The 72,089-nt window shown below is 37.3% G+C and overlaps 1 non-coding gene and 1 pseudogene across 1 annotated transcript; both read left to right on the top strand.

Annotated features, from left to right (window-relative positions):
* Nucleotides 1-2,628, top strand: part of LOC150015145 (mitochondrial import inner membrane translocase subunit Tim17-B pseudogene) — an 11,567-nt pseudogene extending 8,939 nt beyond the window's left edge.
* A 27,036-nt stretch (nucleotides 2,629-29,664) lies between these two features.
* Nucleotides 29,665-29,771, top strand: LOC150015144 (U6 spliceosomal RNA). Its single transcript, XR_016510148.1, has one exon. It is a non-coding gene; the product is annotated as a U6 spliceosomal RNA (small nuclear RNA).
* The last annotated feature ends 42,318 nt before the right edge of the window (nucleotides 29,772-72,089 follow it).

Raw genomic sequence — 72,089 nt, 5'->3', positions numbered from 1 at the left:
GATCACTTCTGTGGTTTGCACCTTACTTGGGTTCACAGCAGAGTGTGAGAGGTAACTACCCCCACCTTCTGAAAGCACAATGCCCGCCCGGTTTTGTGATGCCTCAATTCCTCTTATTTTTTCTATTTCAGTGGGTAGTCTAGCAGTCTCCTTTGTTGTCCCCTCCTCTATTGATCCCTAAACAATAAAAGTCTTGGGGCTCTATCCTAGGCTCTTTTCACATTTCTATCTCTGAAATCTTAATTTATAGCTAATAGAAATTTCATATTTCTCATGTTCAAAATAGAATTAATCTTCACCAACCACTCATTCGCTGCAACAACTACCTATTCACTGAAACAAATATACAAGTGATCCTCAGAAAGGTAGCTGGAAGATCAAGGAATAGTTATAATATATGAGACATCACTAATAAATGGCATTGAAAGTCATGGGTATGAATGAAATAACCGAGGGAGATGTTATAGTCAGAGGCTTTCCCAAGTCCTTGGAAGAAATCAGAGGGGTGTTTACTAAAGTTTGAATTTTTTAATAAAGAAAATACATTATGGAAACAGCAATGTATTATTTCATGACTGTATCAGCACACCTGCCCTCACACAGAAGAGGTTCTCCTTGCAGCTATTTGAATGACTTGGAGAGAAACACAATCAGGGGCTGTAAAGGTCTGTAGGACCCACACTGAGCCTTGCTGCCTTCAGCTTGGGCAGCAGATGCAATGCCATGGGCCCCTTTTCTTAATCAGCCCTTACTTATGTACACCCTTCATTCCAGCTGCTGTTCTTTATCAAAAGCCAGAGAGTAATTATCCGGCTATTATCTCTTCATTAGCTTTAGAAGGAAACTCATACCATGAGGTACATGTTGTTTTGAGAAAAACAAAAATAGAAAGTGAACTTCTCTGGGGGTTTTTATCTGAAAATCAACCCCACTGCCAAAGCTGTAGAAGCTGACTAAGCCAGATGAAATACTGAAATGAAATTACTAACCTACAGAACATGTGGACTAAACAACAGTCACATAAAATTAACAAAATAACCATGAACTCCTGACTGCTAGGTAAAATTGCCTTAAGTCTTTTTAAAAAATGTTATTATAAACATATTTCTCATGACAGTAGTCAGCTTTTTTGAATATAATAATGTGATTCGTATAGGTTAGGTCTCTCTCTGAGTTATGGAAAATTAAACCAAATTTATTGTGAGGGTAAGCCTATGAAATAATATTTGACAAATAATGTGTTCAAAAAAGCATTTAATGTCATATATCCCAAGCATTGAGAAAAAAGAACTATTGTTTTGAATGATGTTGGTTCCATATGAGGAAATTCAGAATATCACCTATGAGTGTTGACAGAATAAAACCATTTGCATTCTACCTTAGCAGTTCATTCCAATTAATTATCATACTGGATAGAAAGTAAGTTCTTGGATGGAAGATCTATGATTTAGATAGTGACCCAAAGAAGCCATACCTCCCAAAGTAACTGTTATTCCTTCCTTTGTTCAATAAGTAAACACTGATTGACATCGACTGTGTTAGACACTGAACACAGAGAGATACTGAATAACACACAGCCACGGCCTCAAGACACTCATAGCCTAGTGTTAACACACTTGTGAAGTCAGAATATTGTAAATACCATAACGAGGTGTGTATTTTTATGAAGATTCTTTTTTTTACCCTCAACTGATAGAAAGGAGTTTATAAAAGATTAGAGATAAAAAGTAACATCAGAACAATGATAAATTGATGATGGTGAACAAAGAAACAATACAAGTCACTGAAATACTGTAAGGGGAAAAATTCAAGAAGGCCAACTTCAAAACATGATAGCATAGAAGAAAGTTTATCCATGTCAGTGTTGAGAAAAGATAGCTTATCCTTAAGAAAATAATGCTAAGTGCACAAGAAGATATTCTCCCTCTGCAACCTAGAAAAAAGCAAATTCTGCAACCTAGAAAAATGCTGAACAGGGCGCTATAGAGGAGTATGCTCGGGAGCTCTGCTCATGGCAAATTGTGCATGATTGTGGCAGAGCCTTCACTATGAGTGTCATCGATGGCGGAGTCGCCCAGGCCATCGGGGCTTCTGCAATGCCCCTGGTGGGATTCAGCACCAACTGAGAGTTAGTGGTTATGCCATGAGGATCTGAGCTCCTCAGATTGGAGGTAGCTTTGCGGTGGGAGGGGTGGGGGTTGTTCTCCAGCAATGACTATGGCCAGGTTCAATAGCAGTGGCCCACCAGCCACGGTGGGCTCGGCAATGATGGAGGGCATCCTTTTGGCCCTCATCAAGGGTATTGGTATCCTCCTCACTGCTACACCGCCCAGCAGTTCTGCAACACACCCCCGTTCCTGGAGAACCCCAGCCAGCTGCCTCCTGAGGAAGGTACACTGGCCTCAGGCTCCCAGCTATCAGCAATACCACTGTGGAAGTGGCCCCCGGTCATCACCATCATGGGAGCTCCTCCTCAGTTCCCTCCTCGATGATCTACCTCAAATGGAGAGCTGGCTCCCAGTTGACCCTAGGACCCTCCAGAGGGGGCCTCTACTCTGTTCCCATGTCCTAGGGTGTCTACTCTGTTCCCATGTCTTAGGATGGGGTGGGGAACCCCAGCTGTTCTGATCGATGGGTCCCCTTCTCTCAGGGCACCCCAGCCCTACACTCACATGTAACAAGCTCTCACCCCAGCCCCTTCCCCTGGCACCCTGATGAGTATTTCAAGGCAGTCTTGAAGTGCCCCCCTAAAAATGCTGAAGAAAGAGTGTCTACCACCAGAAATACGAAGGACAACATAACTTATAAAATAGGGTTGGACAGCGTGGGAACTAAAAATTCCTAAGTTTGAATTCTAACTCCACTCTCTATTATGTCATGTAACTTTGGGCAACTTATTACAAAATACCTCTAGTACTTATTTCCCCTGTTTATATACAAAAACAAGATTAATAATAGCCCCTAGGTTACAGCTTTATTGTGAAGCTTAAAGTAATCTACTTAAAGTGTTTAGCTCAGCTCCTGGCACATAAGCAGAATTCAGACAATCATTTCTTATTATTCACACACTTATGGAGCACACTGAATAGATTATACTCAACCTAAGCTGTCACTGAGGAGACACTGGGAAAACAAAACTGACAAGATCCCACAAAGGACTTAAAGCTGGCAAGAGAAATAATAGGCAATCACATGTAATATGAATATAAGAAAGTAAAATGGGGGAGATCATTCCAAGAAGCACCAACAAACAATAGGAGTCAAAAAAATGGGGAGACAGAGAAACAACCTCCCATCAAAAGGAAAGGTAGAATCCCCAGAAAGAGTGCTAAATGAAATAGAGGGGAGCGAACTATCAGATATGGAATTCAAAACATGGATTATGGAGAAGCTGAATGAGCTCAGCGGAAACTTCAAAGAACTCCAGAAAAACTACAAGGAACTCACAGAAAATTACGTGAGCATGAAAAAGGACATAGAAGCTATCAATAAGAGCCAGGAGGAAATGAAAAATACGATCTCTGAATTGAAGAACACAGTAGAAGGAATTAAAAGCAGGCTAGAGGAAGCAGAAGATCGGATCAGCGAGCTGGAGGACAACCTACACAAAAACTCCCAGACAATGCAACAAAATGAAAAAAGACTGAACAAGACTGAAGAGGTTCTAAGACAGCTGCAGGACAACATGAAACGTAATAATATCCGTATCATAGGAATTCCAGAAGGAGAAGAAGAAGAGCAAGGGATAGAAAACCTCTTTGAAAAACTAATGACAGAAAACTTTCCTAACATGACGAGAGAAAGAGTCACGCAAGTCCAGGAAGCACAGAGGGTCCCAATGAAGATGAACCCCAACAGGCCCACTTCAAGACACATCATAATTAAAATGCCAACATTCAAAGACAAAGAGAGAATCCTAAAAGCAGCAAGAGAGAAACAACTAATAACATACAAGGGAGCTCCAATAAGGCTATCATCAGATTTCTCAGCAGAAACACTACAAGCCAGAAGGGAATGGCAAAAAATATTCCAAGCAATGAAAAACAAAGGCCTACAACCAAGAATACTCTACCCAGCAAGGCTTTCATTCAAAATGGAAGGTGAAATAAGGAGTTTCCAAGACAAAAGAAGGCTAAAAGAATACATCTCCACCAAACCAGCATTGCAAGAGATGCTAAAGGGTCTGCTTTAAGAAGATGAAGAAACAGAGAGACAGAGAGGAACACGAGTACAAAGGGGGAAAATGACAATGAATAAGTACTGAAAGAAAGAAGGAACTTCTACCATTTGCAACAACATGATTGGAACTAGAGAGAATTATGCTTAGCGAAATAAGCCAGGCAACAAAAGAAAATTACCTTATGCTGTCACCTGTTACGGGAAACTAATGAACAACACAAACAAATGAGCAAAATTGAACCAGAGGTATGTAAACAAGGAATAAACTAACAGTAACAAAGGGGGAGATGGGAGGGAGAGAAGGGGTAAGAAGGGGAAGGGTCTAGTCAAAGAACATGTATGAATGACCCATGGACATGGACAACTGGGTGGGGACTGACTGTGGGGGGGGGGCAGGGTGCAGGGAAGCAAGAGGGGGAAAAAAAGTGAGACAACTGTAGTGGAAAAACCAACAGAAAATTTTTTAGTGGGGGGGGAATAAAAATATAAAGAATAGAAATGCAAGTTCAGTGAATATTAGAAGGACAAGGATTTTCCTTCCGATAAGACAGTCCCACAGATTTAGAGACTTGTATGTGGGTTATGTTACATAAATTAACATGTGTTTTCTGTTTTCAAAGGGCATAAGCCTACAATCTCATTACCTGAGTGATTATCTGTATGCATAGGCCTCACTTAATCCTGTCTGCATTGCTGCCTCCTGAGACTCAATGGTTTGGCTGAACTAAGTGGCTGGGTTGGTGAAGAACGGGGTGGTCTGTGGGCTTCACTTTAAAACTGGTTTCTCTTTTCTATCCTAATGGCTTGGACAGAAAAAGCCCAGAGGCCTGAGATGGGGGAAACCTAAAATATTTCCCTCAGTCCAAAATAAGTATAATGGGCAAAAGGGTTTTGGACAGGTGAGATGTACCTGGCACACCTTCCTCCAAAGAAGCCCTTCTTTTCCCTAATGTGGGACATTGAAAAATTAATACCTGTCTTTTGTCATCTAGTGGTTACGGATTAAATGATGTCCTTTAACCCTGTTGCCCCCAGAATACAACAAGGATGCCAGCCTGTCAAACCAAGCATGCCGTTGTCCAGAGACAGCCAACCAACCTGGAGTCTGCACGATCCTTCCCCTTGTGGGAAGGCCACCCTCCCCTCCACATCCCCACTCTTATTAGGGATTTCTTGACCCACGGGTAGGTAGGACGACGACCATGTCCAGCTTGAAGCAGCTAGAGGAGCCCGAGACCTTCATCCATTGTCCTTTATAAGATTGTAAAGGGTCTTAAGTCTGAGAGGGAGGAATTGTTATTTTTTATTGTTAAAATATTTAACTAATTAATTAATTAATTTTAAAAAAAGAAGAAGAAGAATATATGAAAGGGTGAGGCGGGAGAGCTTGTATGTACGACCCATGGGCATGGACTTGGAGAGGGGATTGTTGGGGAAGGGGGGTGCTGGGCGGAGGGGAGCAAAGGGGAAAAAAAATTGGAACTATTGTAACAATATAATCAATAAAATATACTTAAAAAAAAAAAAAAAAAGAATGAAGCTCAGGACATGCCCATGGTGTTCTGCCATAATGTAGAAATCTACCCCTTTCCTCACATGAGGTTTGAAACTCTAAGGTTGACAAAGGCCATACTATCCAGGGCCAGGGGAAGCCGAAGGGATGACTGGAAGGAGAAGAAAGAGGAATGAAGTGTGAAGTATGTGCAGCAGCCCCCAGGGAACTCCAAAAATAAACAGAAAGTCAGCTGGAGGATGGGGGAAGAGACAAGTAACTGAGACACTGATGTTATTTGGATGCGAAGTGGGTCTACAAAATCTGGGTATTCATGAAAATGTGACCTCGGCTGTGCACAGAGGGCAGTTAGTGCTGGGAATGTTTGCGTTCCAGCTGTGAGCTTATGCTCAGACAATAGTCTGGAGAGCTGCATGATGTAATGTTAACTGTGCTTCTCTCTGAGGGGTTATAGGTGACGGATTTTTATTTTGACAATTCATATTTTTTAAAATGTCATGTTACTTGTATAATAATAGTGGAAGCAATAAAAGTTATAGCAGCTTAGAAAAATATTCAGAAACCATTTCCACACAGATAGAATAGTCCAAATTCTAGCCAAGTAATCCATCTCATTCACCAAGGTTGAGAGCAGCCAGACTCCAGAGCTGGAAATGCGATGGGTGTCAGCCTAAAGATGCCAAAAAGTGGCAGAAATGTACAGGTTGGCTGTCCTCAGGGATGTGCAGGAGCTGATTAATCCCAGGGAACTGCTTTTCCATACCTCTCCTGGATGGCGCACCCATGGGCTTTTAGACATGCACATGCAAGTAAACATAATAAACTTGGTTGAGCCTCAGTTTCCCCTTGTGCACAATGAGGGAAATGTTGGAGAAAGATGGAAGCTCTACGGTCTAAGGTTCTTTCCTCTCTGACTTTCCAAGTCTCTGTAACTTTCTGGAACCACCATCTGAAGGCAACCCCTGTGCAAGGGTCATTCGACCCCCAAAGGCACCACTGGTCCTGTTTCTTTGCTCTATCTATCACACTTGCCCTGGACCAAGTCCTGTGCTGGGAGGCAGAGATGAATCAGACACAGTCACAACCTCAGAGAGCTGAAGGTCAAGGTCCTGGGGACAAGCCAAGACAGAGCTGAAAAGATCAGAGGATTTCTGCATCGTGGGAATCTCAGTGGCTTTCTTGCTGTGAGTGTCCACTTGGTGCCTTTGCATTGGACTTTTGGATTAGACCTTCCTAGAGAACAATAGACAATATATGGCGGTATCTGAGGTTGTCAGGATGACTGGGGAGATGGGGTCAGCATTGCTCATGCAGAAACCAGGGATGATAAACATCCCACAGTGAGCAGGACGATCCCACATGAAGAAACATGTCCAAAACACCAGAAGTGGACCTGTTGAGAAACCCAGAAGTAGAAGAAGAATAACACACCTGTTTTTGTATATGTCTGTAGTCCTTTAATCTGTTTGATGGGCTCTTTCAATCTGTAGAGTAACATGTTACTTATAAATTCTCTTTTGCCAATATAGCTAGATGATGATAAATAAATAATAAATTATTTCCTTCCCTAAAAAAAAAAAAAAAAAGAAAGAAAGAAAGTAAAATGGGGGAGAAACAAGATGGCGGAGGAGTAAGTGGAAGCTACACTAACCTCCTCCCAGAACTAGTCTGGATTTACAACGTAATTTTGGAGAAATCATCTGGAATAACCAACCGAACACCAGCTGGAGAGAAGTCTTATAACCACGGAGACAGAAAAGGCCGCTACATCACAACGTGACCGGTAGGGAGTGCGGAGACGCGGAAGGGCTGGCTGGGCTCACACGGGTGGCAGCTGAAGGGACTGAGAAATAGCTCAGCAGCCGGGGGTTCCCCCTGAGAAGGGCAGGGTCTAAACCCCCAGCTGAACTTCCCAGCCTACAGCAACAGAGTGGAAAGTAAAATAGTATCAGCTGTGAAAAGTGAAAAGCCACAGGGTCTCTTGCTAGCCAGAAACAACTGGAGAAGAAGAGCTCTTAAGCAGATCACATACAAAAATATTTTGGCCCCCACTTACCCTGGGCTCAAGCGGAGAGAAGGCAGAGAGGACTGGAGATGCTTGGGGAGAGTTTGGTGTGGTGGCTGGAGGGGAGAACTGGGGAAGCGGCTGGCTGGGTCCCAGTGCTGACTCATCCCCAGTGCTGCAGGCAGACCACCCGTCCCCTTCCGCCTCCAAGTGGCATCAGCCTGAGGGGAAGCAAAAGCCCTGCCTACAGGAATTAAGCTGCCACACCCACGGTCCTTAAGCCTGACAACTAATCACGGGTTGAATAGATTAACAACTAAAGGAGACAGACAAAGGCAGTAGATCCCTGGAAGTCTCCAACAGGCTGCCTAGGCCCAGACTGGTACAGGATCTGACACCACCAGGGGCAGATCCAGGAAGTGCAGATCATTCTAAGAAGCACCAACAAACAATAGGAGACACAAAAATGGGGAGAAAGAGAAACAACCCCCCATTGAAAGGAAAGGTAGAATCCCCAGAAAGAGTGCTAAATGAAATAGAGGGGAGCCAACTATCAGATATGGAATTCAAAACATGGATTATGGAGAAGCTCAATGAGCTCAGCAGAAACTACAAAGAACTTCAGAAAAACTACAAGGAACTTACTGAGAATTACACCAGCATGAAAAAGGACATGGAAGCTATCAATAAGAGCCAGGAGGAAATGAAGAATATGAGCTCTGAATTGAAGAACCAGTAGAAGGAATTAAAAGCAGGCTAGAGGAAGCAGAAGATCAAATCAGCAAGCTGGAGGACAACTTAGACAAAAACTCCCAGACAGTGCAACAAAATGAAAAAAGACTGAACAAGACTGAAGAGGCTCTAAGGCAGCTGCAGGATAACATGAAACGCAATAATATCCATATCATAGGAATTCCAGAAGGAGAAGAAGAGCAAGGGATAGAAAACCTGTTTGAAAAACTAATGACAGAAAACTTCCCTAACATGAAGAGAGAAAGAATCATGCAAGTCCAGGAAGCACAGAGGGTCCCAATGAAGATGAACCCCAACAGGCCCACTTCAAGACACATCATAATTGAAATGACAACATTCAAAAACAAAGAGAGAATCCTAAAAGCAGCAAGAGAGAAATAATTAATAACATACAAGGGAGCTCCAATAAGGCTATCATCAGATTTCTCAGCAGAAACACTACAAGCCAGAAGAGAATGGCAAAATATATTCCAAGCAATGAAAAACAAAGGCCTACAACCAAGAATACTCTACCCAGCAATGCTCTCATTCAAAATGGAAGGTGAAATAAGGAGTTTCCAAGACAAAAGAAGGCTAAAAGAATACAGCTCCACCAAACCAGCATTGCAAGAGATGCTAAAGGGTTTGCTTTAAGAAGATGAAGAAACAGAGAGGAACACAAGTACAAAGGGGGGGAAATGACAATGAATAAGTACTGAAAGAAAGAAGGAACTTCTACCATTTGCAACAACATGGATGGAACTAGAGAGAATTATGCTTAGCGAAATAAGCCAGGCAACGAAAGAAAAATACCTTATGCTGTCACCTATTACAGGAAACTAATGAACACAAACAAATGAACAAAATTGAACCAGAGGTGTGTAAACTAGGAATAAACTAACAGTAACAAAGGGGGAGATGGGAGGGAGAGAAGGGGGTAAGAAGGGGAAGGGTCTAGTCAAAGAACATATATAAATGACCCATGGACATGGACAACTGAGTGGGGACTAAATGTGGGAGAAGTGGGGGCAGGGTGTAGGGAAGCAAGAGGGGGAAAAAAGTGGGACAACTGTAATGGAAAAACAAAAAAAATTTTAGTGGGGGAAAAAATGAAAATATAAAGAATGGAAATGCAAGTTCAGTGAATATTAGAAGGACAAGGATTTTTCTTCACACTGTATATTTTTCTCCCTATCTGATCCCTCCAGAGTTTGTCATTCTAGAGAAGTAATTAATGACATAGGTTTCTTTGCATAAAACTAATAAGACCAGTTGTTAATAGAGGTTTGTTTTTTTTTAACTAAGACTTTGACTGGAATGTCATGCCTGAAGGAGACATACTTGGGCTTTGGTTGTTACCAAAAAACCCTGAGGAACTGGGATTGACTTTCAAAGGTAATAAAAGTCCACGAGATAAAAGGCCTGGTACCTTGGATGGATGCGCAGTCCATGGCAATCTTTCCAGGGAAGGAATGAAGGTTGTTTTCCTGAAAGATAGCTAGATGGGACCATAATGCACAATGGAAAACCAGAAGGACTTGGAAAAGACAGGTGTTTACAGGCAAGGCTGAATGCCAGGTATGTGGTTCTGCTTCTCCGCCTTGAAGGGCAGACTGAAGGTCACCCTAAATGTTCCTTGCATAAGTTCCAGCAAAGCGGAACTAAAGATCATAAGTGATCATTTTATGCTCTTCTTGTGTTTATGCAAATGAACAGGATAAATTTAAAATGGACTTAATGCAGTCCCTTTAATGACAAGGAGGGTAATCCTAGGGAGAAAAATCGCGATTCAGGGAAAATCACAGTGCTCAGTGGTGGACTGTAAAGTAGTGCAGCTAACCATCTTTAAAGTTTCTTTTCATTTAAAATTTGTTTTCATTTGAAAGTTAAACTATGTCTGTGGCATTATCAAGGATGTTTAATTTACAGGCAAGAAGAATGTCAAGTGCCTTGCAACTGGATGTCTTTCCAATAAGACAGTCCTACAGATTTTAGAGACTTGTATGTGGGTTATGTTACATAAATTAACATGTGTTTTCTATTTTCAAAGGGCATAAGCCTATGACCGCATTACCTGAGTGATTGTCTGTACGTTTAGGCCTCACTTAATCCTGTCTGCATCACTGCCTCCTGAGACTCAATGGTTTGGCTGAACTAAGTGGATGGGTTGGTGAAGAATGGGGTGGTTTGTGGGCTTCACTTTAAAACTGGTTTCTCTTTTCTGTCCTAAAGTCTTGGACAGAAAGAGCCCAGAGGTGTTAGAGGGGGAAAACCTAAAATATTTCCCCCAGCCCAAACTAAGTATAATGGGCAAAAGGGTTTTGTACAGGTGAGATGTACCTGGCACACCTTCCTCCAAAGAAGCCCTTCTTTTCCCTAATGTGGGACATTGAAAAATTAACGCCTGTCTTTTGTCATCTAGTGGTTATGGATTGAATGATGTCCTTTAACCCTGTTGCCAAATCTGTTGCCTCCAGAATACAACAAGGATTCGAGCCTGTTAAATCAAGCATGCCATTGTCTGGGGACAGCCAGCTGACCTGGAGTCTGCACGATCCTTCCCCATGTGGGAAGGCCACCCTCCCCTCCACACCCCCACTCTTATTAGGGATTTCTGGACCCAAGGGTATGTAGGAGAATGACCATGTCCAGCTTGAAGCAGCTAGAGGAGCTCGAGACCTTCGCCCATTGTCCTTTATCAGATTATGAAGGGTCTTAAGTCTGAGAGGGAGGGATTGTTATTTTTTATTGTTAAAATAATTAATTATTTTTTTTTTAAAAAGAAGAAGAAGAATATATGAAAGGGTGAGGCAGGAGAGCTTGTATGTACGACCCATGGGCATGGACTGGGGAGGGGGTACTGTTGGGGGAGGGGGGGTGCTGGGCAGAGGGGAGCAAAGGGGAAAGAATTGGAACTATTGTAACAATATAATCAATAAAATATACTTTAAAAAAAGAAAGTAAAATGGGGATGTATATAATTTCCATAAAATAATAAAAACCAAAAATTTTAGCCAAATACTGGATTGACTGACCTCTATTTACTAAATGTACTGATTTACTAGGCAAATTGAACTGATCATCTGTTTTAGCATCATCAGAAAATATGCCAGTTTTCTAAGATCAGGTAAAACTAGTGAGAGAAAACAGAGTCACAAACTTCATGCAACATGAATAGGGTGTTAAATAGAGTCTGTGGAAAGCAGGATCCATCCTTCCTAAAAAGTAAAATAGCAAGTGTGAATTCTCTTCTCTAGACTTTCTCCTTCTCTGACATCACCTAGAGGAGAAGTTTGCAAATTGAAAAACTAGTAATTGGTTATGGGGAAACCAGTCTGAACAAATAAAAAAACCTACATTAAAGAATGTTTAATTACAGTTTTACTACTTTTAAGCAGATAAAATAATGAAGCTATTTCACAAGCATCAGGAAGGTTATATAACTTCAAAAGGAATATATATTTCAAAAACATGTATGATTATATATCCATACAATCATATGTTTATATTTAAATACATAACCATGTATATTTTATATATAGTTATACATATTAAATATAATCATGCATATTTATAAATTAAAATCATAATGTGATCATATATATTTATGTACATAAAATCATTAAATATATTTATTTATATATCAGTGGTCCCTACCTTCAAGATGCTCAAATTCTAGAGAAGAATAAAACATAGGCTACTGCAATTGTGTCTAACTTAATTCTGTGCCTTTATTCTTGCTGCCTTTTAATCCATCCAGAAGCCTGAGTGATCTTTCTAAAACCCATCTATGATCAAGACTCTTCTCTGCTTAAAAGCCAGCATTGCTATTAAAATAAAATGCATGCTGGTGAACATGCCACAAACCAACCAAATCTAGTTTCTGCTTCATCTGCAGTTTCAACCTTTGTCACCATCCTCCTCTTCTTCTCCTCTCCCTAGACCCTACATTTCCAGCCACACTGAGTGACATTCATTTCCTTGAAGGAGCCTGGCTTTGCTTATGCACCTCTCTCTGCCTAGAACACCGTTCTTTCTGTTCCACCTGATGAAGCTCCTCCTTGCAGAGCATTTCAAACATCAAGTGTTCTATGAAAGTTTTCACTGACATAGACAGAAACACACACACACACACACGCAGAGTGCCTTTTCATTATTCATGGTCTCTCAACACCACCCCACCACTGAGTTATATAATACTCTATACCACGGTGTAGTGTGTGCTGCTCAGATCCCCACTTCAAAACTGAGGCACTGAATTTCAGCTGAATGACTCTAAGGAAATTGTCCTTGGCCAAAATGAACATTTTTCCTATGGCAGCTCAAATCCCATGATTAACCAATAAAAAAGATAGAATACAAAAACCCCCTTGTTTCAAAGCGAGACAACTGTGAAGTGCAACCCTTACTCTGGAGCTCCTGGGAAGACTGTACGGTAATAGTTCAACTCCTTCCACTGCCTAGTTCCCTCCCTCCACTTTCCCCACAGGGATAGATCAGTGCCATCCCCAATAAACCCGATCTCAGAATTAATTTCCCCGGGATCTTAACCTAAGACACTCTGTTTTGCACTTGCTTTTTTTAGAGCTGTTTTCACACACTAACTGTAAAAATTTTAATGCATTAGCTGTCTGTTGTTTAAGCTACCCAGTTGATGGTAGTTTGTTATGATAACACTAGAAACTAGTACAAGTGTCAGGAGTTAATTTTTAATAAGAAAGAAGAAAGAAAGTGACCACAAACTAAGGGGTGGGGAGACTAACACAGAAAAGACCCACAGAAATCCAAACATTGTAATTAGAAAACATATTTTGAAACAGATGTTATTAATATGTTCAGAAAGTAAAATGAATAAAAAAGAAAGAATAGACATTCTAGAAATTTTTAAAAAACAAGAGATAAAATTAAGATAAGTTTAACAGCACATGTGACACAAGCTGAAGGGAAAATTGGTAGACTGGAATATCAATTAGAAGAAAATAGCCAGATTGATGAAAAGAGAAATATATGGGCATGGTGGGAAGATATAACATTCATGTAACTGGAGCTCCAGAAGAAGAGGAGAAAGAACCAAGTAGAACTAATATTGAAAGAGACTATGGCTGATAATTTTCCAAAACTGATGAAAGACATTAAGCCATAGATTCAAAAATCTCTACAGATGAGATGAGAATGATCTCAGGGGCAAGAAAGTGATCAACTATATCAAATGATCTTAATAAGTCAAGATGAGCATTAAGAAATTATTATTGCATTTAGCAACGCAAATGCAATTAGGTGAACAGATAAGGGTAAAAGCATGATTGGAGTGAGTTCAAAAAAGAAAAGGACAACAGACATCAGAGACTACAAGTATTGACATCTCAAGGAGTCTTATTCTTATTCTAAAGGGAAATGGTAGAATGAGACAATGGCAAAAAAAGGGGGGAATCAAGAGAGATACCTTCATATTTTGCTTTTCAAGGTAAGAGAGAAAAAGAAAGAGCTGATCTTTTTGCTACCTGTAATCATTCAGTAAAGAATGTAACATTTTTAATGTTAGTCTTCCTAATGAACTACGTGCTCCTTCAGGGCAAAAACTAACCTAAGCATCTCTATATTCTGTCTAGGTAGTCAATAACTGTTTATACATGGAACTGAATGGAAAATTTCCTACCTTTAATGAGAGTATCAGACATTCTTGAATCTATTTTCTAACAAGAAAAAATTAAAACCTGCACCAAATTTTAACAAATATTTTTACATGGATTGTGTAATTGTCTGCAAGTGTGATATGAAAAGGAACAATGCACATTTTCTCTTAATTATTCATCTGTCTCAGGCTCTTGCAATGCTTAACAAAATCTAAATTAGAAATTCATTCTTTCAAGTATTACACATAAAATATAAATAAGATATATCCTAATTTTATTTAAAAAAATATTAACACTTAAATGCAAGCAACTTTTTTAACATACAGTGATACCTTAGCTAATGAGTGACCCTGCTAACAAATCTTTCAGCTAACAGAGATTTTTTTTTTCGCTGTTTTTGGGCTCGGCTAACGAATGTTTTAGTGGATGCGCGTGCGCTAACATAAAGCAGCAATCATGAACGGTTGGGCCATTGGAGGAGCTTATCTTTTCCACCTGTATGTGTGTTACAAAGGTATGAGCTGACCACATCACAGAGGGGAGACCCACCAACCCAACGGGGCTGTTTACGTTGGAGACAGTGAGGAGTGAGACGCGTGATAACATAAGCTGCTTCGGGTTTGATGACTGTACTGTAATAGTGTAAAGATCGTCAGTTTTTCATTCTGCTTTCCATTCTGCTTTCCATTCTGCTTCATCCATTTGGGTAGCTGTTCATCTCAACCTTTGGTGAGATTTTGCCCTTTTAGAGTGTGCTTTTTACTATTTTATAAAACTTATCTTTAAATAGTGGGCAGCATTCAGAATGAATTAAATGATTTTCTATAGAAACCTATGGGAAATCACATTTCGGCTAATGAAGATTTTAGCTAACAAATGTGATTCCGAAAGAATTATCTTCATTAGCTGAGGTATTACTACGTATCTGTTGGGTTTTACTTCAGCCCCTCTTTCTGAGCAAATCCTTCCTCAGATTCACTCAGCCCCATTCACATGGTGGAAAGAATGGCTCCCAGTGATCATGGTTGTACATATGACTCCTATTTCTTGGCCACAATTAACTAGTGTGAAAGTGAGTGCCTTACCCAAGTTGGACCAGTAAGAATTCTGCCTCTAAAATTTAGAATTTGGAACAACAGAAAAATTTAGTCTCTCTCCTGGTGACTGAATTTGTTCCAAGCAAGCTCAAAACTATGTGAGCCATGTTCCTCCATGTAAACCAAAGTAGAACAAATCTGTCTAAAGGAGAGAAAAATGATACAAACTCATCGAGAGTAGTTAATAAGAGAATTAGAAAGAGCCTGATAGCACCTGGTTCTGGATATAACTATTACTCAATCCTTGGGTGCCATGAGTTACCTATGCTTCCTCTTTATACTTTAATCTAGCTCAGATGGAATTCTGTTGCTTGTACCAGAAGAACCTTAAGAGAAATTTATTTGAAACTCTCCAACTAACTCTTAATGCCATTCTTTAATAAAGTAATGTGAACAACTATAATTAAATGATACAACACATTTCCAGCTCTCCTCTCCCCAGGGTGGTGCTGGCTGTTCACAAAATAAACGTTGATGAGAGAATGGTTCTGGAATTCCACAGTGGTGGATTTAAATAGGTCTGTAGCTGAGACTATAAAGAGTAGGCACAGTCACAGAAATTATGAAGGAGGGATAGATTTGCTGGAATGGAATGGGAATAAGGTTGACATTTGCCTACTTTGCAATTACCGACATCAAACCAAGGATACTATTATTGAGATGTACTCAAGAAAAACAATGAAACACAAAAGGAGAAGGAGGAAGAGAAAGAGAAAGAAGAGGAAGGGAGAGAAGAGAAGGAGGAGGAAGGAGAAGAGGAGGATGATCAAGAGACAAATGAAATGAACTCCCAACTTCTTTTCAAACTTCAAGAGGAAACAGGACCTGTGAATGGAAAGAGGCCAGTTCTTGAATATGATAGCTAAACTGTAATGAGTGTTACCACACATTTTTAAAAACAACATGCCTGTTAAATTATTGGGTTTCGAAACTCTAACAGTGCACTGAAAAATTTTTTTCTTTCCATTGGATTTCCCATAATTGGATATTTATTAAAAGAAATAAATGATCAATCTTCAGAAATCATCACAATAAAAAGTTTCTAAGAAATGAGTTAACTTCGGAACACTTTGGGGTTTGGTGATTATTTCAAGATATTTTTCAAATGTCTGTGGCTTTACCAAACCCAAATCTTGTTTTGTGTTTTACCAAATCCCAAGTAAGTTTTGCCAAGTACTTTTTTACATTTAATTTTTTAAGTCATGTGTATTTTATGTGAAATTTAATCCATATGTTTTTCATTTATTTACACACAAATAATCAAAACTTTGGTCTGTAAGAACTATTTGATGACCACAAACATATATCATAAACTGAAAACTATCTTTAATCTTTTTAAGTTTTATTCCCCTAAAAATAAGCAATTTTTCCCCTTGAATTTAGGCAAAGCTTCTCTTTTTCCCCAAAACTTAGACCCCAAAAGTAATTAAATATAAAAGGTAGCATTTTTTGTTTTAATTTCAAATGAAAAATGTTATATATGATTTTTCTAGTAACATTAACATAGAAAACTAGGGTGATTTTCTTACTCTGTTTTTATTTGCTATCCTTTCATTTTCTTTTTTCTACATGTTAATAGTGAAAAAAATATTATGTGTGTTCAAAGAAAGAAATTAGTGCAAAAGATTTATTCTTCTAGAAAAAGTGGCAATTTTGGTAAAGTCGTGTAGCATAGGCAAAGAAAAAGAATAATTAAACAAAGAAGTAATCATATAGCACCATAGTATCACTGCTAATACTAAAACCAAAAAGGACAATAGGCAAAATTAATGAGAAGCCACTGCTGATGGTTAGTTCTCTAAAATAAGATATAATTTAAAAAGCTAATTAAAATATTTTTATGAATTTTTTCACCACTTCATTTTCTCTCTCACCTGTCTCTCATGCCCCAATGTGTGCATGCGCGCACACACACATACACACATACACACTTTTGAAATGTGACTTCAGAATGTAATATTTGACATCATGTATTTGTGGAAAATTGTAACAATGGGAAATTGTAACCCACCTCACCATTCTTTGACATTGTTTCTGTAAGTGCTGACTCTGGTTAATATGTAGCTTGTAGATAAACAGCATGTTTGTATAAGAATCTTAGGAATTAACATCAAAAGATACAGACTCCAACCTTCAGGTATCCCAGCTCCAGGAGATTTGCTGACCTTTGGCCATGAAGTCAGGATGACAAAAAGTCGGGATGACGTGAATCCGGGATGATGTAGATGGGACCATCACTTGCCTCATCAGAACGGACTGTGCTCATCTGCATGTAGAGAACTTAGCAACCCCCTTCCTTGATCTCTTTTTTTTTTGTTCCCATCTTCCTCTTTATAAAAATCCCTGCCTCCACTGAGATGTGAAGATGGGCCTTGAGATATGAGTCCCCCATCTTCCCAGGAGATGGGCTTTGTGACATGAATCTTCCATCTTCCAGATGGTTGGCATCTGAATAAAACACTTTCCTTTACATCAGTACCTACCTCTAGAGTATTGGCTTTCATAGCATCAGACTGCTGGATCTGCATTTGGTTACAACCATAAAATGATCCTTTCTATCATCTCTTCTGAAAAAACTAGAAGAATCATGCAAGCTCTCTTTGATAGGCTCTTTGTCTCTCTGTAATAAAAATATCAACAACGATAAAATTTGTATGTTTTATTTGAAGATTTAATTCTATTTAAATATTCATATTACTATATTAATAGTTTACCCTTTAATATTCTGGTTCTCTAATGAGAATTCTTTTTATTCCTACATTGATAGAGTTTAACTTCTTAACCTCCTGTTTGCCTAAATATTTCTTCCTTTTTTAAAAATAGTATTTAGTGGACACTTACTAGATGTGAGGCATTCAGCTAGTTTCTAGGGATACAGATGTGACCAAAATTGACAAAAATCTCTCTTTTTGAAGCTTATGTTCTAAAATGTTATTATCATATAATTAACTAGATAGAAAGGATAGGTAATAGTTAAATCACTTAAAGTTAAATGTTATATTTAAAGATATAATTAAGTGGATTAACTATGGCCTAATCATCAATTTTGTAATCAAATGTATTTCATTCTTAAGTTCTTTACATTTCACCTTACATGTGTGCATGTGTACTTTCTAATGTTTGTATCAAAAATACCATGAAGAAATATTAGGACTAAAAACCACAGCCCTGACATCTCTATGAATATTAAATTTCTGCCTGTATTACATACCATTCTATCAGATCAAGAAACTATTTAAAGGATTCCAACTAGGAAGGATTAAAGAAAATAAATTATCATCACATGAACACAAAATTCTCAAATAAGTATCACATTTATTTCGCTATACAAATTTTGGGATATGAAATTTCCTCAAACTTAATCTCCATATATGGACTTAGAAATACCCTGCCATGAGAAGCACAGTGTGCCTGCAGCATTCGGCTTACAAAGGTATTCAGACATTTGCAAAACATTGAGCTTCAAAGACTAAAAGAAGCATAAAAATATACTCCTCCCAGTAATTGCAAATTATTGCTTGAAATAGAGTTCATATTAAAAAAATTTTTTTTTGCTTGGAATTTCTGGCCTGAGATTCCTCCTATCACATGTGTTGTGAGCAATTATCTATTTTGTAGCAATTCAATGCAGAGCAGGAATAAGGGCCGTGGGGTCAGCTCAGAGCAGAACACTGTCTTGACCACTTTCTAGTTCTGTGACATTGGCTGGGTCACTTTAACCTTGTTGAGATTTACAGGGTTATTGTGAGAATTTAATGTACCAGATACTACCTATTTTATCTCATATAATCCTCACAACAATCCTGTAACAATTCAATAAATAACACCCTGTAATAATTTAATAGGTATTACAGAGTTGAAGAAATAATTTAAATAAAATATCTACCATAGCAGTTGGCACAAAATATACCTTCATAAATTAGGTCCCTTCCTCTCCTTTGTGTGAATGCATACAGTTCCTTGTCTGCATAAGGATAATAAATGGAATATACAGCTGTACAGTTACTTAATATTTGTTTTTGGCTTAAACAAAACACTGTTCACCCTTTTTACAATCAATTTGCATCACAAGAAGATGGTTGTGAAGTCCCTAACCTTCTACATCAAACTAGCTTTTTCTATCCTTTCAAAAGTCAAAAACAGCAAGTCTTATTAAAGATTGAAGGCACATGAGCTTAATCATATCACATTCCAGTAGATTCCTTTCTTTTCTTTTAGTGTGTCTTCAGGGGAAGAGAAGGGCCGTCTTTCATAAAGAAAAGTGGGTGGGCTTGTCTTCCCCCACATTCCACTTTTCTTTTCCCCTTTCAATAATTTTTATGGTTCACTCTGTGGAGCTTCAAGGAGGATGGGTCACTGTCTGCACTTTTTAATGTGGAGGGGAAATACACATAGCAGTTTGGTTGGTTAGGACTGAAGAAAAATACCCAGAGAGGAAATCAAAGAATCCTCCCATGGCCAACAGACCACAGCTTCTTAAAAGGAGCTGGAAGGACACTAAAGAAAATGCCTTGTGTTATTTAATTCTTGCTCTTCTTATTGCTTTCTTCTTCACACAACACTGAGTTCTTTGTCACTGACTCACAACATAAACACATATGCCCACTGAGGGTCCCTGAAGAATCAGAATGTTAGGACAAACAGTCAAGCAACAACTTTGTTCACCTGTCTTGCTGGTTGCTATAAAGTTTAAGTGCCTGGTACTGTTTTCAGTGTGAGCTGCCTGATGCTTGGGGACCACCTAAACGTTTTCTTTTCATGCAGGTTTTTTCTCCCATAATTACAATACTCATATGTTAAATTAGATGGTTTCTCTGGTTATACTATCTTACTTGTATAAGTTCAAACTCCTTCTGTTTGGAAAACTTTTTTGTAAAGAGTTGTCTTAATATTTCTAAAATATTTTTACTTCTTAGCATACAAATGAACTTCTAATTCATTAACATAATGAGTCGTCTACTTTTACACTTGCTTAACATTTGAGATTTTAAAATTGTCAATAATATGTTAAAAGTTAATTATTGACAGGGAGCAAGATTTTGGCATATATTTTCAAGTTTTAACCTTTGTTAAGTTGTCCAATAAGTTACTGAAATGCTGATATGCATTTATTGAAACTTAAGAAACATTAAAGTTCTATCTGTGCACAATACTATTTTAAGTTATAAAATATAATATATTTGACTTCTGGTCAAGGTGAAGGCATAAGTACACATGGCTTGCCTCCTCACACAACCACATCAAAAATTACAACTAAAATACAAAACAGCTATCACCCAGAATCATCAGAAAATCAAGCTGTATGGAAGTCCAACAACCAATGAATTAAAGAAATCATATTCATCCAGATGGGGAGGAGGGACAGACATGTGCAGAGATGCATGGAGATCTGGAGATGTGGAACAGGAAGTCCCACACCCATGTGTAATGGTAAAAATAAGGAGGGATACCACAAGAGTGAGGGATCCCAGCCCCACACCAGACCACGCAGCTCAGGGTTCCAGTGCCAGGAAGATAAGTCCCCATAACTTCTGACTGTAAAAACAAGTGGGGTTTGAGGAAGTGGAAGAAACTGTGGGATTCTCAGGAATCTCCTCTTAAAGGGTCCACAATGGACTTAGAACTTATGCAGACACTCCTTCTGGGTTCCAGCACTGAGGCAGCAGCTGAAAGGGCACCACTGGCATACAGGGAGAATCAGAAGTATCTGGAATCAAGATGAGTGCTGGGGGACAGCTTCCTCCTGGACAAAATGACAGAGGCCAGGCAGTGGCACTGTCCCCTTTCTGAGCCCTCCCCTACATAGAGCCACATAGTGGCAACACCTTATTGGAGTCTCCAGCAACCTGGTTCACATAGGCTGCCCTACCCTGATGATTACCTAAGGCTCTGCCCCATACAACCTACTGATATGCTTTTCTACAATAGGCCATGCTATTAAGGCAGGGGGTCAGAGCAGGTCTCCCTAATACAAAGAAACAAACACAGGGAGGCTGTCAAAATAAGGAGACAAAGAAATATGGCCCAAATGAAAGAACAAAACTCCGGAAAAATAACTAATAAAATGGAGGTAAGCAATCTATCAGATGCAGAGTTCAAAACACTGGTTATTAGGATGATCAAGGACTCATTGTATACTTCAACAGCATAAAAAAGACCCATGCAGAAATGAAGGTTACACTAAGTGAAATGAAGAAAAATTTATATGGAACCAACAGTGAAGTAGATAAAGCCAAGAATCAAATCAATTATTTAAAACATAAGGAAGGAAAAAAAGATTCAACCAGACAGCAAGAAGAAAAAAATAAAAATAAATAAAAACAAAAACAAAAAAGGCTAAGGAGCCTCTGGGACAATTTCAAACATACCAACATTCAAATCATAAGGGTGCCAGAAGGAGAAAAGAAAGAGAAAGAAATTAAAAACGTATTTTAAAAAACTAATGAAAGCAAAATTCCCTAATTTGATGAGGGTAATAGACATACAAGTCCAGAAAACACAGAATCCCAAACAAGATCAACCCAAAGAGGACCACACCAAGACACATCATGATTAAAATGCCAAAGGTTAAAGATAAAGAGAGAATTTTAAAAGCAGCAAGAGAAAAGCAGAGTTACCTACAAAGGAGTTCCCATAAGACTGCCAGCTGATTTCTCAAAAGAAACTTTGCAGGCAAGAAGGGACTGGTAAGAAGGATTTAATGTGGTGAAAAGCAAGTACATACAACCAAGATTACTCTATCCAGAAAAGCTATCATTTAGAATGGAAGGGCAAATAAAGTGCTTCCCAGACAAGGTAAAGCTAAAGAAGTTCATCATCACAAGCCATTATTACATGAAATGTTAGAAGACTTATTTAAGAAAAAGAAAGTTAAAACTATGAACATTAAAATGGTAATAAATTCACAACTATCAACAATTCAATCTAAAAAACAAACTATGCCCTTGCTGGTGTGGCTCAGTGGATTGAGTGCCAGCCTGCAAACCAAAAAGGTCACTGGTTCAATTCCCAGTCAGGGCACATGCCTGGGTTAAAAGTCAGGTCCTGGGTTAGGGGTGTGAGAGAGGCAACCAATTCATGTTTCTCTCACATATTGATGTTTCTCTCCCTCTCTGTCTCACTCCTTTGCAGTCCCCCTAAAAATAAATAAATAAGATCTTCAAAAAATAAAAATAAAAAAATGATCTAAGTAAACAAGCAGAACAGAAACAGAATCATAGATATGGAGATCATTGGGAGGGTTATCAGTGGGGAAGAGGGAAAGGAGAATGGGGGAAATGGTTCAGGGATTAACAAATTGGTACATACAGAATAGATGGGGGGATGCTAAGAACAGTAGGAAATGGAGAAGCCAAAGAACTTTTTGCATGACACATGGGCATGAACTAAGGAGGGTGGGATTGCTGGACAGAGTGGAAGATACTGTGTGAAGCAGGGCAAAGAGGAAAAAATTGGGACAACTGTAATAGCATAATCAATAAAAATATATTGAAAATAATAATACTAAAATGTTTGAGCTTTAAACCATAGTAACTGCAGCAATGACCATGTATTATTAACACCAGCAATAATAGTCTCTATAATCACTAAAAATATAATTTCATATAATGTAATGATTATTTCTCTCCTATGTTAATACTCCTAAACCCTTTAATATTCTAAAGTTTTTTCTGTCCTTGCAATATTTTAGTTTACCTCTTTAGTATTCTATCCCTGTGCCTAGGATACAAATTAATTTGTTAAACTAAACAGCAAAGTATAAACACATGGTGGCCCTATCTCCCACTTCTGTAGAATATATTGTAATTACCTAATAAGTACCTGTTTTGAACATTCAGTCCTACTATTTTCTTCAAGCTGCTGAGTAACTTGTTTTTATGTTTAATGCTAAATGGTCCAACAGTTTATTACCAATATGAAGTTAAGTCATAAAATTTAAATCATCTCCATAGCAGGGTACTGCTCTCTGGCAAAAGCAATAACCATATTAAAACTATATAATTTACAGAAAACTTAAAATAGTTCTCCACATAAATAGCCTTAGCTTGTTTTATGAGGTGAGTATTTTAACTAACTTGAAAACCAATTAATTGCTACATTCTCCACATCACCTTATATAGACAAGGACCAATTTCTTCATCTGTACAATATGTGCGGTGCTATTTTTTGCTCACCTACCCAGGCTAGAGTAAAAATTTGTGAATTGGTGTTAAAAGAAATGAATGGCTCATATAAAAAGATAATGTAAATACCAAGTAATATTGCATTATCAGAATAATGATTGCTTGAGTGAACACAGCAAATGGAAGCTTAAGAACCTGTTGCGAGATTTTACTCCCTCCCCCTAGTGCCAAATTCATGCAGGCCCTCCTCTACTATGCTCCTCGGTTCCAAACATTTTGTAAGACCCTACAAAGTTTCATAATTTTATGGGCAAGGATACCTGGTGGAATTTGTTTAATAACTCTGGGCCAGGTTCATATTTTCATTTACAAAGTCTTCATTATTAATGAATGAGGGAAAGACAGCTTCAAATTTCTTTTTGCATGAATCATGTTTTGTTTACTGTTGTTTATATGAGGGAAACTATAAAGCCAAAACTATTTTCTATTTATTACAGAATGATTAAAGCACACTTTTGAATAATTACAATAATAGGTGCCAACACCAGACTATAGAAGGATTGTGGAAACCAGAGTGTTTTGTTCACTGTAATGCTGGTGTCCAAACAACTGACAGGGGGTCTACAACATTATGTGATACGCAAGTCACTAGGATAATTTTATACTGCTCTGTGTCATTGTAGACATAGAGAGAACACTGACAAAATGAGAGATTTTCAATGCCACCAGAGCCATCAACTAACTTAAGACATAAATATTTGTTGAAACTCTCATGTTCTTGCTTAGCTCCTGCCCAACAGAAGTTAAAAGGGTGGGGGGGGAACCTTCAGAATCAAAACAAGGCAATAATACAAATACATTTATTAGTTGTTTCTTCTTACAGCTTGCATGTTGAGGATTAATATTTTCCACATACAGATTGATTGATTGCTTTAAACATAAAATTCATAAGTCTATACTGAGATAGATAGAAGTTGATAGGCAGATAAATGATAGATAGTAAGTTTGACAAGAAATGGGATATCTAGCTAGTGAGTATCAAAGTACGTTTTTTTCAAAACTTTTAATTACAAAGATAAGATGGCAGACAGCACCAGAATCAAATGATCCAAATGAACATCATCAATAATGAGACAAGTAGAAATCATGATGGGATACAATGAGAAGAACCCTGCACCACTTCCATGATATTCCACTAACTGACTCTAATCAATAGAAAGCAAGAAAATCATAGATTGAGAACACACCACAAAATAACTGCTCTATAATCTTCAGAGTCACGAAAAGTCAAAAAAAAAAAGTGAGGAAAGGTTGAAGTAGACTAGAGAGACACACATGACAATTGAAGGTAATGTGAGATTTTGACTTGAATTCTTTTGCTACAAAGGTCATTTCCAAGAAATTCATGAAACTTGTGAGGTGTTTGAGGATAAGATGGCAGTAAAGTACCAGTGTTAATTTCCTAATTGTATAGTTTTATTGTGGTTCATTGGGAGAACCATTGGCAGTGGTAGAAATGCACTAAAGTATCCAAGGGTGATGGCAACTTGCTTTCAAATAATGCAGGGGGGTGGGGGTTCATACTCTTCTTTCAATTTTTATATAAATTTGAGATTCCTTCCAGGCAAAATACCTTTGGATAAATAAACACACCTATACAAATGCACTGAGGTACAAGAATTTCTATTACAACATGAAAAGATAGAAACAGAACTCTCAGAGTAAGTCAATAGTTGCTGCAAGCTACCTGGAAAGTTTTATGCAGATTTGTAAAACAAAATATGCTTTTGTTCCTCGTAGCATGGCTGTTTCATTTCTGGTTGTTTGGTTGCCTCCACCAGTGTTGATCCTGCCACTGCTTTTCAAATGGAGCATTTGGCACTGGAGCAGAAAAGTGACGGTCTCTGATAAGAGTTCCCATCACAACTTTGAATCCCAAGATCCACCAGGGCAGCCCACATCTTTGTTTACCTGCTGGCATTGGAAACTTTTCTTGCTGTCATGATTTCATATTCAAGCTAATTTGTTAAAAGCAAAATTGGCACCCCAATAGATCTATTTGAGTACCAAACAAACAGCTTGTGACACTTGTGGTTGTAAGAATGTGTCATTAAAGAGGTGGCAGGTACCCTAAACTAAAGTGGCTTGCAGGTTAATGGCCAGCAGCAAATACAGAGCCTAAGAAGGTATGTAACAGACAGCACTGGAGATGTTATTCATAAGTACAGAAATCCACAATGAAAAAAAGAGAAATCTTGGTCTTAATGTCTCTGGTGTTTAATCATTTGAGAATCTTCATATACAAAGGTATTCTAAATTAATACATGATCTATTACAAAATATATTTCTCAAACCTCATCTAAGTTTTAGGCCACTGCAAATATGAATCTATAGCTAATAACCACACAGGTATATTCATATCTTTAAGCCAACTCAGAAAGTTCTGCTGTTCCAGCACAAGCTCTCAACTCCAGCAGAGAGTTTATAACACATCACAAGTTAGGACAATCTCAATAATTTTCAAAATTAATTTTTTTCCTATTGTACTTTGCACCTTATCACATTCCCCAGGTCAGGGGAAATTTTCTTTTTCTTTTTGTTAATTGGTGTATATATACTCTAATACTTATTTTGATCTACATTGTTCTTTCCTTAGCAACATATTAAAATATAATAGATATTTCTTATGTCACAAAGCATTTTTCAGAACCTGACTGCATATAGAATTCCCTTGAGTAGATACAGCTATTTTTCTTTAACTATTTCCTTTTGCATTGATTAACAGTAGACTTTTTATCTGAATCTCTGATTATTTCCTTTGGATAATTCCCTAAAAGTTAAATCACTGAGCCAAAATTTGTACACATATTATTGCTTTTGAAAGTATTAACAAATGGCTCTCCAGTAATGTTTTAATAATTTGTGCTCCCATGACACTTTCCCCTCTCCCTTGCCAGCACTGAGCATTGTCATATTTCAGTGAAACAAATTAAATTATTAAAAAATTAAATAATTGTACCATTGGGCAGGACACTCTTTTAAAAATATATATATTACTTAGACAGTCAACATCTTTTGAGCACCAAGCAGTTTTTGCTTGTTTATTTTTTGTTTTTCAGAGAACGCTGTTGCCTTAAAAGGCTGGTTATCTCCTTATCTCAAAAAAGAATAACCTTCTGGATACTACTATCATTCATAGATATGGCCAGCTAATGTTACTATCCACAAAACAAAGAAATACTTTCTTGGACTCCTTTCCGAGTTCTACACCAGTCACTTCAAGTACTGCAACTCGTTTATTTTTGCCAAAATCAGCTCATTCACCAACTGTTTCTAATTAGCTATGGTTGAGATGGTGTTTGCATTTGGCCCCCCTCCCCTTTCTAGAAACATAAATTTCCAAAACAATTACCTATTAGACTAGAAGTCTCAAGCTCTTTACTAAGCCTGAGGGTAAATTTTTTTTAGCTTGTTTTGGAAAGTTTGTAAATCCCTTTAGTTTTTTTCTGAGGATTGGGTAGTTAAATAAATATAGGTGCCATTCCTGACAGCACAGTTACTAAAATGCTGCACATTTTTCTGGTTATTCTACTTGGTTTTGGCTTTCTGAAGTACTACTAGAGGAAACATAAGATTCTTAACTTCATTCACATTATTATAAAAATAAAGTTGCAAAGACACAAGATAAAACAACTGGGTTTAGTTGATTAAATATATTTAGGGAAAAGTATACTTAAATGTATGTAGCAGACACCTAACTTATTTATTTGCATTTTTCAAAATTAATCATTTTCACACAGCTAAGAAGTAAAATTTCCTCTGTAATATCCTATTATAATTTTTGTTTTAGTTGAAATATGTTATAGTATGGAAGTTAATGTAGTATAAAGGTAGACACTGTAAATGCAGTGGGGGGGATCCCTATGTTACTATTATTGTGTAGTCCTTTTAATTTTAATATTTGCTTTAGTATAATGAAAATCTCAACCTAATGTTGCCTTAAAAAATTACTTTTGCACTTAAATTTATTTGCTCCTACACAAGATCCATTTGAAAAAGGCACATAGAACTGGAATTTTTCATTAACCTAGAAGAAGGGTGCCTTGTGAATGGTTTTCAGCTACTATTACACATTGCAAAATAGTTTGGTCTAGTGACACCAGGGGAAAATAACCAAACTATTGTATTTCTTCAGAACTCCTAACATGAGCAATAATATTAATTCAGAAAACAAACTTCACAGCTTATGAGGCTCCTCAACAGTCAACTTGATTCTGTAATAACTCAAAAAAATCCATTTCAGTTTCAAAATGGAACTTTTATTCCTGATCACTTGGAGTTCCCTCATCTGATTTTTTAGAAGGTATGTGGATATTTCTTTTGCCAGAGCAAATAACCTTGGATGTTTTAGGGACAACCAGTTATTGCTAGTTGGGCTCAATATACTGGCTGAGGAGCCCATCTTTGCACACTTTGGGAACCAGCTCCTCCAGGAGCTGGGCCCCCTTAGCTCAGGCTAAGCTCAGGATGCCACAGGCAAGCGGAACTGTAGGATGTGGAGTCAAAGAGACCTATGGTTTAAACTTGTTTCTGCCACTTGCTGGCTGAGTGACTTTGTAAAAGTCATTTGACCTTCATGCCTCAGTTTTTTCAACTATAAAATGAAAAGAACAGCAATACTTACTTGACAGACTTGTTGTAAGGACTGAGACATCTAATGCTCATGGACACAGACAACAGTGTTGTGACTTGGGGGTAGGGGTGGGTGGAGGTGGAAGAGGGTATAAGGAAGATAAATGGTAATGGAAAAAATACAATAAAATGTAAAAAATAAAATAAAATAATATATAATGCATATAACACAGAGTTTAGGACATTATGTGTACTGTAATATATTAACAATGTTTATTATCCTTTTGATTTTTCTGTGTCTGTAGTCCAGGAAGCTTTCACAGAAAACAAATAAACTGAATTTACACAGAATTTAAGCTCTCTGGAATATTTCAAATTTTATCATTTCTCTTCTTTGGCTATTCATGATATAAAGCTTTTTAAATTATAGTGTTTTATATATTTATTTATAAGAATTAAATATGAGATGTTCTTATGTATGAATTTCCCATATTTAAAAATATTTTCAAATTTTTAAAATGAGACTTCCAGTCAAGATTGAGGCGAAGATAGACACACTTCACCTCCTTGCACAACCTCACAGAGAATTACAGCTAAACCTCAAAACAAATACCACCAAGAACTGTCAGAAAATTGAACTGTATGGACCTCTGACAATGAAGGATTTCAAGAAGCCACATTCATCCAGATGGATAGGAGGGGTGGAGGCATGGAGACAGGCAGAGAGGTGAGGAAATGCAGTGTGGCATGGAGAGGCAGCGGCAGCGGCGGGAGAACAGGTGGTCCCACATTCACATGTGGTGGATAAGAATCTGGAGGGATACCTTAGGAGTCAGCAATCCCAGCCCAAGGCCAGATCACACAGCCCAGGGTTCTAGCTCCAGGAAGGTAAAGTCCCATAACTTCTGGCTGCAAAAAACAGTGGGGGTTGGGACAGAGGAAGAAACTGTTGGATTTTCAGGAGACTCTGTTTAAAAGGCCCATGTGGTCTTAGAACATATGCAAACCCACCCACTCTGCAATTCAACACCAGGCAATGGCTGGAAGGGCACCAGTCACATATGAGGATGGATGAAGTAACTGGAAATAGAGAAAGTGCTGAGAAAACCTCCAGAAGCTAGGCAGTGGCACTGTCCCCTCTTCGAAACCTCCCCTCACATAGAGCCATAAAGAAGTGAAGCGAGTTGCCCCACCCTGGCAGTTACTTAATGTTTCATCCACACAATTTATAGGTGCCTTTTCTACAGTAGGCCACAATACTAAGAAAAGGCATAAAAGCATCTCTACCTAATACAGTATTCCCTCATTTATTGTGGGTATTACGTCCTAGACCCTCCTCCCCTCCACCCTCCCCTGCGAAGTAGGAACCTTACATTTATTCTACACTCTTAAATGTACATAGCTTTAAGAACATACAAATACAGTACCACAAAATCCCACGATATAGTGAAAAATCCACGATAAATAATTAAATATAATATTTTTTAAAATCCCGCAATACAGTGAGGCAGCGAAAAGTGAACCGCGATATAGAGAGGGACTACTGTACACAGAAACAAACACAAAGAGACTGCCAAATGAGGAGACAAATAAATATGGCCCAAATAAAACAACAGAACAAAACTCCAAAAAATAACTAAATGAAATGGAGATAACCAATCGATCATATGAAGAGTTCAAAACACTGGTGATCAGGCAACAACATAAAGGGTGAAATGAAGGTTACACTAAGTGAAATAAAGAAAAAGTTGTGCTCACTTTGGCAGCACATGTACTAAAATTAAAATGATACAGAGAAGATTAGCATGGTCAATGCACAAGGATGACACACAAACTTGTGAAGCGTTCCATATTATTTTCATGGATGGGAAGAATCAACATCATTAAAATGACCATACTACCCAAATCAATTTATAGATTCAACGCAATCCCTATTATAATGCCAATGACATATTTCTAGAACAAATACTTCAAAAATGTATAACCAAAAAAGACCCTGAATAGCCTCAGCAATCTTGAGAAAGAGGAACAAAGTAGAAGAAATCACAGTACCTGATATCAAAATATATTACAATGTCACTGTAATCAAAACAGTCTCGTAGTGGCATAAGAACAGATACAGATCAAAGGAACAGAATAGAGAGCCCAGAAATAAACTCAGGTTTCTATGGTCAATTAATATTTGACAAAGGGAGAAGGAGCATAAAATGGAGTGAAAATACTCTCTTCAATAAATGCTGCTGAAAGAACTGAACAAGGGACGTGCAAAAAATGAAACTAGACCACCAACTCACACAGTACACCAGAATAAACTCAAGATGGATCAAAGATTTAAATGTAAGCCATGACACCATAAAAATCATAGAGGAAAGCATAAGCAGTAAAATCTTAGATATCCCACATAACAATATTTTCATTGACATATCTCCTAAGGCAAGGGAAATAAAGGAAAGAATAAACAAATGGGACTACATCAAACTAAAGAGTTTCTGCTCAGCAAAAGAAAACATCAGCAAGATGAAAAGGGAGCCAACCATATAGGAAAACATATTTTCCAATGATACTTCAGACAAGGGTTTGATCTCCATAATATATCAAGAACTTACATGACTCAACACCAAGAAGACAGACAATCCAATTAAAAAATGGGCAAAGGACCTGAACAGACACTTCTCCAAAGAGGACATACAGAGGGCCCATAGGCATATGAAAGAATGCTCAATATCACTATTCATCAGAGAGATTCAAATAAAAAACACAATGAGGTACCATCTCACATTGGTCAGAATGGCTATCATCAACAAATCAACAAACAACAAGTACCGTAAGGACACAAAGAAAAGGGAACCCTAGTGCACTGTTGGTAGGAATGCAAACTGGTGCAGCCACTATGGAAAACAGTATGGAATTTCCTTAAAAAACTAAAAATGGAACTGCCTTTTCATCCAGCAATTTCATTGCTAGGATTATACCAAAAGAATCCTGAAACGCAAATTAAAAAGAACCATGCACCCCTATGTTTATAGCAGTGCTACTTACAATAGCCAAAGGCTGGAAACAGCCTAAGTGCCCATCTGTAGATGAGTGGATCAAAAAGCTGTGGTACATTTACACACTCGAGTACTATGCAACAGAAAGAAAGAACAAACTCCTACCTTTTGTGACAACAGCAATAGAACTAGAGAGTATCATGCTTAGTGAAATAATCCAGGCAGCAAAAGACAAGTACTGTATGATCTCACCTAATACAGGAACCTAATGAACAAAAGAAACAAATGAGCAAAATAGAACCAGAGGCATGTAAACAAGGAACAGACTGACAGTGACCAGGATGTGGGGGAGGGTGGGGAGAGGGAAAAGGGGGAAAAGTAGGGGAAGGGTCTAATCAAGGAACAAGTATAAGGGACCCATGAACATGAACAACAGGGAAGGGATTGACTATGGTAGAGGAGAGGTGGGCTGGTAGAGGAGAGCAATGGGGGGGGTGGAACAACTGTAATAGAAAGACAATAAAAAAAGAAAAATTAATAAATTTTTTTCAAAAAGGAAAATATACAGAAAACCAACAGTGAGGGAGAAGAAGTTGGGATCCAAATCAACAATTTAGAACAAAAGGAAGAAATAAACATTCAACCAGAACAGCAAGAAGAAACAAGAATTCCTAAAAATGGAAATACTATAGAAAGCCTTGGGACATCTCCAAACATATCAACATTTGGATAATAGTGGTTCCAGAGGGAGAAGAGGCAAAGCAAGAAATGAAAACTTATTTTAAATAATACATAATGAAAGAAAACTTTTTTAATCTGGTGAAGGGAATAGACATAGCACAGAGTCTCAAACAAGTTGGACCCAAAGAGGACGACAACAAAACACATTATAATTAAAATTGCAAAGGTTAAAGATAAAGACAGAATCTTAAAAGCAGCAAGAGAAAAGAAGAGAGTTACCTACACACAAGTTCCCATAAGATTCTCAGCTGATTTCTCAAAAGAAACTTGGCAGGCAAGAAGGGACTGGCAAGAAGTATTCAAAGTGATGAAAAGCAAAGCTAGTACTCTATCCAGCAAAGCTATCATTTAGAATGGAAAGACAGATAAAGTGCTTCCCAGGCAAGGTAAAGCTAAAGGAATTCATCATCAACAATCCATTATTATGTGAAATATTAAAGAGACTAATTTAAGAAAAAGAAGATCAAAACCATAAGCATTAAAAAGGCAACAAATTCACAACTATCAACAACTGAATCTAAAAAATAAAAACAAAATCCAGATAAGCAAATCAGAATAGGAACAGAATCATAGGTATGGGGATCATTTGGAGGGTTATCAGCTGGGAAATGGAAGAGGGAGAAATGGGGATATGGTGCAGGGATTAAGAAGCATAATTGGTTGGTGCAAAATAGACAGGGGGATGTTAAGAATAGTATAGGAAAGGGTGAAGCCAAAGAAGTTATATGCATGACCCATGGGCATGAGCTAACGGTGGGAATTCCTGGAGGGAAGGGAGGTACCGGATAGAGGTGGCTAAGGGAGAAAATTGGGACAACGATTATAGCATAATTAATAAAATAATTTAATAAATAAACAATACAACTCAGAAGAAAAAAATTTAATGACAAAATTCCATGTTTAGAAAGACTCAGAATAGCTTTAAAATTAACTACTTAAAAGGGTTTTGAAAACTTTAAAATTATCGAAGGGAAAGGATTATCTTAAGGAGGTTCAAAGAGATACATTTTTTCTTATTAAAAGATAATTTATATTTAACAAAATCTCACTAAATAAGCATTATTAAGCACCTACTAAGTAGGTATTAAGTACCTACTTCAAGCAACTGTGCTTTGTAAAGAACAGGTGGAAGCAGCTTTTGCTTCTTCACAGACCTCACTGACAATTCAAATCATACCGTTTAGTCTTGGCACACTTGGTAAGAAGGTCCTAAGACTTATCTTTTCAAACACTGCTTAAAAATGAATAAATAAAACATTTAGATTATATTTACAACTTTATTTTTCCTGGAGCTTTTCCCACATGACTAAAACCCTGATTTCCAGGATCTGTGAGAGGAGTTCATTTAGCTTAGCTTAATTGTATAAAAACCCAATCCAATGTCTGTGTCTGTACAGTGACAAAGTAATTATTTTCAAATTTTTAATTTCAGCAAAGCTCATTGCTTGAAATCACTTACACTACCTTAACAGAGTAGTTTTGAAAACTTAATGACATAATGTTTATACAACATCTACTACAGTGTAAGAACACAATAAATGATAGCTATTAGTATTATTATTCACAGCCATGGCAACAAGGAGAAAGACTTATATCCACATTTTAGGCTGCAGAGCATTCATGTTTTTGTATGTGTGGTTAGTATGCTCCACAGTTCAACTATAACCCATGTAATAAAAACTTTTATAGTATAATTTTAAGTATTTTCTTGTTGAGAGGTCTTCTCTGGTCTAAATTTTCATACATTGATTTCTCAGAATAATTCTCATATATTCATTTCATCATTTTACAAGAAAGAAACTGAGGTTCTGCAAATAAAATATCCTTGCTAAGTTGACCTGGTTATTAAGTGGCAGAACAAGGACTCAAACCTAGACCTGTCTGACTCCAAAGTCTTTCCATCTGTCATGCTGCCTCTATCAGAAAAAAAATTTGTTAATAAAGTTGAATTTATAAAATTGTTTCCAAACTGTTCTTTCTTCTTGAGTCCAGAATTACTAACTCCAAAGAGATGTCTTGGATTTGTTAAACACTATTTCAACAAAACTATAACACAAAGAAATTTTGTCTACAGCTTGATTTTGTTACATAAAGTAATTTTCCAACATCAGAAGAACTGAAGGTGATTTTAGAGTGAGAAAAGCATCACCTGGACAGCTTAAGGTTTGGACCGGTAATATACAGTTCTTTTCCTTCTTCCATTTTGTCTCTTATATTACAGAAAACAAAAGAAAGGATGCGGGAATCTCAGGTAGAGTTTTTCTCACTGAAGTGACACACAACCACTCTACCTTGTAATACCTGCCATCTTCTCTCATGGTCGAAAAGACTATGACAAACTTAAAAACCAGACCAAGCCCTGGACAGGTGGCTTGGTTGGTTGGTTGGAGCAGACCAAAATTATTGGGTGACAAGCATGGAGAGTGTGAAATGACTTTTACTTCAAAATGGGAATGAGTCATGGTCAAAATTGCCACCAGCTTTACTGACCCATGTCAGCTTCTAGACTGACAAGGTAATTCTGCAGGGGAAACTCTTGTGGATCAAAAGTTGGTTCCCATTAGAAAGTCCAAGAGAGATGGAAAGGCAAGCTGAGTAGTTACCCATGAAATAAATAAAAGCATACCCTTAGGGCAGGCAGGAAATCTTCATGAAGTACAAAAATGAACAAGAACAGGAAGAAAATGAAGTTAAACAAAATATAATTTAGTAGTGAATTATGACTTTTTAAAATACATAGTGGTAATTTTAGAGGCAAGTATTTATTTAAATAGTCTGAATTCCCTCCAATCTGATTGCTCATTTCCTTTCTGAATTAAGCGATTTTTTAAAGAACTTAACATATTCACTGATGGTATATATTTTGTTCATTTTCTTACCTAAATGCAAAATTGATATCTCTAATCTACTCAATACGTAGGAATTATAGTGGAATAGGAAGGGATATCCCAACAGTTCCTTTGCCTGGTCATTCTAGTCAGCCTCACAACCTCAAGTACAACTGATTGAGCCAAACACATATCAATACAAAGAAAATTGCAAGAGACTTGGCATTTCTTTGTGTATTGTCTGAACATTTTCCACTAGGCAATGCCAGCTCCGCCACCACTTAGCTACTCCTATTCTACTTGCAATCAAAACTCCAACATCTGGAAAGAATAATCATAATTTTTAACATGTTAGTCCTTTGAGTGTTCTTGAGAGTAGAGAAAATAAGAATCCCTCCAGAATATCTAAGTCACTTAGACAGCTAAGTGGTAAAAAATAGTCTTTCTTTCCCCTACATTTGTAGTTAAAGAGAGAGAGCAAAAATTAAATATGTACAAGGACCTGCCTTTTATTGCCATTTACAATGTCTTACAAATCTTAGAGATTCTACTGGCACTTGCAGCTTTAGCAGTATTCTCCCATTAAATTCTTAAATGCTAACTTCAGGGCAATGCAATTCTTACTTGTTAAATTCTCTGAATCTTAAGTGACCATATAGATCATGATCATGTCCATATTAGGAAACAGCATGAGGCAATGGAAAGAACAAAGGCTTTAGGGTGAGACAGGCCTGTTTCAATCCTAGCTCTGCCGCTTACTGGGTTTGTTACCTTGGGCAAATTATTGAACTTTCAGATCCAAGGTTCCCCCATTTGTCACAAAGGGTTAATTTGGGATAGCGTTGCACTTTAGAGATGGAATATGCTACACTCTAGCATACTGCCTGACTTATAGTAAATGCTCAATAAGTATTGGTTGAAAGAAAATTGAATAATAAATCTACATGTATCGAACCCCTAAAGCCCCTTGGAAAAAAAGAATGAAGAAAACTATGGTATATGGTTAAAGTTAATACACTAAGCATAACAAAGAGTTGCCCCAATCAGAGTATGAAATGTCCACCCAAATACTGTAAGAAACTCACCCTAAAGTAGAATGTGAAAAAACTCAGGTGCAGCCCTAACTTGAACACTGCTAGATAGGGATGACTTCCAGTTCTCAGAGGTGAAGCCAATCTGATGTCCTTGGGTTCCCTTTTGTGGACACAAAATCTCCTTCCCTGTGGAAGAATATTCCCCAGTTCTAAGAAATGGGCCACCAACACTGCTCCAAGAATAGTGGCAAAAGTCTAGATGCTGACGGAAGGCAGCCCTGTGGTCAAGGCAAGAGAAACAAAGTGGTAGCAATAGTAAAAACCACAGCCCACAGCCAGGAGCACTCAGGGTAGGCTACAGCCAAACAGAGACTAGTCATACCACCTGATGAAATTAAAGCACAAACCATCACCATGACTACCCATGCTCTCGGTTAGCTTGGTAACAAGGAGACTACAGAGAGGAAACCTGTTCTATTCAGTCAATGTTTATTCAGTCCAGTGTCAAAGCCATGGCTTGGGTTCCATTTCTGATATGACTATGAGCTTTGTGAAAAGGAAAGTAATTACATGGAGTTTTGGTGTAGACAGACAGCAAAACGGATGTGAATGAATAGAGGCTGAATGTCGTCGTCGTCGGCGGCGGCGGCGGCAGCCGTCCGTCTCGAGAGACGATGGTGTAGCTTCTTAAGAGTCTATCTGCACCGCCGAGAATGGCTGTGCAGTCCGACTCGGGAGTGACACGGTATCTGTCTCCTCCCGTGTTGAATCGACATCTTGCGATGACGCTGAAGCTACAGAGCCTGGGCAGGGTGATATGGAGGGTCTGCTGTTGCCCATGCAGCAGACCCCCCCTCTCTTCGCAGCTGAAGGGTCCAAGGGAAAGACGGAGTCAATACAGCTTGGCTTCAGGTGCGCCGCAGGAGTTGCCGGTGTTGACTACAACGTCAAACCGCCTTAGGAACTCCGGCTCCGGATTTTCTGTCAGGGTTTACTCCCTTAGCCCTTCCCCTGAAGAGGTATGCCACAAGGCAGCGGAGGTTTTTTGGAGTCAGAGTTTTCCTTCTCTGATGTACCCTGACTGGAAGATCGAACCAGCGACACTTAGCTCGCAGGCCGACGCTCAATCCACTGAGCTAAACCAGCCAGGGCCAAGGCAAGACAATTGTAATCCCAACACTTCCTTGATTATTTTGAAACAAGCACTTCACAGATCCTTGACTGTGAATTAGATACAACTCTACTTTCTCCACAAGGTAGTTATAAGTTTGTAATGAGATTGTGTACTTGGAAGTCCTTGGAAAGGTGAGACCCAATTTTGATCTTGTTTTAGGAAACAAAGCAATCTCCTAAGAAATAGTATGGAGGAAGTTTCAACACTAGGGATGATTTAAGCTTAAAATGGATCCAGTTTAGAACTCTCAAAGACCTTGTCATCTAGTCCAAGAGACTGACATAAAAATAACTATAATAAGTTATGCAGTATATGAGTTAGAGAAGTGCTACAGAAACATAGTGAATTATGCTTGGGGATCACAGAAGAGGTGACATGTGAGTGTGTAGGAGTTTGCCAAAAGAATGAGTGTAAAGGATGCCTGTGTGCTGGTAGGACGGGTAGGACCTTTCAGGTAAAAGGGGCTGGGTGAGCAAAGGCATAGAGGCATGAAACACACAAGATGCCTGGGGATCAGCAAGTATTCTTGTTTGGCCACAGCCTAAGATGTATGAGAAGGAGTAGGTAGAAACTAGAAAATTAATCTAGGAGCAGAGTGTAAAACCATATTAAGGAATTTGACGTTTTTTCATTAGGCAACAAGAACATCGCTCAAGGCTGTTAAGCAAGGAAAGTGACATAATCAGATTCCTGTTTCAGAGAGCTCACCTCAGCAGCAGTGAGCAAAACCAGTTGAAGGCAATTGCAAAGGGCTTTATATTTATTGCCGAAAATGTGTCACTTAAGTGCTTTGGTCCAGAGGGACAGGAAGAGTGTGTGTTTTGTCTGCTGCTGTATCTCACAGTGCCTAATATGTGTCCCGTTTATGGCAGAGCTTCATAAATACTTGAATTAATTCCTTATTATTGGAATGACTATGGGGATTTTATTTTTTACAAATGTATCTTAACCTTATTTAACACTTAACACTGCAATACATGACACTATTTTCACATATTTATATCTTAGTCATCTTTATATTCCCAACACCCCAGGCACTCTCCAACATATAATAAGAGTTCAGTGAATCCATGTGAACTGGGCTGAACACAAAAGCAATCACAAGAGCTGCCCAATGGACACAGGGAATGTGAGAACTGTTATTGACCTTTAGCAAAATAAAGCTGTCCAAATTATCAGTGGCGCATTTCATCTTGACCAAATTTTCAAAACAGGTTGGTCCATTCCTGAAAAGTATGGGTTGGCCAAAAAGTCCATATGGTTTTTTCCATAAAATAAAAGAGACATTTTCCATTTTCATCAATAAGTTTATTGATTTGGGTATTTTGAGTACATCAGCTATCTCCTGCATAGGATCAATTGATTGTTCTCAGTTAATGTCTCAATTTGCTCGTTATCAACTTCAATTGGTCTACCCGACCATGCAGCATCATCCAGTGAGAAATCTCTGGCACAAAACTTCACAAACCACTTTTGACATGTTCCATCAATCACAGCACCTTCTCCATACACTGCACAAATCTTTATTTTGCATTTGAATAAGGCATAATATGCCAAAAATGTTGCATATTTTCTTCCACCCTCAATATTAAAATGGTTAAATAAAAATTTACCAATTTTGATAAAAAATTTTAAATGCATGTTGATATGACAGTTGTCACAATACAATCTAACAAAATTGCTTCAAATGAAGTTAATGACAACTAACAGCTACTAGAGTCATCTTACAGAAGAAAACTAATGGATCTTTGGGCTAACCTACAAAATAACCACTCTCCAAAACTTATACATGTATGTTTTCACTGGTGTGTGCACTATGACATATGAAAATATGACAAATCAGTATTGACCCAATGGACTTCTAGAAGTGAATGAGTACAGTGGTTTAATTTCCAAGTTGTGATAAAAATATTAAATTTAGAAGGGGAAAATCAGTGAGTTAATAAAAATAATTATTAGTAATATTAGTTGCCATTTTTTGCCTAATAGCAATTTTATATAAATCAAGCTAATGTTTGTTCAGTACAAGTCTGTCATGTTTTTTGAATAACTGTTCATGACAATGTGTCCAAATAAATTCAAAGACAAGAAAAAGAAATAGACACTAGTCTTTCTTGCTATATTTCTAAAATAAAATTGGCTATTTTAGGAAGCTTATTACAGATTAAATTCTAAAAGTTGTTAGCAATATTAAGTAAATTAAGGTACTGAGGCAAATTTTTTTACTTTAAGGTAAAGATTTTTAAAACTTTTCAAAACTTTCGATACAATTTTTATATAAGCTAACAATTCTTATAGGTCATATCTATACAAGACTAAATCCAACAGCCAAAAATTTGAAAACGCCATCAAACCAGTTATTCATCATTACATAGAATAATAAAACAATGTTTTTTACTAAACTCCATCAAATTTATTTGCATGTGTGGATATAACTACATTGTGGGAGAGATTTGCAAATGACTTTAAGACCTCTTACATCCTAAAATGGCTTGCCCCCGATTGCAACTGACTTGGCAAACAAACAAGATAATTTACAAACAAATAGAGCAAAGCAATCCAAGAGTTGCTGTTTGAACAAAGAAAGGTAGAAAAATACAAACACAATGCCAGGGAAAGAGGACTTTTCTTGGTTACAGAAAGTGTTTCTAATAATCAAGAAGAGACGTGGTAAATATGAGAAAATAACAGCAAACAGCACATAAGTCCCACAAAACAAAGGAAAGCAAAAAGTACCCTAGCCAACAGGTATCTTCCCCACTGTCTTCGTTTGCTCAGGCTGCTATAACAAATACCTGAGACTGGTGGTTTAAACAACAGACATTTATTTCCCACAGTTCTAGAGCCTGGGAAGTCCAAGATCTAGATGGCCCTTTCCTTGCCTTGCAGATGGCAGCCTTCTAATTACATCCTCACATGGCCTTTCCTCAGTAAGATCTCTCTCTCTTCTTTTTCTTCTGGGGCACAAATCCCATCATGAGAATCCCACACCCATGAATTAATCTAAACCCAATTGCTTCCCAAGGGTCCTTCCTTCAAATACTATCTTATTCGGGATTAGAGCTTCAACATTTGAATTTTGAGGAGGCAAAAATATTCAGTCCATAACACCCATAAGTCCCTAAATTTCATCATTAGCAGTTTCCTTCCATCATGTTAAAGCCCAGTGCCTTCTGCCTAGAGGTGCTCTAAGAAATATTCCTGAAAGAGGCTGAAGGCTGTGGGTGAGACAAAGAACTAACTTTCCATCATTTACACTGATAAATCATAAAGATAATATAAAAAAAAAATTGCAATCATTTTCTAAACATTGTATTATGCGATTTGGCAACAATCATTTTAAGAATCTGCAGTATAATTTATCTTCTTGCGAAGTGCTCACACGCCCCTTAAGAATTTTTTCTCTGTTTGCTATAGTCATGCAGGTCCCATAGATACAAGTCTTATTGGTTTCCAGTGCTAGGTGTTTGGGGAGCCCATCCCTCCAGAGGGAGTCTTAAAAGTTGGAATGCCAGATGTGGGGTTTAAAACCTTCACTCCTTAGGGAGAAGCTGAAAGTTGGGAATCCCCTCCCAATTTTCTGGCACTGTGCTAAAGCGAGGTTTCTTGTGAGAGTGTGCTTCAGTCTCTTACCTGTTTCTATGTGGGTGTTTTCTCAGGCATTAGATGTGTAGGAGTCACTCACCCAGTTTCTGGATCTCTTTCAGAGGGAATTGCTCCATGTGTAGCTATACATTGGGTGTGTTTGTGGGAAGAGTGGAACTCAAGAGCCCCCTGGGTTACCATTTTGGATGACTCTCTTCCCTAACTCCAGCTTAAGATATTTTAAATGAAATCAGGTACTTTACCAATAAGAAAACTAACAATTAGTTTCTAAAACAAACCACTTTTCATGTGCTTACATTTTTCTGGTTATATGGCATAATGTATTTTTTCCTTTTTTAATTGAATACGAAGTTGAAAAACTTAATTGTTTTAAAATATAGAAAAAAAAAAATCCATCCATAGTACCCTATCAAAGATAAGTAGAATAAACAGTTCAGTGTATTTCTTTTGTTTTTTCTCTATTTATGTTAAGTATTTTTTACTGAATATGCTATTATAGTTGTCCCAATTCTTCCCCCTTTTTTTTGCCTTTACCCCATACCCCACTTCTTTCCAGCAATCCCTCCCCTCTTAGTTCATGCCCATGGGTCATGCATATAAGTTCTTTGGCTTCTCCATTTCCTATATTATTCTTAACATCCCCCTGTCTATTTTGTTCCTACCAAATATGCTTCTTAATCCCTGCACCATTTCTCCCTTCTCCCCATTTCCCTTCCCAACTGATAATCCACCAAATGATCTACATACCTATGATTCTGTTCCTGTTCTGGTTGTTTATTTAGTTTATCTTTTTTTTTTTTTTTTTTAGGTTCAGCTGATGATAGTTGTGAATTTGTCGCCCTTTTAATATTCAGAGTTTTTATCTTCTTCCTTTTCTTTAATGTGCCCCTTTAACATTTCATGTAATAATGGGTTGTTGATGATGAATTCCTTTAGCTTTACCTTGTCTGGAAGGCACTTTATCTGCTCTTCCATTCTAAATTATAGATTTGCTGAATAGAATAATCTTGATTGTAGGTCCTTGCTTTTCATCATTTTGAATATTTCTGGCCAGTTCCTTCTTGCCTGAAAAGTTTCTTTTGAGAAATTAGCTGATAGTAGGTACATAGGTAACTCTCTGCTTTTTTCTTGCCCCTTATAAGGTTCTCTCTTTATCTTTAACCTTTGGCATTTTAATTATGGTGTGTCTTGGTGTGGACCTTTTTGAGTCCAACTTGTTTAAGACTCTCTGGGTTTCCTGGACTTGTATGTCTATTTTGTTCACCAAATTAGGAAATTTCTCTCATTTTTTCAAATAACTTTTCAATTTCTTGCTTTTCCTCATCTCATTCTGACACCCCTAGGATTCAGATGTTGGTACGTTTAAAGTTGTCCCAAAGGTTCCTAAGCCTATCCTTGTTTTTTTTTTTTTTTGTTTGTTTGTTTGTTTGTTTTTTGTTTTTGTTTTTTTTAGTTATTTTTTCTTCCTGCTGTTCTGATTGAATGCTTTTTCCTTCCTTGTGTTCCAAAACATTAATTGATTCTTGCTTCATCTTCTCCACTGTTGGTTCCCTGTAGATTTTTCTTTATTTCACTTAATGTAACCTTCATTTCTTCCTTTATGTTGTTGCCATACTCAATGAGTTTTTTGATCATCCTGATCACCAGTGTTTTGAATTCTACATCTCCGTTTCATTTAGTTCTTTTGGTGGGTTTTGCTCTGTTTTTTCATTTGAGCCATATTTCTTTATCTCCTTAATTTGGTAGCCTCCCTGTGTTTGTTTCTGTGTATTAGGGAGAGCTGCTTTGACCCCCTGTCTTGTGTACCTGTTAAGTTGTATGGGGTAGAGACCTAGGTAATCACTAGGACAGGGTGACCCCCTTCACCACTTCATAGCTTGGGGGGGGGCACTCAGAGAGGGGACAATGCTGCTGCCTGGCTCTGAAGGTTTGCCTGGCACTTGCTCCATTCACAGTCACTTTACCCACTTCCTGTATGTGACTGGTGCCCTTCCAGCTGCTGCCCTGGTAGTGAAACCCGGGGTGGTTAGGTTTGGGAACACTGTAAGTCTGTGCGGGCCCTTTAAGTGACAAAAATCCAGCAGTTTTTTCCACCGCCCCAAGTCCCACTGGATTTTATAGCCAGAGGTAATGGGGATTTATCTTCCTGTTACTGGAACCCTGGGCTGTGTGGTCTGGCCTGGGACTGGGATTGCTCACTTCCAAGCTATCCCTCCCAATATTTATCCACCACACGTGAACGTGGTACTCCCTGTCCCACCGCAGCCACTGCCTCTTCACACCATACCATGTTTCTGCCCCTCTCTGTGACTCCACCCCTCTTATCCATCTGGATGAATGTGGCTTCTTTAAATCACTGTTGTCAGACTTCCATACAGCTTGATTTTCTGATGGTTCTGGGTGTTATTTGTTTTGAGATCTGATTGTAATTCTTTCTATGGTTGTGGAAGGAGGTGAAGCATGTCTACCTACTTCTTGACCAGAAGTTCTGGTTTTTTTCTTCATTTATATTTTAAATATAAATGTTCAAATTTTTCTGAATCCAAAGTCAAATAATATTGCTGGGGCCATACATAGTACTTTTTAATTTTTCTCTATTTTTAATTCTTTAAATATTATTTCCATTGGATACATATCCAAGAGAGGGAAAACATGAAGCCAGGAGTGGGCCATGAATATGGGATGGGTCAAAAATACAGTATATGGTATATATTACCAATTCAATTTTCAAAAGTGCAGGCAATTGCCTCTTTTACTCTCTCCCCAATATTAGAATATTATAATTTTTAAATCTTTACTAATTTCATAGATGACAATGAAAAGTCATTCTTGTATTAATTTTAATGTATTTGATTATTAGTTGACTCAAAGATTATTGCACATGTCTATTGGACATTTATATTTCTTCTTTTAAGGAGCTTTTTCTATACATGTCCTTTAATTATCTGAGATCTACTATTGAAATCTCAGAACTTATATCATTAATTTCTATACCACCTGTATGTATTAAGAATAATGCTATTTTACATTTATTATATTTTCCATTTTTATTTATTTTTAAATTTTTATTATATTCTTTAAGTGCATAAAGATATTTTAAGTATTTGCATATTGAAATCTGTGGAACTTCCCATTTTCTATAGGAATATATATTTAAAAAAAGAAACATTATCCTGTCTCCCAATTCATTTGGAGTAAAAATAAATAAAGGCATGCTCTTGACATATGTAATACAAGATCTTGTTTTCTTTGTCTTGGAAAGAGTAATAAATCCTAAAATATGACCTAGTGCAAGATAAAGTTCAAGTAGAAGAGTCCAAAGCATGGGATAGAATAACAGCCATCTTCCCAGATCAGTCAGTTAGCTAAAAAGAATTGCTTGAAACCAGAGAAAAATGCATGCTTAGTGCTTGCCAAATCTAGGAATCTATCCACTCTTTTTTCTGGGAAATCTTGCCCTTTGAAAAGACCACAAACCACTTCTAGGACTTCATAATACTAGGGAAATAATGCCAACCAAGCTTTGAAATTCACAGTACATAAATACAAGATAGTAATCTCAGTAGGGCAACCATACACCATCAATATGCCTGCTCAACTGATATCAAGAAAAAGACAAAACTATTCTAGAGACAATGTTATTTCATTTTTCTATTTGCAATCATTCAAAATCCGCTGTGAAATATCAGCTCTGTCATGTAGGATGGGGAAGTTGGGGGGAAGATGCCACTTCAGCAGGAGCAGTATCAGAATCCTAACTGGTAAAAACCAATGGTCAAAAACCAATAGGAAGCCCAACAGAACTAGTGCCACCTACCATGTTGGGACCCAACACTCCTTGGGTACCTGTTGGCATGAAAATTCTTTATATAAAAAGATACAGGACAATGAATAAATCAAACAGACACCATTCGTCCTTTGAATATTCAGTCAAAGGCCTCCTCTAGCTGCACTCTATGATGGGCATCTTTGTGGAGTATGATGTATAGTGATAAAAAAAACATTTCTACTTCACATTAGAATTTTGGAGGTGCTCATACATGCATTATCTGACTGAATTCTTGAAACAAACCAGTGCAGAACATGGTCAGGAAACTGAGGCTCAGAGAGGGAGGGTGGCAGAGTTCAAGCTAAAGGTCACTTTTTTCTTCATTCATCCATTCATTAATTCATTCATAGAGTGGTTGGAATTTTTCAGGATTGTTTTTGGTATAAATATGTCATCTTACAGAAAATACTGGCTATTGAGGCTGGAGGACCCAGAGGCCTGTGAGAAGAACAACATCTGTTTTGTTGATGTGCTCTCCCCAGGAGAGCTGGCTGCTTTGTTAGACACAGAGGGAGCCATAGAATTTAAAGTTTGCCTCCTTCAAATTGTGCTTCTTGCTCTTATTCAGCTCCCAGTGTTTCAGGGACTGATCATAATGGCAAAACAGAGGCAGCCAGCAGCCATCAGTCAACCTGGCAGTGAGCTGCCACTTTATACTTATTTCATCTCCTCAATATCTCTGCAAGTGTGTTCTAAAATACCCACTTTACAAATAAGAAAAGCAGGAGAAAAATAAGAAGCCAAGGCCTGCTGCATCCCTTTCTCTCTCCTGCACTACTCCAATAGTTCCAATAGTTTCGTTAAAAATATAATATATGTATATATTCAGTAAGAACCAGCAGTGTTCCTGATTCTGTGACGGACAATGGAGATAGAATGGTAAGCATGACATAATTCCTGCCACTCTAGTGAAGGACACACAGGAGAACAGGCAACAATAACATTCGGGATGAATGCTGTAGCAGGGAGAAGTCCAGGTGCAGCATAAGTTCATGGCAAATACACCCAGTCCAGCAGGGGGAGGTGGGGAGAGGCAGTATTCATGGGTCAAAGGAATCTTGAAACTTCATGATGAGTCCAAGTCAACCAACTTCCTAGCAATTCCTTTTGAGAGTCCTTTAGAAAATGAAAACCCAAGCAAACTACTCCTCTTCTCAAAACCTACCAGTGACTCCCTGTCACTGACGGAATGAGGAACAGACTCTTTAGCAAGGCCTGCAAAGCTCTCTGTGTTCTGACCACATCACCACGATGCCCCAATATAGTCTGTCCTTTCCTCAATGCAAGCATCTTGAAAGCAGGCGTATGTCCAGTGTAGTTCTCCATATCCAGGGCCCAGAACAGGGCTGCTATGTAACAGGTGCTTGAAGTTTTTATTATAAGAAAGAATATATTCCTGAGGTCTGGGTCATTGTCCCAAAAGAGAAGGCCAATTCTGCTTTCCTTTGGTTCTTGGGGTAGAAATGTCCAAGCATTTTGGTTAGTGAGAGGAAAGAAGGGTTTAATAAAGAGTGGGGCACATGACTTTCCAAGATTCAGCTCCAATGCCCCTGTTTCCTATGGAAAACCCTATGAGTCCAAAGGAGAATTCTTCCCAAGACCTGACACAGGGGAGTCCCAATCAGTTTACTTGTCCTCTGAGCACAGAGTTCATGAAAATTCTGTGTGTGACCTGTTTATTTCCCCAGTCCTTCTGATTCCATCCCTAGGAGCTTTGGCCTCTGACACAGTGCTCTACGCACATCAAGCTTTTGGAAAGTTCTGTGTGAATATTGAACACTCTACACTCCCCACAGGAATGAGGTTTATAGGGTTTATAACAGAAAAATTCTCCCATAATAATTTTCAAGGAGAAAAAGAAGAAATGTCTGGGAAGGTTTTCAGCCAGGAGAATTTTAACTTTTGACCCCCTTCACCACACATAACCTTTGTTATTGCTATTTCTTTGTGAGATGGCAGACAGTAAAAGATGAGGAAAAAAATAAAGAACTGCTGAGCAAATGTATGATAGGCAAACACCCTTCTGGACTTGACCTGATTTAATCCCCATCAGAATCACTCTTCACCATCCCTTTTTTACCACTGAGGAAATTCAGGATAAGGAAACTTTAGGTAGATTAACTAGCCAAGGTCAAAGTTAGAAGTCCAATGTCATTAATTTGACTGCTTTCTTCATACTTAGTCATCTAGGAAATGATTAGAACAAGGACTTGAACTCAGGCTTTTCTGACTCAAAAGCTTAAATGCTATGCTCTTTGGATGAGTCACAGAGGATGGCTTTGGGAAACAATCACCTAAACAATTCTAGAAACTTCCATATTTTACCAGATATTTAACTTAAAGGCATTCCATCATTTCCCTACCTAGAATTAATCAAGTCCTCTAGGATTACCTCCATACCATTTCTCTGTCTAAAACCAAAATGTATCCAAAGAACCATTTTTTTTACCAAGAGTTTTGAAAATCTTACAATCATCAGAACAGAATTATTTTACTGAATATACCTTTTAGGGAGGATTGTTAAACTCTAGTGTTTTACCTGAAACCATAAAGCAGACAGATCTTTATAATGAACAGTCTTCTAGAACTACTTGTCACAGATGACAGCAGCTTCTATAACAAATGCTGGAAAGTACTTTTCCATTATACAGTACTACATACGTACTGACTGAAAACAATACAAAACTATGCCAAACTGCAACATCAAGGCCCTCATGAATTATGTAAACAAAAACAGGATCAAGCATGGTCAGACACACTTTTTTTATATACTTTACAAACTTCAAGTAGACTAACAAAAACTGTTAGACATTTTAAAGATAAATTTTTAAATACATACCCTTCTAGGAGCCTTTAAATAAGGCTCCTTAGTTTTTATAAGAGGTTAGACGAGAGGATGCTTTGGGCCTAGATTTTACTGGCTAGCAAGGTGAGGATTTCATGGTACTTAAGGCCCCTACAGTTTGAGAAAGGTGTTTAGAAAGCAAATTGAGGCACACCATTTGACCCAACTGTTTAAAGTTTTCCATAGGGGGAATAACTGGTAATGGAAAAAATACAATACAAAATGATCTATTTAAAAAATTAATTAATAAATGATTTTTTAATTAAAAATAATAAAATAAAATTTTCCAGAGCCTTTCACATCTGTTAAGCCACTTGAATTCTTTATAAGATCCTAAGAGACCAAGGACTTAGATTTTTTAAGTTCTTCCAAAAGACATCAGTGGAAAGAAAAACAAAGAATTCTTTGCCTTTTTTATGAGTCCTCACTATAGGCCAAAACAAAGCCAGACGAGCGATCAGAAGAACCACGCATTTCTCAACATGGCCACTTGTAGGGAAAAGAAGGTGCAGGGCTCATTGCACTTGGGGATAAAAAATAAAACCAACTACTCTCCTCATCACTATTCACTCACATATTTATCTGAGGACTATTTGTTATCTACTGTATACCAGACCTTGGGTAAATTGCTGAAGATACAGCAGAAAACAGTCTTCAATCTAGTGACTCGGCATTGTTACCATCCCCATTTTCTGAAGAGAAGACCAGAGTTCAGAGGAGTTAAATACCCAGCCCAAAGTTGCAGGGAGTGAGCCCCAGAGCTGGGACCCCAGCACTCACCTGCCTCCTCACCAGCTGAGCTCTCATTCACTGAAGCACTATGATGTCACATGGTTCACTTCTTCTCTGTGGCTGCTGCAGGTCACAGGGAGAATCACAGCTGTGTCTCACGTGAAGGAATTCTGAGTGGAAGGAGACAAAGTGAAGAGCCAAGTGTGCAGACCTCTCTCACAAAAGAATAAACTGCAAATTATATGTTCTCAGATCTAACTACTCAGATATTCCACAAATACAAGCAAGCAATGCTTCACACTTGAATTCTCCTTTATTTTTGTATTTCTGTGAGTATAGTGCTTTCTGCCCTGTTAGTCCATCCCTCCAGTTCTCTTCCACATTCGAAGTTCTGCAACCCCAAGCGTAACTCTTCCCAGACTCTAATAAAAAGTGCTCTCCTCTCCAATTACTCCCTTTAATAGCATTTAACACAATGAGTAATTGTATATGTATCTGTGAGTTTAACATTCATCTTCCACATTAAATGCAAGATCCATACAACCAAAGGCTACAGTCCATTTTTCTTAGCTTCTGACACAGTGACAAAATATACTAGGTGGTAAATAAATATTTGTTAAATTACTAAATAAATGAATATATATTACTATATCCTGAAATTATAACCAAATATTACCTGCACCCAACTAGTGATTTAGCATCACTTACCCCCAGAAGTAAAAACACCCATTTATATTTCCTTTTTTGTCTTTTTAAAATGATTATAAACTTCTGATGTATAAGATTATATTTGTTTACTTACTTATGTATTATATTTATTATTTATAGTTTGCTTCCCTTCACAAAAATGCAAGCTTCATGAGGGAAAGGATGGAAAAGGCCTAGAAATATACCTAGCTCACAGTAGATACTCAATAAATATTTGTGAAATGAATAAATGAAAACCTCTCTCAATCTCTTAACATTAAGCACACAAGGATGAACTTGGATTTCTTTTTATTGTGAAATACATATTTTCAGTATGTAATTATATCTACATATCACACATTAAAATATATATACATAAATTTGCTAAATTTAATTTCTGTAAACTTCAATTACCTCATGGGCTTTGGACTAACTGAATTCTAAGAAAAAATTTAATGATCATAAAATAGATTCAATTGTATGCATATTATTACAATTATTAAGTTGGAAAAATTAAGTAATATATATGTTATACTTTTTTCATTAATATCCTCACCCAAGGACATTTGTTTCATGCTTTTAGAGAGAGAGGAAGGGAAAGAGAATGAGAAGGAGAAACAACAATGTGAGAGAGAAATATCAATTGTCTGCCTCCCATACATGCCCAATCCAAGATTGAACCTACAACCTAGATGTGTGCCCTCACCAAAAATGAAACCTGGAATCTAGGTATGTGCCCTGACTGGAAATAAAACCCACAACCTTACACACACACAGGAGATTTCCAGCCAAGATGGAGGAAAAGACTGACACGCTCCATCTCCCTCCACAACTAAGAAGGAATACAACTACTGCAAAACCATAAATAAACAGAAGTTCTAGAAAATAAATGGAAGTCCAATGTATGAAGTTATAAAGAAGTGGTGCTCCTCCAGATGGGTAGGAGGGGCAAATCTGGGGCATAGAGGTCAAGCTGTGCTGGTGGCAGCAGCAGCTACGATGTCAGTGGGACAGCAGTAAGCACAGACACTTGTATTTAAGGGGAGGCAAGAAGTGCCTGGGGAGCACCGCTGGCTGCAGACCAGACCCATCAGCTTGTGATTCCAATGCCGGGGAAGGCAGACCCCCATTGCCTTGAACTGTGAGGCCCGGAGGGGGTGGGGATGGAGGAGGAGGTTCCCAGTCTCTCAGTGGAGAGTGAATGGCAGGAATCCATCTTGGACCCCCACACCCACAGAAAATGCCACAGCGTGGTGAGAAGTGTCACCCGGTTGTGAAGAGTGCAGGGAGATCCACCCACTATAGTGTAGGAGGTGTGACAGCCCCACTCAGGAAGCAAAGGTAAACACAAAAGTGGCAGGATGGCACAGATCATGATAGAGATCCTGGTGACACAGGTGGCCAGACAGCAAATACTGTATCTAATCTAACAAAGCAGTAGATAGGAAATCTTTCTGGGGCACAGTGCAGAGCTTTGGTTATAAAAATGCTTACAGACCTAACAGCAGATCTTAAACAATATGGGGAAAGACTGAAGGCTAGTGCTGCTGAAATTAACAAAAACACATACGAAACTAGGTGGTGAGGGCAAGAAAACCAGGGATCAAATCAACAAATTGGAACATAGGGAAGGAACAGTCAACAAGTGCAGAAAGAGGAAATGAAAAGTGAGAAAAATGAGGAGAGGCTCAGAAACCCATCAGACAGCTATAAACGGGCCAAAATCTGAATCATAGGGTTGTCAGAAGGTGAAGAAGAAACCTAGAAATTGAAAAATTATATGAAAAAATAATGAAGCAGAACTTCCCTAATTTGGGGAAGGAAATAAACTTACAGGTCCAGGAAGTACAGAGAGTTCCAAAAAAACTGGACCCAGGGAGAACCACACCAAGACACATTATAATCAAAATGTCAAAAATTAAGGATAAAGAGAGAATCTTAAAAGCAGCAGAAGAGAAGAAGAGACTTTCATACAAAGGGGTCCCAATCAGACTCTCATCTGATTCCTTGAAAGAAACTCTTTAGGCAAGAAGGGACTGGCAAGAAATATTCAAAGTAATGGAAAGCAAAAACCTACAATCACAATTACTCTATCCATTGAAGCTGTCATTCAGAATAGAAGGGCAGTGAAAGTGCTTCCAGGACAAAGTAAAACTGAAGGAGTTCACCAGATCCAAACCACTGTTATATGAAATGTTAAAGGGACTTGTTTAGGAGAAAGAAGATCAAAACTATGAACATTAAAATGAAAACTGTATCACAACAACTAACAACAGAAGCTAGGGAACTGAAACAAAGGCAAACTAAGTAGGCAACGAGAGGGGGAAAAGAATTATAGGTATGGGGAACATTTGGGGGGGAGGTTAGCAAGGAAGGGGAAGGGGGGAAAGGGAGGGAGATGGTACAGGAATTAAGAAGCATAGTAGGAGGGAGTGGAGTAGACAGGAAGATGTTGAGAAGAACTATATGCGCAACCAATGGGCATGGACTAAGGGGGGTGCTACTAGAGGGAGGGGGGTCACAGGGTGGAGGGGAACAAAGGGAAAAGAAATTGGGACAACTGTAACAGCATAATCAATAAAGCATATTTTTTTAAAAAAGAAAAAAAAAAATAACCCACAACCTTTTGGTATATGAGAGGACGTGTCAACCAACTGAACCACACTGGCCAGGGCTAATTAATGCATTTTTAAGAAATACTTAACAAAATGTTTCTTCAGTAGATTATCCAGGGTAATGGTTATCAAAATCTTCTATCTCTCAAAGACCCAAATTAATTGAGGTCTTACTGTTTCAATATATCTTCTCCCAGATTCCTTCAATGAAATTAAAGTTTTATGGTCATAAAACTCATGTGAGGCAATATGCTTGGTTATATGCCCAAATGGGGTATGTGTACTGCCTAAACTAATGGAATATACTAATAAAAGTTTTAATATTATGTAGACAGTCATCAACTTATCAAGGAATCTAAAAACCTCCTCTCTTTACTCTGTGGGCTTAACTGTCTTAAACTGTTTTGAACAATCTCAAGTAGCTGGGATTACTAGGGGTCCTTTAACTTCACTGAAAATTCCACATTTCTTTAAAAGCTTATGTAAGATACTCTTAAAAGACTATAAATAGATCAATGGCAATAAAATTTTATCCATCTGTCAAAAGAAATGTCTATTTAATGGGAATATCAAAATGCATCATTAACAAAGAAGCCAAAATATTTAAGAAAAATAAGCATGGAATATGTAATCAAACTGCCCCAGTGGTTGAGAAAGCAATTGGCTCAGCCCTTACCACTTGAAATGTATACACAAACATCTAGCACTTCAGACAGTTACACAAGAGAGACAGAGAGATCATTTCTGCCTCAGGGATATAAACAGACTAACATGATTGCATCATAAATTCACACAATAGCAGGTCTAAAGCCATGAACTGTTACAGCAGCTCAGAGAACTGATTGCACATTAGTCTTAGTCAGCACTACCATCCTCAGCAAACAAAATTAACGCATCATGAGTCTAATGAAAGTTGCAGATATAAGTAAGAGTAATTATGTTCAACTTCATTTATTTAAAGAATCTTTTATGTTGTAATTTCCCAATATAATTGTTTTGACACTAGGGTTGAGTTTTAATCTTAAAGTTGTCTTTCCCCTCTGTTGCTCTTTCATAACTTCTCAGTACTGCAGTGAGAAGGAAAGTATGGAAGACTCATGATGGGAAGTGAGATGATGAGTGTGATTCTCTCCTCAGCCTCTACCTCCTCCCATGCGGTCAGTCTGATGACAAACTCATCATGTGAACATCTCAGCACTGATATTTAGCAATTGTAACTTTTACACTGAAGTTTAAGGGAGCTCTGTAACAATTTCAGACAGTTCTTTAACATACAGCACTGGAAATGGTGGGCATGACAAGGGAGCCAGGGAAGTAGTGGCTTGAATGGAAATGATTTTCTGAAAAAAATATAAATCAGTTTGTTAACAAAAATATAATAAAATATATCATTTATATTGTATTTAATTTTGTGAATTGATAAAAAAAAACTAAGGAAAATCAGCCTGATTTGAAAATAGTATAAAGACTATTTTCTATAAATGTAAAATTATAAAAGGTTTTTTTTTACTATTTCCTCTTACTTTGTTTTATTGGAATTTACTTCAAAACTACAGTTAATTCTGCCTCACTTCTTTCAATTTCATGGTGGATTTCCTGAAATATTGATGTCTTCTGAACTTTAGCTCCTGAGTATTCCTTAAATCTCTTAAAAATTATTTCTGCTATTTTCTTTAGAAACCTCTCCACTCTGTAAAAAACACAAATTTTCTGAACTAACTCTACATCTCAAATTACCAAACCTTCCATTCTTTAAAACACATTCAAAGAATATACCTGAGTCTATTAATTACATTAATCTTATTTAAAGCTTTAGTTCTGTTTAATCTCTACTCCTTCACTGGACAAACTTGCCCGGTCCTTTTTCATTCACTTATTCAGTCCTTTGACAACTGGGAACATAAAGATGAGTTAGAAATGTGTTCTTACTTATAAACAAGTAAACAAATAACTAGAACAAAATAAGAGAAACAGGTATTACACTAGACATCTTTAAAGATTACAGGAAAAGGAAAGGAAACACCACAGAAGTGGTTATCCTTCATTCTGGACTGAGACTAGGGTGGGGGAAGAATCAGGAAAGGCCACCTAGAGATAATGTGGAGACTTATCCAAAGAAGAAAATTTATTTCAAGTATATTACTACTTACCAGGAGACTAAAAGGGAAGAGAGGAGATAACATGAGCAAAGACATGGTTTCAATTATCATTTGTGAGTTAAAATAGAACCACATATGAAATTGATTTTTACATACTTGCTGTCAATGCTGTTCTTTCCATCATTCATGGACTGATCTCCATAAAAATTCCTCTAAGACATCATAACTGGCATTACTATTAGTCTTTCATACATAATTAGTTCAAGTAAAGACTGGCAATGGTATTCTGGAAGTCTTATTGCATTTTAAAATATGCATATCTGGTGACTCAATCAATACTTTTCAAAGAATCCCTCTTTCAGAGATGGCTGAACATACATACATAAAATATGTAGTGTATTGCACATGTGTAAATATAAAACTCTCATGGTATGTGATTATAACTCAAAGATTTGGAGCATGGAGAACAGCAAGTAATATCACAAATGCCCTTGTTTCTCTCACGTATCTACACCAAGAACCCTCTGAGACAGCTACAGTTTTGTGGCACCACCACAAACAATCTGAAAAAGGAAAAATAGAATCTGAAGAGAGACTAATTTAGCCAGTGAAAGAAAACCAAAAACTGTATTATCCTGACTTCAAAACTTATTACAAAGCTATAGTAATCAAAATACCTAGCATACAGACAAAAGGATATATAAATATATGAAATAGAATAGAGTCCAAAAATAAACCTTCACATTTATAGGCAATTAATATTTTATTTTATTATGGTAAAAATAGTTAACATGAAGTTTACCTTTTAAACAATTTTTAAGTGTTTAAAAATACAGTAATAATGAACACATGCAGCTCTCTAGAATTTATTCATCTTGCATAATTGAAACATTATGCCCACTGAGTAGTATCTCCCCATTTGCCTCTTTGCCTCATCCCTATCAACCACATTCTACTATCTGATACTAGGAATTTCACTATCTTAGATACCTCATGTAAGTGGAATCAGGCAGTATTTGTTTGTAGTCCCACATGGATATGTTTGCTTTTGTTGCTTGTGCCATTAAATCATTCTCAAGGCCAGTGAAACTTTTCCCCTATTTTTTCTTCTGGGAATTTTATAGTTTCAGGTGTATGTATACATCTTTCATCCATTTCACATTGATTCTGTGTATGATGTAAGATAACGGTCCAATTTCATTGCTTTGCATGTGGATATCCAGTTTTCCTAACACCATTTGGTGAAGAGAATATCTTTACACCATTGTGTATTCCTGGCATCTTCATTGAAGATTAGTTGACTGTATAAGCATGAATTAATTTCTGGGTTCTCTATTCTGTTCCATTGGCCTATATATCTGTCTTAATGCCAGTATCATACTTTTTTAAAAAATAATTTATTTATTTGTTTGTTTGTTTGTTTGTTTTTAGAGAGAGGGGAAAGGAGAAAGAAAAGGAGAGAAACATCACTGTGTGGTTGCCTTTCACTCACGCCCCCAACTGGGGACCTGACATGCAACCTACTTATGTGCCCTGACTGGGAATTGAACCAGCGACACGTGGCTTACAGGCTGACACTCAATCCACTGAACCACAGCAGCCAGGCCTCATACTTTTAATTACAGTAGCTTTGTAATGTATTTTGAACTCAGGAAATGTGATGCCTTCATCCTTGCTCTTCTTTCTAAAGATTGTTTTGGCTATTTGAGGCTTTTTTGTGGTTTTGTTTGAATTTTAGTATTGTTTTTTCTATTTTTATAAAAAATGCCACTGGGATTTGTACAAGGACTGCACTGAATCTGTAGATCTTTGGGCGTAGTATGGACATTTTGACAATATTAATTCTTCCAATTCATAAACTTGAGATATCCTTCCATTTGTTCATCTTCTTTAATTTCTTTCATAAGTGGTTTGTAGTTTTTAGTGTCTGTTTTTCACCTCCTTAGTTAGGTTTATGCCTAAGTTTTTTAACCTTTTTGGTGCTATTGTAAGTGCAATTGTTTTCCTGATCTTCTTTTCAGATAATTCATTGTTACTGTACAGAAATTCAACTAATTTTTGTATGTTGATCTTGAGCCCTGAAACTTAGCTGAATAAATTTGTTAATTCCAACAAGGATGTATGTGTGTGTAATCATTAGGGTTTTCTATATATAAGATCATGTCATCTGCAGACAGACAATTTTACTTCTTCCTTTCTGATTTTGATACCTTTTATCTCTTTTTATTTTCTGATTATTCTGTCTAATAAACTGATTTTTGACAAAGTTACCAAGACCACCCAATGGGCAAAACAGTTTTTTTCAATAAGTGGTGCAGAGAAAACTACATTCAAATGAATGGAGTTTGACCTCTTCTCTACAACATAAACACAAACTAACTCAAAATAGGTCAAAGACATAAATGAAAGCTAAAACTATAAAAGTCTTAGAAAAAAAAAGATATATCTGCATTACCTTGAATTTGGCAGTGATTTCTTAGCTATGACACTAAACACATGCAAGAAAAAAATAGATAAATCAGGCTATATCAAAATTTTAAACTTTTGTTAATCAAAGGACATTATCAAGAAAGTATAAAACAACTCACATCTGAGAAATATGTGTAAATCATATATATATAAGGTTCTAGAGTCCAGAGTGTATAAAGAACTCCTACAATTCAAAAACAAACAAAAGCGACCCAATTTAAAAAATGGATAAAGGACTTGAATAGATATTTTCCCAAAGATACATAAATGTGAACAATAACATGAAAATGTGCTCAATGCCATAAGTCATTAAGAAAATGTAAATCAAAGCACACAAAATATCACTTCATATCCACTAGGATGCCTATAATCAAGTAAATAAATTTTTTAAAAAGCAAGTATTTGGAGAGGTAAAGAAATTGGAACCCTCACACATTGTTGATAGGAATGTAAAATGGTGTAGCTGCTGTGGAAAACAATCAGTGGCTCTGCAACAAATTAAATATAGAATTACTATATGACCCAGCATATCCAGTCCTGGGTCTATAACCAAAAGAACTGAAAACAGATGTTCAAACAAAAACTTGTACACAAATGCAATAGCAGTACTATTCTCAATACAAATTGTCTATCAATCAACAAATACATAAACAAAATGTGTTATATCCATACAATGGACTATAACTATTCAACCATAAAAAGGAATGAAGTACTAATACAGATGAACAACAACACAGATGAACTTCAAAAACATTTTGCTATGTGAAAACTAAGTGAAGCCAGACATAAAAAAAGAAAAACTACATACTGTATAATTTTACTTATATGAAGTATCCAGAATAAGCAAATCCATAAAGACAGAGAGAAAATCAGTGTTCTCCAGGGTCTAGAAGTGTGGAATAGAAATTGACTGCTTAACAGGATTTCGTTTGGGGAGAAAATCTGGTAGGACCCCATGATAGTGTATGGTTGCACAACAGTGTAAATGTATTAAATGCCACTGAATTGTACATTTTTAAAATGGTTAAAATGATTAATTTTATGTTACATATATTTTACCACAATAAAAATAAAGCCCCCAAAATATTATTATCACTCTATTGCAGATCACATAGAATAAGCAATTTATTAAATAAAAAATTATTTAGTGGGAGGCTGTGCATCTTACACTGAAAACTGTGGCGTCAGCCTTTTGTATGCATATAATACGATCTGTCCATAGAACAGAGAATAATGGCAAGAGCAAGCAAAAAGGGAATAAAGAAAAAAAGGTATTAAGGGCTGCCACCGTGTATTGTCCTTGATAAAACCAAGCATCTGCCAGAGCATTTATCTAAAACAAGTATCCTTTAAATCACACACAAGAACCTTTAGCTTCACTCTGCACAGACATTTTTCTAGTGTAAATTGATTTGCAGAATTGGAAGCTATCAAGAAGCTGTTGCTACTTCCCAGATGTCAGGAAAAAGGAAATACTTTTCTTCTGTCTGTCTATGGTATCAGGCTATAACGAAGGGAAAAAACGAGGTTAGTATTCTCACTGCACAGCCCACGAGCTATATAACCTCCTGAAGGAGTTCAAATGGCTTCCACCACACTGACTCTCATTCAAAGGAGAATGCAGATCTTGATTCCTCAAGGTTACACATGGGCCCACTGAATCAGGTGGTAGAGTTTTTACTGAGAGGAGTTTTTATGTTTTTTGCAACTTCCGCCTCCTCCACTTACTAACTGTATGACTGAGCAAATCACTTAACTTCCCTGAACCTTCATTTCCTTGTCTATAACACAAGGATAATAGAGTCTGCGCTATACTGTCACTGTCCTAAATAAATTACTTAATACATGTAAAGCACTTAGAACAGTCTGACAAAAAAACATAGTAGCTATAGGGGTGGGCTGGGTGGGGGGAGCAATGGGGGAAAATGGGACAACTGTAATTGAAAAATCAAAAAATAAAATTAAAAAAAAATAGTAGCTATCACTATTATTGTTATTTCATCTTGCCTCAGACTCGTGGGATCGAGCAGGTAATGCACAAGCAGTGTTTAGAAGGCCTGTATAAACCATGATGGGAATCTGAGAATGAGCCCTTGGAATGTGTAGCCCAGGTCAGCTCTGCTTTAGGCTGTAGATGAGAAAGGTGAAGTTATCCTTTAGTCTCCACACCATCCAACCTGCCGACAAGAGAGGAAGATGGTTGATGGATTTGGGACCAAAACCATGGTTATATGTAAAACCTGTGCATCTGCCTGGCCTACTTGCCCATACTGAGCAACCTAATGTAGCAGAAAACTGGAGAGCTAAGATCTGGGGTCTCAAATCTCCTCTTCTAGCTTACACCTAGAAACTCCCACCCACCTCCCAGATTTTTGTCAGAAGTGAATGTGTGGGTACAGACTCAAACTCACTGCCTGACACCTAGTAAACACTAGTTACATATTGACTATTATTGCTACCACTGTTAGCATTTCCATTCTCTAAGTGACTTCTTTGAAGGCTGTGACTTCACTCAAAGTCAATGAAGATTTTCAACTAAGTGCATCAAAGTAATTAACTGTTTTAGGGTGCTGTAGAAATTGGAATGTTGAATTTCTTTAATATTTCTACTTTGCTTGTTTTCAGAAATGTCACTCACCACTTCTCAGGTTCACTCTTATCACCTGCAATTATGTGTAACTACATGTCTACAAAGTATTTTTCTCCTCTGAAAGAAGTACTTTGAAAATAACAATTATCAGAGATGATTTCAATTCCTCCCATTTTGCACTGACAAAGGCAGCATGGAATAATGAAACAAGGAGAGATTAGAACATTGAATGAGAACTTCTAGTTCAAATGTCACTGCTCTTTAGTAGCTTTGCAAAGTTTGTATAAAAATTCTAGGAAATGTATGTAAAGCATATAGTGAATGCTTAATATACTTTAGCAGCTGTTGTTTATAATAAATGGTGCGCATGTTTTTCTTACTATTGATACTGAGTTAACTGTATGTGTAGGACCTTGCACTTCTTTCCTTATAAGAAGCCAAATATAGTTAACATGTTTAGGTACATTAAAAGAACTGTAGGGTTGTATAAATATAATTGTCAAACGTGTTTCTCTTATGCTTAGACAGTAATGAAAACGAGTTGTGTGGTGATAATTTCTTTTTACTTTGAATACATGACAAAAGAGCTAAAGCAAGTGGATAAATATATTATGTTGTGAAAATCTGATTCTTGCAAACTGAAATATGGAATCAGGCTACAAGACATTAAATTGTGAACAATGTACTTTTTATACAAAGTACTAGTGAGAGAAGAAGAGTAAATTTGCACTGGTTAGATAAAATAGCAAAGTTGGACAAGTTAAAAAAATTTCTCTGTTGCCAAGATTAAGCATGCATAAGACAAGCAAAGATATTGAACTGAAGATCTATTGTCAGATAATTTTGGTGGTTATTTTTTTAAAGAAGAAAACTTTTGGAAAACTCTACCATATATCATTCCTGTATTTATTGGCCTTGGTGTAAATTTATTGTGCTTTAAGTTGTATAATCACACCCAACCATGGCAAAGTCTGTAACTAAAAATTGAACAGAGTCCTCAAGCCAAATTGAGAAGCAGAATTTTTCCCTGACCCAGAACCCTGCATTTAACTACCAAATGCATGGTTCCTAATCTAAACAACCTTCACACAAGCCTTGTTCTTAGGTAATCAAAACAAGGAGGTAGTCATCATGATTAACTTTCATACATGGTGAATTAATATTGCTTCATTGAGTTTTATGGCTTCACCAGGGTAGGAATATGATAAGGTATTCCTTCTGGTAAGAGGAAAGATTCTAAGATGATGAAACTGGAACAATTTCATCAATATTTAAATCTCATAGCTACTACACAATGTTTCAGATATGCTAATGGCAGGTTTAAATCACAACTCCTTCCTTACCCAGGAGGCAACAAGAATGTAAAGTGAAGAAGAAAGACTATACCTTCCTGAGAGGTCAAATGAGTCCCATCATTCTCAGTGATCAATGAGATAAAAATGCAAAACATTTGAAAGCTCATGATAGACTTGAATATCTGGGGCACATTTGGGAGTCATTTGTTTGATTGGTTATTCAAAGAGTTCTACATTGAAAAGTAATCTACACACTGTGAACAGTGAAGAGTCAAAGGACTCTGAGCCATAAGCTTAACAGTATTTCAATATTTGAAGGGAAGTTTAGAAGTAGAAACTAGAAAAAGGACCAGGAGAAAATCTGTTTGCATTTTCCATGATTAAGTTTACTATGGGCTGAATTGTGTCTCCCCTAAATTCATATGTTGAAATCCTGATCTTCTGTGTAATAGTATTTGGAAATGAGTCTTTTTGAGAGGTAATCAGGTTTAGATGAAGTCACAAGGGTGGGTGCTCATGAAAGGATTAGTGCCCTTATAAGAGAGCATGCGCTCTTTCTCTCTGTCTCTCTTCATCATGTGAGAACACAGCAAGAAGACAGCCATCTACAAGCCAGGAAAAGAGCTCTCACCAACACCCAACCATGCTGGCACTCTGATCTCAAACTGACAGCCTCCAGAATTGTTAAGAAAATAAATTTCTGTTGTTTAAGCTACCCAGTTTATGGAATTTTGTGATGGTAACTTGTGCTAAGACAATACTTCTCTAAAAGGTGCCTCAGTTTTTGTTTCTTCCTTCCAGAAACACAGGCTTGCTTCACCTGCTGTGTTAGGCACCACTTCAAAGGTGGACCCTGTGTCCCCATCAACCAGAATGCCGAGGCTCATCCTCTAAGACCTTTTTTCTGTCTTTCCTTCCTGAAGATCTCCTTGCATTTTATTCTATCTTCCTTTAGGGTCCTACTTTGTACTTCTCAAAATGATATCAACCTACCTAATAAATGTACCCCCTCAAAGTAAATAACAGCTGGTAATAAGCCTCCTGTTTCCAAGAACATTTCTTTTTTTTTCTTAATGTGTTTTATTGATTATACTGTTACAGTTGTCCCAATTTCCCTTCCCTCTGCTCCCCTCCACCCGGTGGCCCCCCTCCCTCCAGTTGTCCCCCCCTTTTAGTCCATGTCCATTGGTTGTGCATATAGTTATTCTCAACCTCTTCCTGTCTATTCCATTCCCTCCTACTATGCTTCTTAATTCCTGTACCATCTCCCTCCCTTTTCCCCCTTACCCCTCCCTGCTGACCTCCCCCCAATATGTTCCCCATACCTATAGTTCTTTTTCCACTCTCGTTGCCTACTTAGTTTGCCTTTGTTTCAATTCCCTAGCTTCTGTTGTTGGTTCTTGTGTTGCAGTTTTCATTTTAATGTTCATAGTTTTGATCCTCCTTTTTCTAAACCAGTCCCTTTAACATCTCATATAACAGTGGTTTGGATCTAATGAACTCTTTCAGTTTTATTTTGTCCTGGAAACACTTTCTCTGCCCTTCTATTCTGAATGAAATTTCACTGGATAGAGTACTCGTGGTTGTAGGTTTTGGATTTTCATTACTTTGAATATTTCTTGCCAGTCCCTTCTTGCCTGCAGGGTCTCCCTTGAGAAGTCAGCTGATAGTCCAAGAACATTTCTTTTTAACCAGGACGCACAATGATTTTCTCTAAGAGGGAATTCTAATGGTGGGTATTTCAGGTATTATGACAGCTTATCTGGGAAGACATGACTGGGTAATGCATGTACATGTCCATCAAGTTATGCTTCATCTATACACAAAGCCAACCTTAGTTATACCGATGTTTCTAGATTAGAAATTTGTTACTGAATGTGTTCCTCCTTTGAACCTTTATCACCTGCAAGAAAGATTCTGTTAGGCTTACATCAAGTTAAGAAATAGACTTATTTATTAAATATACATTTTTGCACATGGCTACATATACATCATAATACAAAATACTGACATTATTTTAGCACTTAGTCAAAGAGAGCTTTCACAATCATTACTTATTTTAAACCTCACAATTATTAAAACTTTATAACATAAATAATGCTGTAATCAGTATGACCACATCATAAAGTCATCAGTAGGAAAAAAAGGAGTTAAATGGGAAATGGATAACTTAATTGAGGCTGAAAAGAATATAGTTCTGGCTCATAGTAAACACTCAAATACATGTTGAGATAATGAATTAATACTCTCAAAATCCTACTGGAGCCTAACAACAACACAGACTTTCATCTGAGAAAGGACAGAGTGATGGGTAAGTGCAAGCAACTAAAGCCACAGCATGAGAGTGGAGAAATCCATTTCAGGTGATAAAAAGAACAGAAGCATGGCTGGTCCTGGATATAAAAGATTGGCCACAAATTAGTAGCAGAAACTAGAAGTCAGGCTCAAGTCCCAGCAGGTGATAAGTAAAACCAGGTTTAGGCCAGAAGGTCATCTGAAATGTGACCACCCATGATAAAAATTAGGTAGAAAAAGCCAGTGGCTCTGGCTGCCTAGAGCACAGGTGTGTGAAGAGCAATGAAAATATGTACTTGAAAGAAAAAATAGGGACAGGATAGGGAAGTTACTGGATAACTAGAAATGGGACTTTATTGTATAGACACTGCCATACAATTAAAGGATTTTGAGCAGAGAACTGACAGGCTCAAAATTAACCTTTAATAAGGTTAGTTTATATCAGGTTTCAGAAATAGAGGTTGGAGACCAAGAAGGAAACTAGAACTCTAATGGTAGATGAAAGATAGTAAGAAACATAACGGTGGGGGGAGGGGTGCAGTGGAGAGCATTGAGAATTAAGAGAAGATGGAAGGGTTAAAAGACATAGTATGGTAACCTTCAAGCCGATGCAGCTAACAGGATGGAGCCCCCCAGACTATACTCCTCCTTTAATACACACTTATTAACATCACTGGTCTATATGTAAGCAGAAACTTACAGTACTTTCATCATTAAAACATAAACACTTAAAACCCAACAGAACCTCTGCAGTGTCTGGCCCATTGAAAAGTGCCCCCAAATTTAGGTTGAATATTGCTGAATATATGCTGACTATCAGGCAATAAGTCATATGTATCCTGAGAGCCAAGATCTGAAAAATAGGTTCTCAGCTTGGTGACTGCCACATAGAATTATCCTTTTTCATTGATTTCTTCAATCAAAATGGCATTTAACTCAAAAGACATAGAAATATATATTTACATTATAAATTGTCCAATTTAAATGATTGATTACTACAACAAAGTAGAAGTTCTTATGGACTGCCCTTAATAAAATGCTGAAGTTGATTTTTCTGCACTTAAAACACTGAGGATCAGCCTCAACTCATTATGACCTCACTAAGGCACAGACCCAAGTAGCTGGCATGCTCACTCCCTCTCATAGAAATATCATCATACCTACAATACTACTCCTTAAAATATCTATCTCCCCTTACCTCTCTCCAGTCTCTCTCTCTTCCCTCCTCCTTCCTGTAATATAAAAATTCATTAAGAACAAGAATCAAGATTACTTATTAGTTAGCTCTAGACCAGGGTTATTCCACAAAGCAATGGTAACACTGGAGTCAGATAAGTCTTTAGGGAGTGTGACATCAGGGGTGGAGATTACTGTTCTGTTCATTGTAGAATATTTAGCAACATCCCTGGCCTCTATGTACTAGGTGCCATTTTGATCTAGATGGTCCAACCAGTTGTGACAACCCAAAATATCTCCAAACATTGCAAATGTCCCCTGGGGAACAAAACTACCCATACTCAAGAATGACTGCTCTAGAGCACAGCAAACTACAAGTTGCGAATGCAAGAGAGACCTGGGGATTTCTTAAAACCTGAGAACCCTTATGTGCATTTGTTTGTATTCATTATTTGGAGCAGAGTAACCTAATCAGACCACAAACCTACTAAACTTACTCTCCAGCTGATCATTTCCACTCTAGTGAGATTTTCTGTGTCCCACAAAATCATCCAGGATTCCACAAGGACATAGAGTACCTACCTAACGAAGGCATCTTTATAAGAGGCTGCACATACATAATCCATTAAAATCTCAAACAATAACTCTAGAGGGGTGAATGAAAACAAGAATAGGAGACTACACCCAGCCCAGCAGGAATTAGTTACCACAGGGCTGAGGAACTTGAAGAGAAATCAGCTAAATACTGTAAATAGGCCTTTTCATTAGATTTGATCCACATAGACTCAAACCTCAGGAGTTTCATCCAAAGCTCTCAATGCAGTTTAGCAGGAGCCAAACCACACAACTGAAACATTGAACTTCTAAAGTAAAGTGAAACCCAGAGAAATTTTGCCAGCTCAGACCAGAGCCACACTTGCAAAGATGGCCAGATTAGTAAGAAAGCTAGCATGGAAATGAGGTTTTCAGCATTTCTCCTTTTACCCAGCACTGGTATTGGTCTTGCCAAGCGTTCAGTCACTATAGTCAAGTACTTGAAAAAACTCAGAATCCTTTGGAATTCTAGAGTGCTGTTCATATCATGTTTGTTACTGTGGGCCACTGAGTAAATACTGCAGCAAATCTTTCAGTTATCTTAATGGTGATAGACTTCAGAATTTGGAACAGCGACAGATCACTTTTCTCTAAAAAATTTAGTTGCACTTTTATAATCTGTTTCTCATTATATTTGGGATATTCAAATTATTCATAGCCCATAAAATCTCAGAAGGCAACACAAATAAAATAGCAAGAGTTGAAAAAGCATAATAGAGTTCTGTACTCTTCTACGGAGAAGGCAGCTACAAAAACATACAGTTTTTGTTTGTCTCACTCTGGATCAAGGTTTATATAATTATTCTGGTAGATGTTCTCTCTATCCTATAGGGAGGGTCACAAGTGACAGATACTCAGAAAATAGACAAACAACCATAGTACATGAATGAAAATTCGAGTGCATAGATTAGGCAGATAAAAAATTAACTGGAATAACCTCTTCTTGTGTGATCTTCATCATACACAGGGTGAGGCATGAAGATGTCACCACTTCAAAAAGTATGGGAAAGAAATACTAGTAACCATTTCAATAGATTGTCTCCATTGCTGGCTTACTGTTTCTTCACTTGAGAAACATTTCTCGAACATCTACTGTGTGTGAAACACACTTCTGGCTTCAATGAGCTTATGGTAAAGGAGAATTGACAATTACCCAGCAGAGAAAGAGTATAAAAATAAAAAGCACAATAAGAGATGTTAGATAGACTGGTGTGGAAATTTAGAAGAAAGAGAGATTGATTCCTGCTGTGGGAATCAAACCCGGTTCCACAGAAAAGATAACATTTGATCTGGAATTTCAAGGCCTACCTCAAATGCATTCCTAAAGGAAGCCTTCACAATTCCTATTGTCAAATACTTCCCAAAAGCATTTTTTCCAAATTCTGCTGTAGCTTAGTCATTAGTAAGCATCTCTCTGTCCTCCCACTAGAAGAAAGCTCCTTGAGGGCTGGAGTGTGTCATTTTGGTATTTCTATGACCCCTGTTATCACTCAGCACAATATCTTCCACAGCTACTTAGTAAACATTGTAGATTTTATCTAACCACAAAATGAGATTAAAAAAAAAAATATATATATATATATATATATAGTGTCTGTGTGATTCCCTGGAGTGGAAGCTTACTGCCCCTTCATTTTTTTCTCCTGGGCCTTGGAGTTCTCACAGTCTCTCATGAACTATTAAGAACACAACCCAACAACTAGATTTAGAAGGGAAAGTGGTAGCCCTATATCTCTAAGACTTGCTAAAACTCAGTTGACTTTTCTCTCCTGGACTCACACCACCACAGGGGGCATGGAATGGCCTATCAGATCAATGAACTGGGGAATAATTGGGCATTCTCTCCATTTTTCCCTACAGGGAGCTAGCGGCTGGCACAGACCTGCCCTGACAAGAGGACGCCTATCTCAGTCTAGCACTGCCTGAAAATGGTGATAGTGAAGTTTGACTAATCCCAGGATTAGATTTACAGACAATTTCAGGCTTATACTAAGCTATTTTGTCCGATTTTATTATTCATAAAGATCATTCTTTGTATTCAATCTGTTTATTCTTAATAGGATATAACCAGCTGCATGACCAGGAATTTGTCTGTCTTGTTCAATGATTATATCCTAGCTTCTAGAACAGGGTCTGGCACATAATAGATAGTCAAAAAATATTTTACCATTTGTTAAATTAATTTGTTCAAAACCTGGTAAAGAGAGGGAGTACTGTTTATTGGTCCCCATCAGAGGTCCCCAAACTATCTCAAATAGATATTTAATAAGTGAATGAATGAATGGTCCTCTCACCAATCACATCTTCAATTTATTGAAAAAATATCCTGCTCATTACATTTTAAAATATATGTGGTCCAAGACATAAGTTTTTACTACATTGGAACATAATAGTTTTATTTAGCCAAAGATAAAGTTGAACTTCGCCTGTTATATTAAGTTACATAGCAAGTGCTCAGGGCTAAGTCTACCTAGCACCCTGGCTCAGCTTCAATGCTTGACCTGTGGAATAGATTTAAACAGGGATATTTGTTCCCCTGGTCAACCAATCAAGTGTAGCCTCATGTGCTGCCAGAGTGTAAGCTGTTTAGAGAAAAATAAAATAGGAATCTCAACTCTATTATGAGATTCTAATCTAAGGGTGTCCACTTTATCTTAAGTAGAAAGAAGATAGGAACAGGTACTTCTAAAACCTGATTTCAGCAAGTAAAACTGTGAAAGAACTTTGTCATCTTGTTACCATTTTTGCTATTGTGCTATTTGCTATTTGAGAAAAAATTAAGAAAAATGGAGACAGAAAGAATATTACTTTTTTCTTCTTTGGAAATGAATCATGAAGTCTGTTTGGTAAATTAAGACCAAGGTAAGTATCCAAAAATTAATGTGTCATCAATGAAAAGCTTTAAAATAATTATTCAATGTTTTAGTGTTTTTCAATATTTAGATTAATTTAAGATCAGCCTAATTTTATGCTCAGACTAATTTATGATCTCCATGTGGACAACAGCACTGATGAAATTGACAAAAACCCCTTTATGGTCTTAATAAACTTAAAACTGATAAGGCTCTCCAAGAACAAATAAACAGCTGAAAGTATGTTTAATGTATCTAGGTATGCAATACTATCAGGTTGCCTAGTAAAATAAATGATTCTAACAAGAAATGCTTTTTTGGCTCAAGATGCTAAAATAGTTTCATTTGTTTGTTGTTGTTGTTTTCTTATGAAAAAGCATTTTAAATCCATCATTTGTTTTTCAATATGTTTTTTGAGAGTCAGATTAGGTAGCCAAATATTTTCACACCTGCAATTTTATTTAAATTACAGAAAAGTAGATATGAAGAAAGATAAAAGAAAGGGGGAAAGGATAGAGTTGGTTGTATGGACTAACTAAACAGGAGAAAAAATCAGTCTGAGAAATGAGCAGAGAGCAAGTAATAATTAGGAGAAAACAAAATTAGAATCTGGAATTAGCAAAGATGAAAGCATAGGAATACGGAAAAAAGGTAGCAACTTCTAGAATGACCAGTTCACTGACATTAACCTGAGAGAAATCTCTCCTACCCTTACCTCTGTTCCTATAGCCCGGCAACAGCAAAAGCAGTGGCATCCCTTGGGCAGGGTAGCGTTAATCAAATGCAGCCGAAGTCATTTATAGATGCAAAAGCCTATTGTGTCTGGATTTATCTTTCTCACTCATTTATTCCTTAGAATGACTTTCTCCTTCAACAGTGTTTGGCCCTAAGACTCTCTTCGTGCTTAACAATGACGGAAACAGAACTGGGCTTTATCATTGCAGCTAATTAAAGATGTCCACAAATACTTTGACCCTATTCCCATAGGAAAGTGGACTCCATGGCCCCTCTGACTGAATGTGAGTGGGCTCTTTATCGACTTCGACCAACTGCTTATGGAAGTAACTCTGTGACAGTTTCCGAGCCCAGGCCTTAATAAACTAACAGTTCTATTTCCTGTCTCTTGGAACACTTGCCCTTAGAACCAGAAACCACATTTTGAGAAAATCCAAGCATTCCCAAGGAAGAAGTCCAAATGGAAAGGAAACAAACCCCCCAAGCTGGTTTCCCAGCTGAGCTACCAGCTAACAGTCAGCACCAACTTGTTAGCCACGGAACAAGCCATCTTGGAAGTCGATCCACCAGCCACAAACTGCCCCAGCTGACACCATGTGGGAAAGAGAACAGACATCCCTATCAAGCCCTGTGCAAATTGCATATTTGTAAGCAAAATGCATAGCATTGTTTTAAACCACTAGGTTTTGGTGTGGTTTATTACACAATGATAAATAACTGGAATGGTCGTTCAGCAAAATAAGTTCATTTCATGTTAAAAAAGCATCTGTGAAAGTAGATAAAGATTGAAGGATGCGGGACATTTTAGTATCTAGATAAAAAGTGAAGAAATTCTCTCTCTGTCCCACTCTTTCTCTCTCCCATCATTAAGGTCCTGTCCTTCAATCTTTTGTTTTAATATTGTGAAATACAAAAAAAAAAAAAAAAAGCCTTCATCCAGAACCTTCTGGTTACATGCGGTTTATTGACTCACATGGCTCTTTGAGACCTCAAAACACTAGAAAGAATGACTAAGCTAAGTCAGTAAAGAGAGGCTCACATGTACTAGTCAACTTGTTTCCAGTGTGCCTGTTTGCCACTTGTAGCTCTAGGCTTCAGAAACTTAACTGACAGAGGCATTGCTTCAGAGGATGTGTGAACTGACCTTATTTTAATTCTAAGTAGCTAGTCAAAAAATTTCTTTGAGCACCTTCCAATACATTTGTGCACAGTCCACTTTCTTTTCTTTATTAATTATCAATTTGAAAATCAGCAGCAAAATGGTAGAAGTAAAGCTAATCTGGTAAATTCATTCAACAGCCTGTTGACTCTCGCACATACAAACACTTGCCGCTTTCCCACATCACACGGCACTGCGATCTTCCCAGTGGCATCTCCCACACTGCAGACAGTGTTTACTTATCTTTCTCCCACATTGGTCTGCCTATGCCTACAGAGAAAGAGCCAGACCTCATAGTCTTTGTATGTCCAATTCTTAAGAGAGGTTAGCATATAGTAAGTGCTCAATATAAGTTTGTAAGTGAACCACTCAGTAAACTAAATAATATGCATATTAAAAGGTAGTCTGAAGTTGCTTGCAGAAGAGCAACCTACTCCTAGAGAATAGTAAAGTAGTTTTCATCTAGAAAACTTTTCAATTGACTCTTTCTAAACACAGACATGAGTCTTATCCCTGATTCAGTGTCTTTAAGTTGTAGTTTCATTTTCATCTTTATAATGATGACCAAAGTACAGTATTTATTCTGGGTAATATTAATTGTTACAAATTGGGACCACTTCATTCCAACGAGAGCCAGAGGATGAATTAAACATGTGAGAAAGTTAGAGAAGGGACATGCATATGAAGGATTCTTGGCTTCTGTTTAGAATTCTTCACCTTTTATAGGTAATAGTGTTTATTAACCAAAGACATAGTATTAAAATTATAAAACATTTTTAAACTGAAGAAAAATTTATTTCCAAAAGGTAATTCCCCTTCTTTTTAGAACAGAATTCAATTTTCAGAAGTAGTTTCCTTCAAGGAAAAAAAAAAGAAAAGATAATAGTGAAAATGAATTGAACAAATTTTTCTCTGTCCCTATAAATAATTGCCTCAAGTTCACTTTTGTATAATATTAATATTGCTTCCTGAGCTTTCATTTTGTTAGTATTAGCCAGTACATCTTTTCCATGTCTTTAATTTTCAAACTTTATGTATTGTTTTGTTTCAGATATATGCCTTATAAGCATTATATAATGCTGGGTTTTTTAAATCCAATTACATAAACTTTTAATAGATGTTTTTAATATACTGTATTTACATTTATTGTGACTACTGACATATTTGGAGTGATTCCTACTGTCTTAGCTCGTATTTTCTTCTTCCACCCTCTTTCCTCAATATTTTTCCTTTTCTGCCTTCCATTGGATGGATAAAGATTTCTATAGTTCCTTTATTCCTTCTGCAGATTTAAAAGTTATAGATTATAACTTTATTCTGTGTGGTAGATTTAATTGTGAAAAGACATACTTGTGACAGAGACTGGCTAACTGGTCATAAAACCTATTCTCCTTCTTCCCTGGGAACACAGCTAAACTATATTTTCCAGCTTTCCTTCAAGTTAAGTGGGTATGGTTATTGAACTGAGCTATAGCCAAACCAATGGAATGTGGGTAGACCTGAGGAATGCCACTCCTAAACTTGATTCATTAAGACCTCAACCCTGCCCCGACCTCCCACCCTTGCCAGCAGTTAGTCACACCCTAGGGGACTTTGACAGCCTTATGTTGAAAATAGAGCATTTATCAGCCTGGTTTACTGAATGATTATGTAAAACAGAGACATCAGCACCACAGAGCCTGCCACTAATTGGATGATAGGCTATCAAGACACAAATTGCCTTGAACCACTCAGTTTCCACAGATAAAGTTCTTTAATTAATCTAATACTTCATTGTAAATTTTCATTTAAAAATTATTACCTCTCGCTGCACTTAAAAAAAAACTTAATATGATATTACTACTCACTTAACTCTTCCTTCATAATATGACTATTATTTACAGCTTTTCATATTCTTTTTCAGAGTCATTAATTGCATTTATTCACATATTTTTAGAAAATTCTGTTTTCACTTTCAATTCTGATATCCAATATCCTCTTCTCTGCGTTCACTTTTCTACTGTTAAAATATAAATAGTTAATTTCATGAGTGTCTGTAGGTAATAAGCTTCCTTGTATCATCTTCACTTTGAATGATAGCTAAACCAATATGAAATATAGGTTGACAGTTACTTTCTCTCAGTTTTTTAGGATAGTTTATTGTCATCTGGCTATCTGTTGTTACTGATGAGAAATCTGCTAGTGATCTAATTGTTGTTTCTTTGTAAGTAAACTGTTTTTTTCTCTTTGAGAATTCTTCAGGTTTTCTCTGTGTACTGATGTTCTATGGTTTCATCACAATGTCTCCAAGCATGGATTTATTCCTATTAATCCTACTTTGCATTCAGAATGCGCTTTCATCGTAAAGATTCGTGTATTTCTTCAAATCCCAATAATTCTCTGCCATCATTTCTTTCTCTAATTAATACTTCTCCGCTGTCTACCTTATTACCCTCCTCTGAAATTCCCATTAGATGTATATTGAAGCCAATCTTTCATTTCTCTTAAACTGCTTTTTCATATGTTTTTAACTTGTTTTTTTGTGATACATTCTAGTTGAAGTCTTCATACTAGTGAGCTGTGTTCCAACCCATTTATTCTCTTGTCAACTAAGACCAATGTAGACTTTATCTTCTTCATTGAATTTTCATTTTAATAATTATATATTTTTATTTCCAAGATTCCTAGTTGGTTCTCATATCCACCTATTATTCTTTTTCATTTCTGCTTGCTTTGTTACAAGGTATGTCTTAATATTTTAAATACATTTTTCTCTCTTTGTTATATATTGGAAGCATAGAGTGAACTTTCAGGAATGAACTTAAAACACTATTTTGACCAAAAATCACTTTTATCATTGTTTCTTCTTTGTTTTCTCATTCAAGTCCAGGTCTGACAAGTTCACAAAGATGAGGAAGGTGATAGGTCTTTTCTATCCAGTTGTTCAGAGACCTAGCTGTCAGAAGCACTGCCATCTTCAACGTAAGGCTTCCATAATCGCTCTGGATGTTGCCCTCCCCTGCGGTCCCATGGGAAAGCCCATGGATAAGCACACATGGAAGGTTTAAAGGCTACATTTGGAAGTATCATAGCTTACTTCTACTCATATTCCATTGGCGACAACATGGTCATACGACCAAACTAAACACAGGCTGAAAGGGAAGCTGAAACAGGGTAGCTGTGCAGCTCCATGTCCTGCTACTAGAAGTGAAACAACTTTTACTAGCCATCTTACAGTTTCTACTACAATATCCAAAGAGCCACTCCACTAAAAAGTGTGCTCAGTATTACTTACATGCTTTCTTCTAACACTCTCTGGGACTTTAAAATTAAAGCACTATCAAATATCTTTTTGAGTATAGTGTCTGTGTATTCATATGTACATTCAAATATACTTCTAAAATTTCTTCTTTTAAAGTAATAGAAGTGTCCCTTGAGATCATTTTATGTTCATTCTTCAGATCATGAAATGGTTTCAAACCAGTATGTTGTTGAAATTCCTGATTCTGAAGTTTTTTTCCTAACTCTCCTTCCATCAGTCATGAAATGTGACCCAGAAGAGTTGCTCCAAAGAAAGTCTCCCTAAAGTATATATTTGGCTTATTTGGTATATATAAGGTATAGATATATCAGTGTCAGACACTGAGTCATGGGCTTTCATGCTAAGAGTGGTGATGGAATCCTCTCTTTCCCTTACCCCCAACAAAAAAATCTATTAGCAAGTTCTATAGGCTCTACCTACAACATACATACAGAGTTCATTTCTCCCCATCTCCACTGCTGGCACTCAAGCCCCCACTACTGGATGACTGTGATAGCCCCCTAATCAGCCTCTCTGTTTCCACACTTGG

This window comes from Furipterus horrens, unplaced genomic scaffold (genome assembly GCF_987537825.1).
Source record: "Furipterus horrens unplaced genomic scaffold, mFurHor1.1.pri manual_scaffold_3, whole genome shotgun sequence".
NCBI lineage: Eukaryota > Metazoa > Chordata > Mammalia > Chiroptera > Furipteridae > Furipterus > Furipterus horrens.
Note: the sequence above shows the minus strand (reverse complement) of the source record. Positions and strands in the feature narration are given on the sequence as shown.